The sequence below is a fragment of the Phalacrocorax carbo genome, chromosome 14 (genome assembly GCF_963921805.1).
Source record: "Phalacrocorax carbo chromosome 14, bPhaCar2.1, whole genome shotgun sequence".
NCBI classification, from domain to species: Eukaryota; Metazoa; Chordata; class Aves; order Suliformes; family Phalacrocoracidae; genus Phalacrocorax; species Phalacrocorax carbo.
Genome location: NC_087526.1, coordinates 17,681,164 through 17,734,608, shown reverse-complemented (window position 1 = coordinate 17,734,608; position 53,445 = coordinate 17,681,164). Strand labels below are relative to the sequence as shown.

Genomic DNA, 53,445 nt, shown 5'->3' with positions numbered 1-53,445 from the left:
GATCACCGCTGCTAGCACTGGGTGTTAGCACCGCTAACACACCAGCACTGCTCCTCATACAGAGAAAGCAAAGCTGTTTGTGGGTCTGCAGAGGAACCACATTGGAAAACAGTCAGCTGCGAGCCTCCATCCTTGGAAATTCCCAATCTAGAAAAAGCCACAGCCCAGCCTGACCCAGCGTTGGTCAGAGTCCAGCTTCAAGCAGGATGGTGGATAGGAGACCCCCCAGAGGCCTCTTCTGAGCAGCCTCAGAGATCTGCATGGATGGCCCTGGGCATGCAGGCTGTGCCATTGGCTCTGGCAACTGCACACCATGCCCTCTGCCTCTGTCTGGGGAAAGGGATGAGCCTGGACCTCCAGGCTGTGGCCTCAGAGCCTGCTGCTCTTCCTGTGGATCCCCACCAGCATCCCCCTTGCAAACCAGGGGCCCCACTCTGATGTACACACAGGGGGCAGAGCTGCCTACCAGACCCCCTGACAGCAGTCAGCAGCTCCCGGGAGAAGGCAGCAAAGGTGCTAAAGGCGCTGGCCAGCTGCTTCTCGCCCTCCCAGCTGGTAGTTGGCTGAGAACTTCTCCTGTGCAGCAATGTGGGCTTCGAGGTGGCTGATGAGGTCCTGGGGAAATATGAATGTTCCTCCAGAAAGTGCAAGGGGAAGGTCAGGATGAAACGCCCAACCCCTGCCTTCCTCCTGGGAGTCAACATGTCCGGTTCTGCTCATGCACCTGAGCCAGCTCCTGTTGCCTGCTGCCGCCCCCCGCCCCTACCGCCCCAGCTATAGGGACCCATATTCCCTGCTGCCGTCAATCCAACCTGCAGCAAGGACTCCCCTCATCCATCCATCACTGTGTCCCTCCTCCTGAGGCTCCATTCTGCCCTGACCTTGTCCACAGCTGTGCTCTGCCTTGGCTGCTTTCCTCATCTTCTGCAGCACAGCTCGGTCGGCATCCAAGGCCTAGAAATGCAGAGAAGATCATCACTCTGACTACATCCATACACACATTTCTGTAACTCACAGCATTCTCAAGGTGGACTGTCCTGCCTGCAGAGAGCAAGGAGCAACTTGGAACCTGCTGCCACTGAGACGCTGATCTCCGACCCTCCTAGTTGGCCGCCAGAGCCTCTCTCCCCTTCACTGCCCTCTGCTGCTGGGGCCCACCTTGACCCAGGACAGCTGCCTCCTTCCCAAAATGTCCCTGGACATGCCCTTGTAATGCCAGTCATATTTATACTTCATCTTTCACCAGAATTCAGCTCTCCACACACAGATGCTCAAACCTCCTACATCTGTGGCCACCTTTTTCCTTTCTCCTCACAGGCCCGCCCCCAAGCTGTAACCTCGGTCCACAAGTGACCCATCCCTACCTTTGGGACTATTCCCTGCCTGCTGGGCCAATGCTGTCAGGCCAGAAGGCTTCCCTGCTTTGGAGGAGAAGCACCAGGATGAGACTTCTCTGTGGCGTCCCAGAGGCTATCACCAACAGGCATCTCCACCTCTCTAGGCTACCCCCGTCCAGTAAGCCCAGCTGCAAGAGGCAGCACTCCCTCCAAGGATCATGAAAAGTGCACAAAGCACGGTCGCTGGCCACAAGGCAGGAAACTGCACAGGAAACCCTAACCTCCCTTCTCTGCCTGTACTTCTACCTGTGTTCACTTGCCTTGCAGGCACATATTTGGTTCTACACTTGGCAGAGCTGCGCGACTTCCCCTTTGGGGACCTGCCTCCAGTGGTGGAAAACTGGCTGATGGCCTCGCCCTGCAGCTCAACACTCCTTCCCTCTGCTGCCTACACTGCTGCCAGGCTCAGTGCCCGCTGTGCCAAGGCTCTTGCTCAAGGACAGGCTCTTGCTGTGCTTACTGCTTTATTCCTTATTGGTGCTGCTCTCCATTACAAGAATGCACCTGCTGACAGCTGTTCAAAGTTCCCCACACCATCAATAAAATCTGCTGGCTGAGCCACTACAGAAGTCACAGAATCACAGAATGGCAGGGGTTGGAAGGCACCTCTGCAGATCGTCTTCTACAACCCCCCTGCGTGAGCAGGCACCCCCAGAGCAGGGGCACAGGGCCGCGTCCAGGCGGGGGGTGAATGTCTCCAGGGAAGGGACCCCACAGCCTCTCTGGGCAGCCTGTGCCCCTGCTCTGGCACCCGCACAGGGAAGGGGTTTGTCCTCATGTTCAGGGGGAGCTTCCCGTGTTCCAGCTTGTGCCCGTGGCCCCTTGGCCTGGCGTTGGGCACCACTGAAAAGAGTCTGGCCCCATCCTCTTGACACCCACCCTTTAGATATTTATAGGTATTTATGATAACCCCCCTCAGCCTTCTCTTCTCCAGGCTGAACAAACCCACGTCTCTCAGCCTTTCCTCACAAGGGAGATGCTCCGGTCCCCTGGTCACCTTCGTAGCTCTCTGCTGGACTTGCTCGAGCAGTTCCCTGTCCTTCTTAAACTGGGGGGCCCAAAACTGGACACAGCGCTCCAACTGTGGCCTCACTAGGGCAGAGCAGAGGGGGAGGAGAACCTCTCTCCATCTGCTGGCCACACTTCTTTTAATGCGGCCCAGGATACCATTGGCCATCATGGCCACAAGGGCACAGTGCTGGCTCATGGTCGTCAGCACTGGTATTTCTGCCTTTCAGAGGTGAGATTGAAGAACAGAAGGACCCTGTCACTCCAGTTCTTCCAGATCTGTCTTAATCCCTGTCTGTGATTTCCAGGGTGCTGGGGTCACAACACGCTTCTCCCTTCTCATTCAAGAGTGCAGAAAAACTCAGATTGAGAGTGACCATCAATTCACATTGTCTGATCATCCGCATAGACATGGCATTAACACTCACAAGACAACCTTGCATGAGCCTATACCCTGTGTGGGGCTCAGCGGTGTCCAGAAAAACATCCAAACTGCATTTAAAGAGGATGGAGACCAAGCATTCGCTTCACCTTTTGGCCACACACATCGGTAGTTCATTACGTCACAGCTAAAATATTGCAACCAGTTTCTGTCTTCATTTCAGTTTCAGCTTCAGCTCCCAGCTGCTGGCTCTCACTTGCTTTATTCCAGCACCGGAGTCTTTGTCCCAGTGAAAGTGCACAGAGGTGGCAGATGAGCTACTGCACAGGTCAGAAGGAGTTACAGCCCAGGCGAGAGCCTGGTCAGCCTCACCTGGCTGAATGGTGAGAGCGTGTTGGCTCTCAGGGAGGAAGCAAGACAGAGGCCAGCGCTGATGCAGGCAGAGAGGACCTTCCTCTAGGACAGGCAGCTCCTGCCGACACCAACACCCAAGCAAGAGCAACTGGGGATATCCCGTGATGTTGGAATTCCTCCTTGCCATCTGCTCAGTCCAGCCCTGACCTGCACCCAAAGGTGAAATCATCTCCCCGTGTCTCCTGGCTTACACAAACGCTGCTGCCTGGCAGTGCAGCTCTTGCCACCACTCCCTGCTTTCACTGTGGCAAATCCCATGCAGACTGTGCTGCGGGTTGCTGATGCACAGCAGCAGGAGCGTGTCCTGAGTTTTATGTCCACTGACATGCAAGTCCCAAGATGGGAGCTCTGCAGACATGAGCAAGCTCAGCAGTGTTTCTCTCTAACCACAGCTTCCTGATGTGGCAGCTCTGTTTTAAAGGACTGAAGATTTAGCTTTGCTTGGGGTGCAAGTGACAGAGTAACAGTTGAAATTTAAGCAACACAAGGAAATTGCCCCATGCCCGGGGGCTCCTGAGCAAGTCCTGGCCTCCAGAGGGCTGAGAAGAAAAGAAAGAAACCTCAGTGACCACCACTGACAAAATTATCTACAAGAGCACATGTCCCCATCTGCTCCAAGCTTGCAGTCGCTGGGGAACTTCAGGGCAGTACAGCAGTCACAGACAACAGACAGGCCCTGATGGTCCAGGGACCATCCCATCATCTGCTGAAACTACAAAATAATGACCGAGGTGACATGGTGGTGGTGTAGTTTGATTGTTCCCAGCACATATATCAGACCTAGCAGGAGGAAGCACCAAGAGTCTCCGAGCCCTCTGGACCACCATACAGAGAGCCCCACCACAGTGGCAACATCTCATGGGTATTTTCCAATGGCGAGGTCAGGACCATGATTTGCCCAGGACCAGGCCAGCATGATGGTTACACTACACTGGCCTGAAACACTAGTCTTCAGCTAAGTCCCAAGGTGGGTCCAGGTGAGCGGTGGGTGGGATGCTCTCAGTGGGAACCCTGGACCCTCTACTGATCCGATCTTGTCCTCAGTCATGGTCCTCACAGGGCATCGAGCTCTGCTGCTCGCTCCCTCATGTTCCAGCAGCAGCAGCAGTCCCTTACCCTCCCTCACTGCACCTGATGATGCCTATTGGGTTCTTCTGGCTTTTGCCATCAGTCAGAAAACAAAGGCATTTGGCCAAATAAGTTTTGCATCAGATACTGCGCTCAGCAGCCACCTCTCACTCCAGATCTGTGAATTTTTGGAACCACTTGTGCATTTGGCCTCTTTAATGTCTTGGTATGCTTTTAGTTTGATGCTTGTTTGGTTGAAGGGTTCTCTCCTCTCTTTACCGTGTGATGTGAGCCCGGTACAAAGTAAAGCCTTCCTGCACAAACCTCTCCCTCTTTGCCTTTGTCCCCACCAACTGACGCCTCTCACCGGCCAACAAGACCCACCACAAGCCTTCGCTAAATCATTGCTTTGAGTGTTTTGCAAACAGCCAAAGGTGCTCGCATCCCTCTCCACTCATGGTGACAAAGGCTATGGTGATTCCTGAACCGGGGTTCAGGTCCTGCAGGATAGCTTCCCCAACCCCTCGGGGTATACCCCCATTGCCCCCCCCCATCCCTGCTTACCTCCTCCATGCTGTTGGCAGTGGCCTTGCAGCGGCCCATGTGGCTAGTGAAGGCAGAGGTGGTGGGTGAGCTGAGGTCCTCCTGTGCCTGCCGCACAAAGTCGCACACTGAGATGAAGGCCGCCATCGTGCCGCGGCGAGGTGACACCAGGAAGGGGAACTGCCAGTGGGACCTGCGGTCACACCAGGGCTGAGCAGGGGGACCTGCGGTCACGCTGCTGCCAGCAGCAAGGGCAGGAGGGAGCCCCTTGCCTTGCACACCCACACCCCGAACAGACACACACGCACATACCCTGCAGTGTGCACCCACTAACATACACCCACACACCCAGGCACGCAGCAGAGTGGCTACAGATCCTGCAAATATAAGCTGAAATATTTTGAGGAAGCCTGAGACAGACACGCTTTGAGTCACAGGGAGCCCAGCCTAATGGTGCGGTGGAATATGTAGCTGAGCATGGCTGCAAGAGCCAAGGAGCTGCCTGGGGATGTGCACTAGGCATATGCTGGGGTGTACTGAGCTTGCTGGCATGGACCAGTCACCACTGAGGTGCACCAGGTGTGCTGGGATGCACTGGTCACTGCTGGGGTGCACCAGGCATCATTTGTGAAGGCAATGTCGCACACGACAGGCCCTGCAGGAAGCTGGGGGTGACACAGCACTGGGGGCAGCACTGTCACACGCCAGGGCCCTGCTCTAGCCCCATGCACGTGCTACGTGATCTGAGCCCTTTGCAGCCTGTTTCACTCCTCCTGCAGCCCAAGGGTCTCCCAAGGGGGGAGAGACGGCTCCCCCTTTGCCATTCTGGGGCCCCCACCCAGCAGCTGAACTCCACCCCCCGCGGGGGAGCACCATGTCTGACCCACACTCGCACCTGGCTTCAGGTCCACCCAGAGTCCACACCTGCTCCTTACCTGCCTGCCTGTCTCTGCCCTGCGAGTCTTCTCCCCAAAACTTACTCTGTTCCTGCCCCATTCAAAAGACAATCAGACAGCTGTCTTCACTAGAAAACCGTGATGTCAGTTAATTTCTTTGGAAATGCAACAGTCCCTCTGGGCATCATCTCCTGCATCAGGATAAGACTCTTCACAGAAGGAATCTGTCCTGTCAAAATGCAGGGTGAAGCACCTCCACTTGAGATCAGACCATGCCAGGGCTTGCCTGTGCAGAAGGCAGGAACCCTGGGGCACCAGAGACCATGCTGAGAACAGGTCTCATTTAATTTACATCAGCCCAACATCACAATACAGATTCATGATGATGACTCCATGGCAACGTCCCAGTGATGTGCTACCTGGGAGGAAGGGCAAAGGGGCATCAGTGAGGACTGCCTGCCAAGCTCCAGAACACAGCTATGAAGCACAAGCAGCATTGGAGAGAGCAGCCAAAGAGCTTTTATTCCTGTTGAAATGAATAGCCAAAATAAGGTTTGAAGCAAGCCTGAATCCATCGCAGCACATGCAGGAAAAGCTGTTAAGCAGCTTGTGAGGAACGACAAGCAGAAAGTCCATGTCCTGGGGAGCACTGCAACATCCAGAGCCAAGTCCAAGTCCAAGAGCTGTTCCTGTGCTCTTGGCACGTCAGGAAGCTCATGGCTACCTTTGCTCTGTCATCCTTCTCCCTGGGGAGCCCCATTCAGGTGCTACCTCCACCAGGACCCTAGACCCTGCCTTCCCCCCCGCCCTGTACAATGTGTTTTGAATTCTTCAGACAGAGGCCTGAGAAGTGCCAAGTGTTGTCAAGCCAGGGCGTGGATGGCTCTGTAAGTGTCCTCCTCTGCCAGAATTGCTCTCAATGGCAAGAGCTGGTTTCAGCAGCCATGTCTGTGGGGACAGCACCAGCAGACCCCCGTTTTCCAACCCTCCCACCATAGTCGCACAAAGAATAATTTTTTCCCCAAAGCTGTAGATGTCCTTCAAGAAGTTTGTCTTATTTAGTAGGTTGGTTCCCCATTTTCTTAGCACGGTACTTAGCATGGGTACTTAGCATGAAACATGACTCCCCAAAGAGAAGCCACTTCTGCAGGTCTCTCACTCTGAAGGTTGCTTCTGTACCTGCAGGATTTTCTTAAACTTTCTGGTCCAGTCTTGGTTCCTGCAATAATCACCCCTGTCTTTGAGTAGTTGTGTGCTGGAGAATATTTATCCATTGATGATCTTCTCACTGATGTATCCAGGCATGGTGTAGATCAAAAGAACCAGGAAGATGGTCAGAAGAGTGACAATGAACAGCACAATGATGTATTTCTTGTACCGCTTCCAGATAAAGAATACAAAGGTCTTCATGGGATTCACAAACCAGTTGAAAGAAGTTTTTGGCCGGCTGGAAGAGGAAGGAAAGAATAGATAATGACAGGCTCAATCCACAGAGCAGCACATTTGCCCCTCTGCTTTGCTGCCTTGCCACCCTCATGGGTCACCAGCTCGTCCTGCTGCTTCCAGACAGGGTCACCCTAGGGGCTGCAATTACTACAGTGCCTGTCAAAGTGCTGGAGACAACAGGACCTGAGGCTCAGGACATCCCCCACAGAGCTGTTCTGCACCCAGGTGGCTAACAGGTGCGTTCACATGGTTAAACCAGCTGCCCTTTTAGTACAAGCAGCGTTATGGCATAGCTGCCTTGAGTACCTCGCTGAGATCAGCCCTGGCATAGATGCTGCAGCCACACATCCTGCTGGACCCACTCAAGCTCTGGGAAGCCCTGGCAGCCCCAGTCCTGCAGACCCCACTGCCCAGGGCCTAAGTGATTACTCTCAGCTCCCCAACAAGCAGATTCTTCCCATCCTCATGCAAACAGCTGCTGAAAACACAGCACTGTCCATCCATGTTAAAGGTGATAACACAGATACTCACTTGGGCTTTTCCAGGGGTTCAGGTTCTTTTCGACCCAAACCAACAGGACTTTTCTCAGCCTCCTCCACAGTCAGAAGCTGGAACTCCGCTTCCACCTTACCCTGGAGGGGGAACACATCTGAGCCACAGCCATACGTGTTGCTTTGCAGACCAGCCTGCTGACCACATGTCCAGCCACGACTGGATATTTTTGTCCCAGTTCCACTTAGAGATGTTCAGAGCAATTAACTTTTTCCTCCAGGCATTAGCTACAGAGTTTCCCACTTTGCAGCCAGTGGAAACTGTGGCCTGGCCAGAAACTAACTGTTTTGCAGACAAGGCACTGTATTGTAATGCATGCCACAGCTATTTGGATTTGTCTGCAGCCTCCCACATTGGCACTGAGCAGAACTCACCCTTGGGGACAAACCAATGATCCACAAGCAGGGCCATCAGCAGTGAGTCTGCCCTGGGACAGCTGGCACCTACCTGTCTGGGGTAGGCAGAGACCCTAGAACAAGATTTTGCTGATGTCCTCTCTGGTTAATGGGGAGCCATGTGCCTCTTGCTTTGCTCCCTCACTGAGCACTGCTCTATGGGAATCTCAAAAGAAGACATGAAGCTCAACAACCCCTGCATGCCACCACAGCTGGCACTTCTGGGTAGATCAGGTGCTGGATTTGCAGCAGATGGGACAAGCCTACAGGACCCTTCACAAAGTCCTGGGCAGCTGGGTCATTGCTGCCTCTGTAGGTTATGTGCACGCAGGACAGGTTGCCAGGGCAAGGCAGAGACAAAGCACTCGCTCTCTGCTCACTTGTGCCAGCACCCTGCCTTACCGTCAGGAGGTACTTGTTCCCACTGGGGTCTGTGAACTCCACATCCTCTGGTTTGACTGAGCTGCTCCACTTCTTTTTCTTCTTCTTCTGCTTGTCCTCCCTCTCCTCTCTCTCCTCATCTTCTTGATCTTTGAGTTTGATGAAGGGCCACCAGCCCCTCATGCGCTTGTTTCGGAAGATGGAGAAGCGAGGTGTTGCATCCTCCTTGGCCATCTTGATGGTGCAATGCTCTGAGCTCTTGGCTGCCCGCACCATGTCATGCAGCTTCAGCTCGATGGAACCTGCAGGCACAGTGAAAAGGAGAGTTCAAGGTGAAATCCTGAGCTCAGCCCCACACACCATTTGACATTCTGTCTCAGCCATGCTCCCACCATGAGTAGGTCCTAGCTGCTGCAATGATCTAGCAGAGTCATGCACATTTACAATGGAGAACCTGAGGCTCAGCCTAAGAAAAGACCAGCCCAAGAGTCAGAGACTAAGAAGCAGAAGCCACAGGTCTTGTCTCATCTCTGATGGGGCCAGTTTGGTTTGCGTGTGGTACAGTGGGTTATTTTCACTCCGTTACCATGTCCCACCCTGCTCTCCTCACATGCCCAAGCTCCTCTTCCCCTCTCATTCCTGCAAATGTCAATAAAAAATTATAAAATCTGGGAAACCCTTTAAAGATTTCAAGTCTGTCTTATATCTGAAACAGCCTCGGTCATTTCCCTGCTTGACCTTGCACCCCTGTCCTCCTTGGAAAGACCTCCTGTCTCAGAGCCCTTGCAATAAATCAGTGTTTTCACGTACTGGTCTGTATTGGCAAAAGCATAGCCAGCAATCAAGGGATATGGCTGTTCTCCTCTGCTCGGGTCTGGTGAGGCTGCATCTGGGTACAAAGTCCAGTTTTGGGCCCCCAACACAGGAAAGGTGTCGACTAACTAGAGAGTATTCAGTGGCTGAGCTGGTAAAGGCTAGAGTGTGAAGACTAGAATGCGCCATAGCAGGATGAGTTGAGAGACCCATAATATGTTCAGCCTAGAGAAGACAGGCCAAGGGAGAGATCTTACTACCTCTCTTACAGCCTAAAGGTAGCTACAGAGCAGATGGAGCTAGACTCTTCTCAGAAGTGGATCAGGAAAGTAATAAGGCAACAGACACAAGCTAATGCGAGTTAAAAAGTTTTAGAATTATGAGAACAGTGCAGCCAGGAAAAGGGGCCCAGAAGGGTGCTGGGATCTCCATCCTTGGAGATACTCAAAGCTCACCCAGATAAGCTCCTGAGCAACCTGACTGTTGCACCTAGCCCTACTTGAGGCAGAAGGTTGCAATAAAGATTGCAGAAGCCCCTTCCTGCCTAGAAGTTCCGGATATTGTACATGCCAGGAATCATTGGGATCACTTTCTTCACACTTTCTTAAGTATCTGAGTAGCATGGCTGAACCAATCAGCATTGCAAGTGCCTCATGGAGGTAAAGCCTTTTAACTACACCATGGAAGGTTGATGAATAAAGAGTTTTATCCTGCCCAAGAGACAGCAGGGCAAAGGGACTGCTTTTTAATGGGGAGGCCAAAGTTTGAAGACGGGAGGGACAACAAACAGAGTGCTACAAACTTGGGGATGGCAGCAGAAGCAGGAGAGAAGCAGCAGCATTTGTACTCGCAGAATCACCACAAGGCCAGCTTTGTCACCAGGCCCTGCTGCATGCCCAGTTCAGCAGGTCTGGTTACTGGGAAGTGCCAGAGCAGCCAAGAAGCTCCAAGCCCCTGGTGTGACTGGATGTTGCAACTCAACTGCAAATGATCTTACAGAAGTTGCCAATCCCTGTGCCCACAATGTAAGTTCCTGGGAAAGCTGCTCTTTGGCCAGGCCTTTGGGATCTGCAGATGCAAGTGAGAGCAGGGAAAATGAGAAAGTTTATCAGAAAGGTTGTGGGGAAGCAGACCCTGGAAGTCCTGTGGCATGACAGGCCCTGAAAAAGGACACCAAGGCCCTGGGACAACCATGCAAGCTCAACGTGTCTGTGTAGGAGAAGTGTGTATCTCCAGGCTCTGCCTCTAGCTCATGTGAAGAGCCAGCCAAGGTGACTGCTGAGCTGAAGAGCTTGATCTGATGCTCCTGGTGTCCCTTCTCAGAGGGTTAGGTCCCAGAGAAAACGCTGTACTACTCCAGCAAGGTGAGGTACAGGTCATCCCACTTTCAGCAGGTCACACCATACCTAGAAAGTCATTAGCTGAAATCCTGTCGTAATCCCAGACCTGGAGGACCAGAACAGCCGGTTCCCGAAACTCTGATTCCTCCACAGAGAAGACAGAGTCCTTCTTCTTGTAGGTGATCTCCTTTTCGGTTGGGAGATAGTTGAAGCGAAAGATGAACCTCCAGTTGAAATTGCCCTCCCCGGTCAAGGAGTTAAAGTGAACATCCGTCTCCTGCTTGTCATGGTCAAGACCCTTTATCCAGCTGCAGGAGAAACTCCGTTATCTCTTACCCCCTACCAGCCAGCCACAAAAGCAGAGCAGAAGGATGGAGGGGCTGAACCCCATGGGGCAGGAGGAAAGGAAGAGTCAAAGAGCCAAATCAGACCAACACCTGACAAACATCTTTGGGTGTACAGCAGTCCATGCAGGGGACTGGAGTGGGGCACCTCGCACTGAGGCAGGGAGGAGGCAGTGAGGGTGCAGGACAGGGCAGGGAGCAAGACACACAGGCTCTGGCTTCCGTCAGACCTTTTCACGTAGATGTCACTGGAAGGCTCTCCTGTTACTGGGTTGACATCATCAAGGATCACGTCGTCCGTGTTCCAGATAATCACACGCAGTTCATAGCTGTGGGAAGGACATGGGTGAGTGAGACACATCCTCTTGCCCCTGCTGCCTGGGAGGGCAGGTCAAGCCCACACTGGCAAGAGCAGCAGGACTTGAACTCCCCCTAGCACTGTGGTCCCCTGCCAGTGCTCCTCTGGCCAAGCACAGCCCAGCAGTCTCGCTGCCACACACAAAGCCCTTCCGGGAGGGGCTGCAATCCCACAGGACAAACACCCACAGTCAGCTTTTGCAGGCAGCTTTTGCAAAGCAAACCTCTGGTGCTTGGGAAATCCAGCCAGCACTACTTAGCCATAGGAGCACAGAAAGGCTTAGGCAGAAAGGGACCTCTGCAGTCTGTGCTTCAACCTCTTGCTCTAACTTTACAGTAGATGAAATTGCTCAGGGCCTTGCCTGTATGAGTTTTGAGTATCTTCAAGGATGGATATCCTAGCACCTCTCTGGGTCACTCCATCCCTATCCCATGGTAGCTTCACTGTCAGTGGGAAAATGTTTTCCCTATATGCAGTTGGAGTTTCCCTTGCTGCAATTTGTGTCCATTATCTCTTGTCATTTCACATTCACCTCTGAGAAGAATCTGGACCCTCCATCTCAATAGCACTATTAGATCATTGAAAGCAACAGATCTCCTCCTTCAGCTTCACTTCTCCAGGCACCCAGAGGATATCTGTCCACTGGCCAAAATAGAGCTAAAGGCGTAGCTTTGACCTGGGTTTTTGTCACTTTCATGTCCAGCCTCAGCGAGATAACCCTGCCCTTCACAAACACTTGTGCAACTGAAGTGCTTATGCCCCCATGCTGATACACTCAAGAGACCATCCCATGGCCAGAGCTGAAGCAGAAAGGAGGACTGCATGCCAGGCTAGCACAGACTGCCGGCCTGTGCAGGACTCCATGGCACATCCTGCCCAAGGCATGGCAAGGTACAATGATCCTCTACAGCCCCAACCCTGCTCCCAAAGGTGCTACCTGACAGGCAGTCGTGGCTTGATATTGACAGGTGGTGGTGCAGGGACATCGTTTGGAAACATGTCGATCCACATATGCAAGGAGCCCTGACAAGAGGAGACAGCAGAGAGACTTCAAGAGACAGACCACCCTCAAGTTCTTCAAGGAACAAGGGCTTAGTCCTTCAAGGAAAGCTCTCACCAGAAAGGCACTGCTTGGCTCTCTCCAACCCCAGCACAGAATGACATGTGACTGGATTTTTAGATAGGGGAAAAATTAAAACTACCAAAAATTGGTTATTTCCCTTCCCACCCTGCTCCCAAGAAAAAGCATTTCAGCTGAACTGAGTTCATTTCAAACTGAGGCAAACATGTCCCACTGTCTTAACAAGAAGCATATGATGATGCAATGCTTCAGCATAACGAAGAAAACTAAAAAGCGATGGGTCTGACCCTCCCCTCCCTACATGTGTTTCCAACACCAACTAAAGCCAGAGCAACTGCAGAGCTCTGTTTGTTACAAACCTCCAGTACCTGAGGGAACACAAGATGTTCATTGCAGGACATTGAAACGGTTGAGCTCAGATCACTGCACTGCATAAAACTGAGGAGGAATGTTTCTCCTCCAGCCATCAGTTACATTGTGCCCCCAGGGAGAAGCCAAGGGGACAGAACAGGGTTCTTGCAGGGGATCAAAGCACCAGTGATAAGGGACAAAACAGTGGAAAAGGCACAGAGAGGCAAGGACACTACCACCCACCGTGGTGTATGATGGCAGGGCTCAGAAGGCAGAGCAGGTCCCTTGCCACCCACACAGCATCCTCATCAGAGCAGTGCTACATGGCCTGAGGAGATATGAAGGACTCTGGGCCACCAGCATTGCGACCACAACATCAACGGGCAGAGGTCCCTCGAGGAAAGGGTATTCAGAAGCACCATGAGAGGTCAGAAGGTGGATCTGAGCAAAGGACACCCAAGGCCAATGGTCCTGACTTCATATCAGGGCCATCCATCTACAGACACAGCTCCAGTCGCCCACCCAGAAAGGGACAACACATGGGATTCAGGCCATGTTGAGGAGACAAGAGGACAACAGGGGACCAGCCACGGGGCTGGGAACCAGCTGCCGTGAAGGTCCTTCCCCAGCACAGCATCTAGGCTGGGCAAAGAAACACATCTCACCTGCACAAGCCCAGGGTTCTCCGGATTGTACAGGGACCGGATCTCCACATGCTCTGGTACCAGCTTGTACCCATATCCTGGCATCTCTTCCCAGTGCTGCAGGACGTACAAAGCCTTATGTTCATCATCCACTGACCAGTTCTCTTCTGTCACTCCTCTCTTGTTCCTCACAGAGGCCTCTGCAGCAGGACACAGCCAGGTAGAAGATGAGGGCATCTGGCCAGCAAGAGTCATGTCAGGATGTTAGTCACAGGCACAAGTAAAGAAAGATGATGGACTGGGCAAACAAGTACCTCCACAGAAAAACCAAATGGGAAAAAGCAGGAAGGCGAGGGTGAAGGGAATGAGTTCCATACACTGCAGTGAGGAGGAAAACTGTTGGCAGGAAGACAAACAAGCTAAGAGAAGTAAGAGGAAAAGGGCAAAAAAGAATAAACTATGGCCCTGGGAAAAGGATCCAGGAGACACTGAGGAGGATGTGACCCTCCAGGGCAGTTTAAGTCGCCATGTCTCCGTGGTAGTGCCAACAGATCCATGGATGAGAGGTTGTGCCCTAAAAGTTCTCCAGGAAAGAACCACTTGTCACTTGGCAGTGACATGCAGCTGTGCTCTCTGTTAATTAACTGTGTGATTAATTGACTCATTTAGCACAATGAAGCCAAATGGCAGTTCAAGACCAAATCCTGCTGATGTGAAGAAAAGCAGGAACCAACAGGTGAGGACACAATGACACACCCACCCCTGGTTTTATGGGGACCATCTGCCCTTTGGAGATAGTCTGAGACCAAAATCATCCCAAGAAGTCCCCAGGCACAGCAGACGTTCACAGGGCACCAACTGCAGCCACATTTGAACCAAAGCCAGGTCTCAGGGGTACAACAGGAGAGCACCTTGTTTCTCCCTTCCCAGCTACCCAGTGACCTGAGAAAAGGAGGAAAGGGCTTCTGGAGGCTCCTTGCGCTCTCCTAAGCAGGATCTCTTTCCCTTTCATGACATAAGCCATTGAGGCCAGTGGAAAGCTGAGAAACAGCAGCACTGGACTGAGCAGAAGGTGAAGTTGGCCGTACATGTAGGTCCCCTCTCTCTGGGCAGGTCAGGCACAGGGATCATCCTTTCTACAGGCTACGTAGCATTGCCTTGCAGGACCCAGCCATCCACAAGCGGGCCTCGTCTGCTCCAGCCTTTTCTCCAGGCTGGATTCAATTACACAGGTGTTACCCAGTGAAGGAAATGTGCACAGCAGGGACAGGTCTGTGCTCAGGGAAGTTCTCCATCACTGCTGGCAAAGAGTATGAAAGGTTGCCATGTTCTTGGACATGGGTGGCCCTGGCTCAGGTTTTGTACTGCCAGTGAGGAGCAAAGAAAAACAGCAAAGGAGAGGCAGAAGCTGCCCACAAGGATGAAATCAACAGTAATGAGGAGCACTGGGGAGTCACACAAGGCACCCAAAGCCACCAGAAGCAGAAAGCATCCCTGAAGGACAAAGCCAGCTAAAAACAGGAAAGGAGACTGAAAAAGTTCACCCCCCCCCAAAAAAAAAAAAAACCAAACCAAAAACAATGCCAGTGTCTTGTTGATGGTGGTCACAAGCAGATGGAGGTACAGCTTTGTGCCAGTGTCAGCCACCAGAATAAGCTACACCTTCTCTAGCTGCACAAGCCATCAACCCCCTGTGCAGATCAGTGCCAAGAAAGAGGGTTTACTTTGCTCCACCCACTGCCTGGGAAGCCACTTTGGGACCTATTGGCCTGGATCACATCTTCCCCCAGTGCAACATCAACCACTGAAACCAGGCCACTGAGCACTGAGGATCCATGAGGTGCCATGCAGGGCACAGAGTCGGGGCAGCCAGCCTGGACACTTCAGAGAAGAGAGGCTGGTGGGTTCCCAGACCCCTCAACAGCATGTGCACTGCTGAGCACTGGCAGTTGTTTAAGGGAGTAGCCATTGTTCTCCAAGCCCTCTGTACCTTCAGGAAAAGCCTCTGCAGGGACCTTGAATATCTTATTGCCCACTTTGACCTCCTCCTGTCTGTACTCTGCTGCAGGGAGCAAATTTTTCTTGCATAAACTATCCAGGATCTGTGTAGGCTTGAAAGCATCTCGCCACATGTTGTAGCCATTTCTGCAAGGAAGGGAGAACATCGAGAACATCTTCCACTTAGACACAACAGTTTTTTCCTAAGCTGTGAAATGCCCTGCTTTCCCTACAGCACAGACTATGCCACCAGATGCCTACTCAGATTTTCACTGAGTAAACCACAGGCACACAAAAGCCTAATGAATGAAAAGCTTAACAAACTCTCCTCCACCAGAACAATCCAGGCTTGCACCCCACAGAACCATTACCTTCAGAGCAGCAACAGGAGCAATTCCAGCTGCAGCTTGTAAGTGGGAGAGAGATTTTAGCAGTGCTGAGGCTCAACTCCATGCCCACAGCTAATGCTCCAATAGTGGGGTAGGAGAACAGAAGTTTACAGAAAACTGGCCGAAGACACCAGAGAATCCATACTGAATGAGGCCAAAGGAAAACAGATGTCATGAGTCTTGCTGCTAGCAGAATTAGCTACTGCTGGAGAAACCACCCTACACTCTGAAAGAGGTCAAAATCACATCAATGTCAGGTGAGCACTTTTCTCACAGAACACCAATATAAAAGCATTAAAGGATTTTTTGCTACTATATGCAAAATGTATTAGTCCAGTAGGAATTAGAGCTATTACAGGAAGCTGGTAGGAGTCTAAAGGAGATGGAGTTATCTGTGTAACTTGTAGTGAATCTGTGGGGCACCTGCTCAAAGGATACTGTGGATGCAAGCTCTGTCCTGCAAAACTAGAGATGTTCTGTTACCTACCCAAAAGGGAGGTAGGGAGAATGCATCTCATGGTCCTAATGTGTCGCGCCAGTACCTACATGTCATACTGAGAAGCCACTCCACAGTTGGCCCTGTGCTTGCTGTAGAATCGATTCTCCAAGTCAATCTTGGTCTCCCCAATCAAATCATCAGATCCAACCAAATCATGGTCGAATATTGCCACGGTGAGTTCTGATTCCACGGGAAAGGAGACTGTCAGCTCCACAACTCTGGACAGAAGCAGATGGGGAGAGCGCAATTAGCAAAGAGGATGGAAATTAAACACATGCTCTGCTTTCACCATCCTACACATTTAAGAACTCTATTTGACAACTCAGAGACCTCTGATAGAGTTTGGTTCTCCATAAGGACAGTGTGTGCAGTTTTCAAGCATGCAGTTTCCAGTGTGCATGTTCAAACAAAGGAGTTACTTTTCCAGGAATGTACACCCTTGGACAGAGGTCCTGGAACTAGGGAAAAAGATCTCCAATGGTCTGTTGCTGTTTGGCTTGCTACTTTGTTAAATCAAGCCCTTGGGAATGATCCCCCTCCTAACCCAAAACACTTATGGCTCCTGTGTCAGCTGAAAGCACAAGACATGCCTGGGACCTTTGTGTTACAGCACAAGATTCTCCAGCAGAAAGGAACAGAACACCACACATGCTGGGCCACAGCCCAAGCCCCAGATTTGCACTATTCCTATATAAACTGCTAGATGAAAACTTCCTGCATACTCTCCAAACACAGGATTGAGCTGCTTTGGGATGTATCGCTCCTTTGTGTCCTTCTGCTCCTGCCCCACAGTCACCACCACGTAGGGGTCTGCCTTGCCATTGGGGTCTGCTGGAGACAGGTTCGTAGCCTGGAACAGACAAGAGGTACCACCATCCTTCAGCTGCAGAGGGCAACCTGCACAACGAACACTGCGAAGACCGGAGACCACCGAAGCCCACTGGTCAGGTCCCTCCAGCAGCGGCCCCGCCAGTGAAACAGGCACTTGCTCCCATGCAAATCCCCACTCAACAAGCCACCAAGGTCTCCAGCTGTCAGTCCACCTTCTTGCTCACTATCTCAAGGCAGATGAAGAGCCAAGAAAAGCCCGTCTGTATTTTTAGCACCTCCTGAAGCAACAAAGCATGGAAGGCTCCCCATGGACAACATGTAGCTGACTTCCACTGGGCCAGCAGAGGCTTCAAGCCAGCACCAAGCTTTTCACAAGTGCCACTGGTCATATTTATTGAGCAGAGAATGGCAGGAGGTCCATAGGGAGGGACAGACCTCCAAGCATTACTGCCACCACCACCAGAGACTTACCTTAATGATGTAAACTCTTACAAGAACTTTGATGGGTCTATTCCTTGGAACGCTCTGGGAGACCTTGGGCTCCATGCCAGCTTCCTCTGTGGGGTAGACATAGAAGAAACCCTGCAGAAAAGACATTGAAAGTAACAACTAGATACAAAAGAAAATATCTCGGATGGGATTGGAGCTACCAAGATCAGCTTCACCTGCCAACTTGAAAATCAGAGCCATTGCCCCATGCAGACCCACAAACACCCTGTGCCCGTGGGGGCAGTCCTTTCCAAAGGCACTGTCATGTCCACATGGCCCAGGCAGTCCCTGTTTGCAAGTTAGGCTGCAGGCTGTCAGACCACTGCCAATGCCACGAGATCTGAACATCTCCAGGCACTTTGGACTGCCAAAGGCAGGGACATCAAATGGTTTCTATGGACCTTCTTAAATCAATTTCTGTGGTTGATGCTTCAGTCATCAGGAGCTCCTGGGTGGGAGGATGATGCCTCTTTTAAACAAGAGTTACTAATTTTAAAACCAGCGAAGCTCACTAATTCTTATTCACACACTGAACATACCCAGAGGCCCCACCCACAATAACAGTCATTTATGCTTCATGCTTTCTCATTGCAAGAGCTAAAAAAATCTAAATCGGGTGCATTTCTCAACTAACAAAGGACCACAGTACACAACTGCTTCAACAGGCACCAACAGTACCCTGGCCATGATGCACCATGGCCTCACATAACCTTGCACACACATGCATTCTCCAAGGTTTTGCTGGTGTTGGCATGCTCTGAAGTACAGGTTGTCCTAAGGATTTTCTTCCTTATGCAGCGCAAATGTCATTCAAATGATACAGTACCTTGTACTTCCCCACAAAATGTTCATCTTCGTTTCCGTCTTCATCCTCACTTGCTTTGCCACGATGAAGGGGGAAAATACACAGCCAGTCCTCAAAATTATCAAACACATTTTCCAGCTCAGAGCTGTAGATCTGAAATAAGTAGAAAGTAATTTTGGGTCTTCTCCTGCCATCTTAAAGTGAAGGACAGTTGGAAAGACTATTCTTTCCCTGTTTCAACCATTTCACCTGGTCCTGTCTTACCCCTGTAAGGTAAGTGATTAGGTAATTAGTCAGTGCAGGGTATTATAGTTTTCCTTTATACCCCCAGGTCCATCCTCTGATGTGCACACACATATCCCAGCTTGGCTCCAAGGTCTCACTAGATGTTTCAAAGGCCAGCAATGATGGGGACCCAGTACACACTGCAGGTTCTCCTCCCAGTCTAATCTCCACTGCAGGGAGGTGAGGAAGACATGGACAAAGGGCTGCAGTTGAAAGAGGCCAGATCTGTCACCCCAAAGATCACCTGAAGGGTGGCAATTAGCTTCCTCTTGGGTCGAGCAGGTTCAGCTTCAATTACTGCCTCATCTTCTGCTTCCATGTCAATGGAGGATGCATTTAAATTCCCTCCATCTAGAAACGGCAGTAGGAGATTAAGAAATGCTTTAATCTCACCCATCATCTCAAGTCCATGAAATGACCCCAGCAACAGCTTTCACTTTCACCCAGGGCTTTGACCTATGTCACAGTAATGGAACTATTGCTGTCTGACAGGTGTCTTATGGCATCTCAGGTTTCCCAGGAAGGCATGGCTGAATGGGTGAGCGGACAAAAATTGGCACAGACTTGCCTGCCTGCATGGCTACTGTTTAGGAAGAAAGTGGGCAGAGACCAAAAGGAGGCAGGTGGCCAGACCAGCCCACAGGTGCTGTCAGGGAAGGCACAAATGAGAGCTAACCCTCTTCTCTGGATAGATGTTTATTTGATGGACTGCTAGTTTGGGTGGATGTCTTAACTGAAGCATCACTACCACTTTGGGCACAGGCAGCTGTGCATGGAGAGTGCATAGCTAGAACTTTATCTGGGGCACCAGCAACCCAAGGACAGACAGCCTGTGTCTTTGCCCCATTTCCCAAACACCCCGGATCCCTTGAGCACTAATGGCATGCAGGCACCCTCCAGCTCTCTCCTTAAATAGGATTTACATAATTTCTATACTTACTGTCTCACCTCCCCAGGTCATTGCTAGGCAAGTCACTGCTTATACCTCCACAAACCTGAGCCTACAGCTGTAACACTGTTCTCAGATCATTTGTTTATTATTACTGTCCTTCTGTTACCCTGTAGTGAATTCTGTACCCCAGATGAGTATCCCGTGTGCACAGTGATGCCCAGCTCCTTGAGTTTTGCCTCTTCACCATCCTCTCTCCATCCCACCTTTGCTTTCTGCTCTCACCCTGACAATCCCATGATCCCTGCAGCTGACTGCAGGTTTCTGCAGGTTTTTGCTCACTCAGGAAGGTTCTTGCTTAAACACAATTTTGCAAACTTTTCTGAGGCAAGTTTGACGTTTTCAACTTGAAATAGCCCTTGTTAGCCTTTGCCAATGTTTCCAGTCTCTCTGCTCACTTTTGTGTTGTTTTTGCTGAACGTTACAAAGTTGTTGCCTGATCAGACCGCATTCTCACAAGCCCAGCACCCTCTGGAATGGTGTAAGTCCTGGCTCCCCCCACAGAAGAGCTGGGTGTTGCTAGAGGACTCACCTGCATCATTCAGGTCATCATTCTCAGCATCTTCCTCATCACTCCGTGTCTGAAACACACAAAAACAGCCCTGACAGCAAAGGCTTCTCCATCCAAGCATAGGGCACTGTCAAAGCTTTCCTGCCAGCAGAGTCAGTAATACCTAGCCTGAGATAATTTAGCATTAACATCATTGCAAAAGGGTATCCAATGAGTATCTTAATGACATTTTCTTTTCCCCAGATCTTCCTGCTGGCTTTTTTGATTGGAATTTAAGGGACACAGGGCAAGGAAGGAAATTTGGGGCAGACCTGCTCCCATAGCACATCCTGGGAAGATGGCCAGGACAGAGAGCAAGCAGCATGAAAGCCCCTGCATTGCAGCTAAAAGCAGCAATGTCACATTTTCAGGAGTGCCTCAACAAAAGCCCAGTCACATTCTCAAACGACTTGGGCACCTAGACTCACGGGTGTTTCAACATCTGTGGCCTACTGAAATCAGTCCACCTGGTGGGTGCTTGATACTTGGCTACCTTAAGTGTGCTTAGCACACAAAAGCCCACATCTTCCTGCAGATCCATGCCAGGACTGCTCCTATGACACTCAGTGCTGTTGAAAACATCTTCCTTAAGCCAGTGCAGCCTCTTGTCCCCTCTGCTGGCTGCTGTCACAGAAGATTACCTGGTTATACAGCTCCTTCAGGGACTCGTAGTACTTGGACCACCAATCCAGTTCTTCCAGCTCTGGTTTCTCCTCTTCATATTCATCCTCCTTCTTTACAAGCTTATTGATAGGAATTTTTTTCAAAGGAGCCTTAAAAGAACAGAGGAAAGGGTTCAGAGGGAGGAAATGTCCACCCAGAACACCCATGTACCCTATTCCAGTGCCCTGGGGGCCTGTGGCAGTCTCAGCTTTCAGAAAGAGCACAGGAGGCGCAAAGCTACCGGTAGCCCCAGGTTTGTGCTTTGCTACAAAAGCAGCAGTTTTCAAGGGACAAGGCAACACAGCTCCCCTCCCTGTGCCAGAGCCCAGACACACAGCCGTGCTGAAGAACAGGCAGGGGAGAGGAGCATCTGGATCCAGATCAAAAACTGGTGGTTGAAACATAACTCTGAAGTTCTGAACTTTCTTTTTTTGTTTGTAACCTTAGGTTTGGCTTTCCAAACTTCAAAATTTGCTGGGCCCAACACATCACTTACCTTCACAAGACTCAGGGGGTAAGAGCTGGGACCTGGGTCACCAGCTGCTGGGCCAATGTTTACCACAGTCTGAGAGGGAAGATGCTGGGATGAGACTTTCCGAGCTGAGGTGAAGAGAAAGAGCTTCATGTTTCCATACATTTATTTCTGCCCATTGCTTCCTACATTTTGGCCAGTTGTTATTCCACAGGAAAACCCTCCCTGTTACCCCACTATAGTGTGTTTACTTTTAAAGCTTTTGATAGCAGACCCTGCAAAAACATTATTGGAAATCCAAGTACAGTGCTGAGACTGGCCACCACCATCAACATGTTTGGTGCTGACTACAGGAATTCAGGCTTACGAGATATGCCTTCCCTACACAGATCGATCAATTCTTTGCTTCTTCCCCTGTATTTATTTACACAGTTCCAGATCAGGAGCTCTGGCTGTTGCTATCACAGAGCTATCTAATGAATCCATTACCAAATGAACAGACCTTGACCCAACAATGTGAGAGAAGTGTAAATGTTTCAATCTTTGCCCCTAGTGGACCAGCTCCCTAAAGCTTGATGGAGGTCTCACTGGGGACAGCTCTCCAGCCTGGCTACACAGAGGGCTACAATAGTCCTTCCCAGGCTAAACATCTCTGATTCTAGACACAAACTTTCCACAGATAAGTTACAGTCTAGTATCTAGCCCCTGCTAAATGTCCTGCTGAACTAAGATGTATTCATGAGCCATTCTCCCTCCTCTAGTTTCTACAAATGTAAGGCAAACAGTGCCTGGGAAAGAGACCCCAAGGAGATGCCACATCCACAGATGAACAGTCCTGCTGGTGGCATGGGGAGGCAAACGTTAAGCTAACCCTGGAGAGAAGAGTCTGTAAATTGCCCTTTGGCATTTCCAAAGATGGATGCCAAGCCCTTACACAGTACTCCATCACTTGGCTGCTGCTGCTTCCTGAACACCGGTCTGGAGCCAAGTGCTACAGACCAGGATCACAACCTGCCTCCAACCCTAACCTGCCCCACGCTGTGCCTTTGCTGGGCACCTTATGGGTCTCAGGAGAGGACTTTGCTGCCTAGCTAGGAGGGCACTGAAGGACCAGGGATCTCTGCCAATGGCAGAACCTGCCTGCTGCCTGCATGGGAACCTTGTCAAGCAGCTCACCTTTTGGCACATCTTCTGGTTCCTCCTCCAGCTCTCTGGGAGAGAATTTCATCACGTCGGACACAACGTGGGTACCCACGAGCACAGTATGCCCAAACGCCCGCTTTTCCACCACGAAGATGCTGAGGGGAGGGTGCAGGTAGACCTGCTCTGGGAGCTCCTGCAAAAGAACCACACACAGGGTTTGCAGTAGCAAGGGCAATGCCCATGGCAGCCCCACCACACATGGGGAGGACTGATGGTGCCTTGCAGCTCTGCCCAAACACCAAAGCCTGGAAGTGACAGGTGATGGCTGAGACTACTCTTGGTGGGCAGTTTCACAAAGGCTTTGATCTGCAGCTGAACCATGTGGCCACAGGAGAGCAAAACCATAGGGGCAGGTCCCCTCCTGTTACCTTGCCCCATGCAGACAGGCAGTGTGGAAGTGCAGAACAGCAATGGTGCATCCTGGCATGGCAGGACCTCCCTTTCCCACTCACCACATCCATGTATCTGACCAGCTCGGTGAAGTTGGGGTTCTGTTTGTAGGCCACAATCACCTCCGACTCCACCTTCTTGCCTGCACATTCAATGATCACCTGGGGCTGATCCACTTCAAACAAGTTCACCCGCTTCAGGTCCCGCAGGCCCCAGAACAGGATCTGAAGCACAACATGAAGCCACTGAGCTGCTCGAGACATGCCAGGCATGGCATAGCCATGCAGCCTGCAGCCCTGCCCAGTGCTGCCACCCTCCTCACCCCACAGGACAGAGACCCCGAGAGGCATGAGGCCACTCTCCCAACCCAGCTACCCAACAGCTCTGGCTGTTAAACTGCTGAGACGGTTTCTCCCTCACATCAAGCACCTCCATTTCTGGCACCTGCTCAGGCCTCAAAAGCACATTTGAGCTCCAACCCCGACTCCCTCCCCAAGCCCTGCCCTCTGCAGACCAGCTGTGTGTCTGCTTGGAGTAGCCCAGTGGGGAGCCAGCTGAGTAGAAGGCAGTGCACCTCTATGCGAAACTCCTTCAGCACTGGGCGGATGCCCTCAGGGATGATGAATCGTCCAGCACGGGGGTCTCCCAGGTAGTTGGGCTCCTTAGGCTCCACATCCTCAGGCACTGATGGCTGAACAGGTGGAACCAGGGCAGAGCAAATGATGAAAGCCATTTCTACTCCATGCCAAGCCCCCTCTCCCTCCCATCTTGATCTGTGCTCACAGGCTTTGTACCTGCAGCCTCCCTTCAACTGAAAGCCAGGTGTGGCTTTCAGCAGGGAATCCTCTGGTGGGCCCCATGCAACCAGCTCCTCAACCACACAGCTCTCCCCAGTGAGCTGGCAACCATGTACAGCTTCCTACTAGCTCCATTACCTCCAAATAGCCACTATAATCCAGCTCAATCAGCTCAAAACTGGCAATGAGCTCTCCCGCCGCTTTGGTGCCTTTGTAGAAATTGAAGAACTGCAGGGCAGGTTTCTTGTACGGCTCATCGACCAGCTTCACCTGTGGGACGGCAAAGGCCTGGCCAAGAAACCTGGGGGAGCCCTGCAGGAAAGGGGAGAATGGGTCAAAGCACCCCTGTGTTACCTTACCATCTCAGAGAAAAGACCATCAATTCCAGCCAATCTTGCACAGCACAAGACCACTCTTCCACCCTTGCCATCCACTGCTTTGATTTCCTCTGCTCCATCCAGAGCTAGGAACAGATGGGACGTGCCTGCAGCAGCTCCTCTTAATGCCCAACCCATCTCCATGAAGAACTGGACAAGAGGCCTGGGGCCATGCACCAGAGGACACCAGAGCTACATCAGGTTGCTCAGAGCCTCCTCCAGCCAGGATGTGAATGTCTCCAAGGATGGAGATCCCACAAGCTCTCTGAGTTCCAGGCCCAGCATCTGAACTCCCTCTGGGTGAAAATTGCTTCCTTATATCAAATTGGATTTTTTTTCTTGTTCTAAGTTGTGTCCATTGCCTGCCCCTGACTGCCTCCAAGAGAAGTTGGACTCCACCTTTTCTACCCTCTCCCATCAGGCAGCTGCAGGCAGCAATAAGGCACTGCCTTTTCCTCATCTTCTCCAGGCTGAATATACCCAGCTCTCCATCTCTCCTCACTCTGTCCTGTGCTCCAACCCCAACTACCTTGGTGGCCTCCTATGGACTCACTCCAATATGTCAGTGTCTGTCTTGTACTGGGACCCAGGAAACGGACCCCAGAAAGCTGCTGAGCTACACAGGAGAATCTGGTGCAAGTTATGCCATTGCCCTTACAATAACAAAGAGGCCCCAGGAGAGGAGTGAGACTTCAAAGTACTAAAGAAAAGATAAAAGGGAGGACTGAGGAGGGATGGAAGATGACACCTGGGGGACAGAGGGGAAGGAACAGCCCTAAGAGCTAAATTGTCTCCCCCAGGCTACGAGCCCTCTGCAACATGGCCCTTCCGAGGAAGCAGGGCAGGCAGCTGAGAGAGGCACAGTGCTTCTCCAAGGAGGAGAGATCCCAGATCCACTGAGCACTCGTCAGGCCCTGGCTCAGGACATCCCTGAGCCATTTGCATGTTGCAGCCAGTAGCTTCACCCCAGCTCATTGCAGAAGCCTGCAGAAAGTCTCAACCTCGGCCACAGTCCCCAGGTCTCACCACCAATGGACCAAGATTGAGCTGGGTCATGGAAACCAGAGATATGGCTTCTAAGTGCCTGCTCACAGCGCCTGCACAGAGCTCCTCTGCCTTCCCTGTCCTGGAAATGTTAGCAGGAGGGCAGCATGGCCATACTTACAAATTTATTATGGCTGAAAAGGTTGATTATAACGATGGGGGTCTCTGTTTTCAACTCTTCTTTTTTTCCATCAATAATGAGCTGGTCAAACAGGAGTAGCTCATTCCACATGGGGCTTAGCGTCTCCTCCAGCATCTGCAGACAGAGACAGGAGGCCCGAGTGTACCACAGACAGTGGAAACAAAGCACATGTACTTTGTAAAGAGAATGAGGAAGCGTGGGGTGATCCCCTCTCCCACACAGCTGCACACAGCTGGTGCCTGGCAGAAGGGGAGATGGTTGAAGTGTGAAATCAGCACTTGGGGCCAACTAGCATATGGCAATCAACCTTTGAGACCATGCTCAGTGATATATATGTTTTGTCAAATGTTCTCTGAATGCAGTCACACCACCCAGAGCGCACAAATACCTCGAGCCTGGAGTTACAAAATTTCCAGGAGGACTGCCACAGCACTGGCCTTCAACAGGTCAGTGAGGACATGAAGATTTTTCTCTCCCCAAGTCCCCAAGAAGGCAGAGCCAAGAATTTAAGTGGTCTCACCCTGGTGGCCTGGCAATGAGTTGAAAACACTATTCTCGCAAATGGATCTGAAAGGCCGTTGTCATCTGCAGGGAGGATCCCTCGAGCCTGATACAGATGGGCTCGGAGCTGGAAGTAGCTGAAATCTGGTAAGAAAAAGCAAAGAGAGGTCACAGTTCCTCAGTCCAGCCTTGTGTGAGGCCAAAAATGCATGAAGAAGAGGGTCAGCCAGGTAGGAGTGGGCACATCCTACAAGGAATGGGTACTACTTCTAGGGGCATTCACTCTGGTTCTCAGAAAGCCAGCATATCTCAAAAGGTTTGGCCAAGACAGACAAGCTCAGCAGGTCCCCAGACACCTCTGGGAAGGACACGACATGTGAAACGTGCAGTGATCTGCTGTGGAGGAACACCATCAGGCCCCAGCAAAGGGGCAGGCCTCATGCCCACTGCCAGTTTGGCAGCACATTCAGTGCCTACAAAGCACCTGTCCTGCCTGCTGCTCCAGCTGTGAGTGTGCAAACACGTCATCATAAGAGCAAACTGGTCCTGTCTGTTCCAGTCATGCCTTGGAGATGACATGGAGATGAGAGATCAGGTCCTACTCCTCAGACACTGACCCTGGGGCAGGACCTCCCACCTCTCTGCTCTCCTGCTCACAGTTAAGGCGTGGAGAAGTGGCATCTGCACTCACCATCCCTGCTGAGCCAGCTGGGAGGATTGTACGCCGAGAGCTGGACTATCTCCTGTCCACTCTCAGAGAGATACTTGAACTCCTCAGGCAGCTCTGCCAAACAGTTCTTTGCATATTTGGTTACCCCAAGCCACATGTAGATTTCCAGTTTGGCAGAGATCTCACCGTTGTGTAAGTGAGGGACCTGAAATCACAGGAGGTTTATTTAGCCGGTTTCCTGTCTCAGCCATGCCCCCTTCAGGCCAAGATGATCACCATCGGCCAGTGACCAAACAAAGAGCACAGGAGACAGAGCACCACGTTGGCAGATGCAAAAGGCACTGGTGGAGCCAGAGCTATGTTTCCTTCTGAACTCCAGGATTTCAGGAAGGGAGGCTGGAAGCAAGGAGGGTGAAGCAGCATGAAGCAAGCAAGAGCACACTGTTTTGGTATAAACACTACCTTCATAAGGACAGTCTGGATCTTTGCACAGTCCTTGCCTTTCTCCTCTTCGACTACCGAGTAGAGGATGTTCTGTGCAGGAACTCTTGCATATGCCACACGCCTGTTGTTACTGAGCATCCAGACAAAGACATCAGGGAGGGTGCACTGGGGCTGGAGGGAGGAAAGAGAGTAATGTTACAGCAGAGGAACAGCACATGTTTTGTCCTCCCTCCACTGACATGGCAAAAGCTTTGTCTCCTCACAGGAGGGACTGCTGGCTGCAGAGCACTTTGGAGATCCAGCAGGAAATTAAAGGCCTAATGTTGGCCACATGCTTCTGAAAGTCTCAGTCCTGCAATATGGCTCTGCAGGTTTCCTGGAGGGATCTGTGGTGTGCCTTGTTTTTCTCTGTGAACACCAGCAGAATGTACTCAAGCCCATGCCATGTTGGGAAAAGGGAGCCCCCATGGAACTGGAGAAGTGTCATTTTACCCCACGCCTTTGACAGGAGCCTGAGTGCTGATCCATCAGAAGGAACCACATTAGCTGGCATCCCAGAAACATGAGTGCCCAGCATAAAGCTGTGGTTCAGGCTGAGAGCAGCACTGGCAATAAAGAGAATGAAGAGGTGGAAGCAATGACTTCTTTTAAACTCTAACTTAAGTTCTCTTCCCCATCTCAGTTTCCCTGCCATTAGTGTTTGCACTACTACTTGGTACTTGTACTTGCAATTTTTCAGTACACAAGGGGATGAGACAAATTATTGGTGATCCAAACCAAGACCACCAGCCCCCAAGCAGGGACTAAAACTGGCAAGTTTATGTGCAGGGCTGACCCTACAGAGACAGCAACATTCCCACCCAATCACGGGGAGCAAAATGGGAGGCTCCTCTCTGTCTGGGGGATCGATCAGCTGCAGCCAGCCTGTGAGGCTGGAGCCGGCAGACAGTGTCTCCTTCTGGTGGTGTGAGGGGTGACATCTTGGTCATACTAAAGTCTACCCTCACACAGTTAAAGGTATGAAAATTGCTTCACTTAGTGAAAGACTTCTTCAAACTGCAACAACATCTGTCCACCTAGTTCCAGCAAACACTGCATTCTGGTTTACACTACAGGAATGCACTGGTTTTCCAGAGTTACTTAAAACAGAGCCAGTGAAACTCTGATAACGGAGTCTCTGCTACAGGTGACAGACATCATTTCAATGCAAGTTTGAATTTGCAGGTGTCCAGGGCCAGTCCCTGGTGGGACTGCACACAGCACAGGTGAGGCTGTTTTCCCAGGCAGACTGCCCGCAGCCCCGCCGCAGGCACGGCCCTGGGCTGGCTGGGCAGAGAGGGCTGAGAGGCCCAGGTGGCCTAGAGCTGTCCAATTTCTGCCTCCAATCTACCACTGAGCTGCTTGGACCCCTACTCTGTCACCAACAGCCCGGCAAAGCTACCAAGCCTCATCCCTCATCAGAGCCATTACATGAAATATGGTAACTCCCAGTGGCTGGAACTTGGGATTTTACACAGCAAGGAAAGACAGCAGAGGAAAAGCCCTATCTGAGGCTAGCAAGGGACCAAGCAGCCAGCCCAGCACCCTCTCCTTGCCCATGATCTCTCCTGCTTGGAAACGGCGTGACCTGGGAGCAGCTGTACCTCTTTAGCCATGAAGCGTAGTTTTGTCAGGACCCTCCTTGTCTCCTTAACCTTCTCCGTAACGTTGGCTCGAGTCAGCTGCCGCCTCACGCGGAGCCCCTGCTTTGCATACAGGATCTGAACAGACAGCATGACCGTCACATGCCCAGCTGTGACCCAGGCATGCCACAACAGCCCCCCTCACAGGAGGTCTGCAGGGAAGCACCGTGTGCTGATCAAGTCCATCCCACCCCACCGTGCCCTGGCCTCCACCACGGCTCACTCCCCAGCTGCTAAGCGCAAACCTCCACGAACCCGTCATGAGCCATTTAGTGAAGGGTGTCAAGAACTAGAGGCTCCAGTAACTCATCAGCTCTGCCAATATCAGCCGGTAACAGAAGTCCATGAGCATCATTTTGGGCAGAAAGATGTATAAGAAATAAACATTTCAGAAGCTGGCAGGCTAAGACTCCAGATAGTGCCTGAGGGAGGATTTGCACAAAGACCAACTTGGGGCGACAGAAGTATGGGAATATGAAGATGTAAGAAACTAGAAGACGGGTTTGGGCTTTCACGTCCATTAGTTGACAGTGTACACAACTAAGGAGAGACTTTGTGATGAACCAGAACTAATAATGAAATCCAGAAGGAATTCAGGGTGCAAACCCAGTGTGGGCTAACAAGGCCAGAAAACGAACCTCTTTGGCTGACCCTCTCAGAGATTCTCAGACTTACTTGAGTACCTTCACCATAGGTCAAGTGACAATGTGCCGGGAGGTAGAGGAAAGGGAGCTGGGACCCAGACATGCATAAATTTTATTTCCTGCTGCTGTCATAGCATTTTGGTCAGCCTTTCAAAGCTTTGTAGTCTGATGGGGATATGAGTACAGCCATGCTCTGCTGTGCTGTGATGGAGGGTATGTAACTGTGCTCTCATTCAGCTAGATGGCCTTGTCTGCAGGATTATTAGTGCCTAGATGTTGCTCTCTCTGGGGACAGGCAGATGGATGGCTGGTGTAGATCTGCTGGATGGGTACCCAGCCTATGGGCTGAGTTTCCAGGGGCAGTGGGTCTCAGTGAGCTCCCCAAAACTGCCTGCAGGAATAGCCTGCCCCAAAAGGCCTCCAGCAACCCACTGGGCAGCAACATGCATGTGCTCAGCCACACATGCCCCACAGGAGAGGAAGGATGGCATCAGGGCACAGCATCTGCATAAGACTGGAGGCAGCCATGACCAGTCTCTGGCTCTGTTCTCTGTGCTGGAAGCTGTATTTCTCTGAGTAGGAGATGCTGCAGTAAACGCCTATGACTGACGCCATGGGTCTTAGCCCCAAGTTTTCTTCTTAGCATCAATTCTAGCTGGTCCTCCAGAAGCATCCCCCAGACCGGGGATCACATGGGTTACCACCAACAACAACAAGCCCCACAGCTTACAATGTTGCGCATCAGGTATTTCATCCGACATCTGTCAAGGTTGTTTGGATGTGCCATTGTTTTTTTCTCTGTGCTGAGTGAATATTGCCTGCAATGAGAAAAGCAGCACAGGCTCTGCATCCCCTGTGCCCAGCAGGCAGAGCTCAGCTCACACTGCAGGGGCACAAGCTCCAAATCCCTGGTATTAATCTGGATGCATCAGAAACTGTCCCCCTCTGCAATTCCCTCTCTTCTGCAAGCTTTTTGATTCAGAAGGTACACTGGGGATTGCTCAGAACCTGAAGCTCCCTCTCTACTGTTGCCATCCTAAGGCTGGGGACTGAAGTGTGTATCGGAACCCACTGGGCAGTCATAGTGATTGAAACACTAATCTCTTGTCTGCGTGGCTGAAGAGAGTGAAGGAAATGTCCTAACATTTAGGAAACACCCAGGAGTCCAGGAACATTCAGGCTGCAGTCTGTTACCCCTTTGCTTCCCAGGACTGGGGTCTCCTCTCCAAGCCTGAAGAGCCCCAGGTCATCCTGATTTCCTTCCACTCATCTTTCTCAAGAGGACAAGAGACCAGGCTGCGCACAGCCCAGCCAGAACATGATACGACCTCCTAACCTGAAAACAAGAAACCTTAAGAGATCAGGGACATGCTAACCTGCATCCAGCTACAAATTCCTCCAGCACCTCTCTGAGTCGCTCTTCTGGTTTAGCCTTTGGCCTTCTCATCAGGTTCTCCACGTCGTCCAGCCCCTGCTCCTGTGGGGAAACCACAGCGTTCAGGGAGCTTGTGCCTGTCTGCAGGGTCAGAGTGAAACAGTGCAAGGATGCATTTGCCACAAATGTGCCCTTCTGCGGAGCTGGGAATTGCGAGAGTGCTCCAGGTCACTGCTGTGCTGCCAGGGACTCTCTGGAGCCTGGGCATAACCTTAAAACTGGTTGTTACAGCACCTTGTGCCTCAGTCCTTGAGCAGCCACTGAAACACACTGGTAAGCTCCACTTTTGGATTTCTAAGCCCAAAAGGGAAAGACAAGGCCCTGGGTAGAGACTGCACCCTGCTGATGACAGCCCAAGGCTGAGAGTCTGCTTGCAGCAGCTTCTCCCCAGTGCACAGGCAGCTCAGGATTGGCAGCAGAGAAGCTTTTTGTCACAGACATTGCATCACTCACACCTCCAGAAGACACTGCCAGGCTGCTTGCACAGCACAGGCAGTGGCTCTGCACTCACTGCCCTACCCCACATGTATAAAGGGCAGGTGGGACTGAGCCCTGTGAGAGAGACAGACTCACATGGAGGGTATGTTTAAGGCAAACGTCTCACAGAGCAACAGCATGTGCTACAAGGAAAGCACACCAGGAAGGACCGTGCCACAGACAGACACCCTGAACACGCTACCAGGCGCTCTGCCAGCTTGACAATCCAGTTGGAAATGCAGAGTCTCCAGGTGTGATCCTCCCAGTAGCTCCACACATACACGCAGGGTTTCTCATGCTTCAAGGGCAGGCAGCTGTATGACCTAAGGGCAGCAGGCACAGGAGGTTATGGCTGCTGTCTGTAGAAAGCATGTGCCATGTCACAATGCTGTGCTTGCACAACCAGCGCAGGGATCAGTGTCTGGGCTCTGTACTCCTTACACAAAACTGGCTGTTTTGGGCCCTGCACCACGGATATGGATGCAAACTGCTCGATCTGCCCTTCACCATCCCAAAACAGCATACAGGGCTTCTAGCCAAGAGAGCAGCACATGCCCAGATGAATGAGGCTGATGGGAGCACGGGATGCTGCTGAGATTTCTTGCTGCTATGGGACTGAGTAGTAACAGGCAGAGGGCTCACAACGCAAACACCAAGACATTGTCAGGCCTGTAGGACAAACCAGGCAGTATTCCCAGAGCAAACATATCATCAGAAAAGCTTGTGAATGCGCCTTGCCTGCCCAACATAAGACAGAATTTTCCAGAGTACTCCTCCTCTTCCTCCTCACTGGTATAAAGTCCTTGGGCTGCTGCTTGATAATCAGAAAAGGGACTGCTGTTATTGATGGGTCAAAGTTTCCCCGGAACCCTGTCCGTGGCCACCTGCACATATCAGGCAGACACCAGATGGTCTCTAGGGTTAACAGGCAGTAGCAGCCAGCAGGGATGCAAAGAGGAGAAACACCTACACGGGAGTCGCATTGCTGAGCAGACCTCTAATAACATCTGGAATAACTAACCTGGGAAGCTGGGGCAGGACCGGAGCAGGTGGGGAAGAAGGACGAAGAGGACTCACCTGTCATACTCCATGGGCTCTGGTCTCTGGCTCTTTGTCACCGATTTGTTCAGTGCTGCTGAAGCTGGGGCCAGGACTTCAACATCCAGTTCACCATCTGAACCAGGGTCTAGCAAAGACTGGTTTTCTTCTTTCACTTCTTCCTTTTCCACTTTTCTCCATACTTTTGTCACAACCTCTTCAGCTTTGCCATAGTTTCCTTGAAGTTAAGCATTAAACAGTAAATAGATAAGTGGAATCACTGTTAAACATGTTTGCTAGTTTGCAAAATCACAGTGCAATCATCCTGCCAAGTGAAGTGCATGGGCATGCAGTGCCTTTGGAACTAGCAGTTCGGTAGCACCCAACCACCAGAGCATCACATGGACAACCAGGAGGTCTGTGAGGGAGCTGGACAACTGCAAGGAAGTCCTTGTGTATGCCTTCAAGTTCCGCCAGCTCCACTAAATGCCAGATAACCACCATCTACACCCCTACACTGGGGTCAGCAGCAGTCACTCAGGAAGACTTCTCAGCAGGAGGTGTCTCCATCCATCCAGCTTAGCAGGTGGGGACTTGGACCTGCTCTCCTACCATTGTTTCCCCATCACCCACTGTCACATCTCCTCAGCACCACCTGGCCAACCCCAGTATCCCAGCTTCCCCTTTGCTTCACTTGCTTGCTCCCAAACCCTTCTACCTCTTCTCACCCCCACTTCCCTGGACAGCTTCAACCACTCCCCCCAAACAGGCAGTTCAGTCAAATACTGCAAATCTCCCACCCCATAGGAGAGCATCCAAGGCTTTTAAGGCAATTTAAGCACTGTGTGCACTCCCTCGCCTTATCTCTTATCCTTCCCGAGTTTCTGTTTTGGAGACGGGAGCTGTGCAAGGGCTGGCACCTCAGGAGTGCAGTGATGACCTAGACACTGGGAGATTCGCACTGTTCGCATCGTTTCCGGACACGGGGACCCAAGGAATACCCACCTATAGATACTTCAAAGCTGACAGGCTTGGAGCTGAGAGAGGAGTCCATCATAGTGGCTTCAAAGAAGGCAGCAAAGAGGAGGAATTCCTCCTTCCTCCCCAACGCATTCTGAGCAAGGAGACAGAAATCAGCCCAACGAACCTTGTGTGCCAAAACACTGCCTCAGAAGAAATTCAGAGAGTACCAGGGCGTGGCCAGAGCCTGCCAGCCCTCCCAAGTGACATCAGTGGGATGCCACTGAGGTCAACACCGCTGGACTGCCAGACACAGCACAAGTTTTCTTGGCAATCCCAGGGCATTGGTGCAGAGCCATGGCTCTGGCTGGTGTTCGTGTGAAGCACTGAGCAGGTTTGTAGGCTAAGGGATGGCCATTGTACCAACACAACTGCATCTGGTCTGCCTTTCCCAGGGCCAAGTGGAGACCCAGAGCCAGCCTATAGGTTCCTGGCTCTAGGGGAGAAAAGGTACATGCTCAAAGGCAGCTCTGCCCTGGGAAGAACACCCATGTGAGAGTCCTCCCTTCACCAGGAAGACAGCATATGTAGGGATGCTGAAGCCTTACTGTGGGGGGCAGTTTTGGGCTGCAGGTGTGGCCTCAACACTTGCAGAGGCTAAGAGAGCCCAGGGTGGTCCGGCAATAGGCAGGCTGGTTTTGCTCCAGCACTGTTATACCAGCAAGTGATCCCGCTGCCTCCTCCCCATGAGGCCTATGCGTGCCACAGGACAGTGTGGGTCAGCCACACCAGCATGGCAGGACTCACCTTGGGGAGTGGATGAAGCTCTTCCACCTCCACAGTGACCTCCCCAGGCTGCTCAGCCTCCTGAGAGCCCCCAGGCTCCTCACCTCCCTGCAGTTCGCTCAGTTCTTTGGCTTTCTCCTTGGATTTCTTACTTTTCTTCTTCAGCTTCAGTTTGCTTAAAGCACCTTTTGTCTTGTCTCCAGGCTTCCTCTCTGCCATGCTGGGGCTGCTGAAGATCTCCACCATGATGGCCAAAAGGATGCGCCCACGGTAGAAGATCCCCTCGCCCATGCCCTCATTGAGGTCCTTGTGGATGTCCCACAGAGCCGAGTTCTGGGGAGACCCATAGAGGTTCACCCAGGCTGGGCCGAATGTGGGGTTAAAGCCTGCAGTGACAGGGACAGGGTCTAATTACACCACAGGGTGCTGCTGCAGAGACCTTCCCCGAAGAAGACAGCCCAGGACACAGGGATGTGAGCATGCTTCAGTCACTCCTGCCTCCCACCTCCAGGGGACCACCATGGCCAAGCAAAGGGTGCATGGCATGTTGGCTGCCTAGGACACAAAGCCCCGGGGGCAGCCACACCAGGCCTCACCATTCCTGCCAGCGTCCGAGATCTGCTGCAGGTCAATGTAGTGTGTAGCAATGGCCACGTCACCAACATTGGCATCATCCAGCACTTGGACTTTTATCTTCCTGGCCAGAGGTGGGAACATCTCAATGAAGCTGATCTGCTCATTCCACTCGGGCTCAGTGGTGTTGGTGTCCACTGACGTTTCCCCCTGGGTAGGAGAAAGTGTGAAAGCCACGCAGTCCCAGCCAGCGGCCAGAGCAAGGCATGCCTCAGAGACTTTCTGGGAATGGCACATCCTCCTGTCCTGCCTGCAGATGGTGCTGGGTAGGCTCTGGAGGTGGCAGTGTCCCTGCTCCTTCCCCCGTCCCAGCAATTGCTCTCTGTGAGTCATCAAGGAGGGCTGTCCCAAGGTCCTGGCTGTGCCCTGCACAGGCAAGGGGAACACTGGAAGCAAGCCATAAGACAAAAGGAAATGGCCTCAAGTTACATCAGGGGAGGTTTAGACTGGATATTAGGAAAAATTTCTTCACCGAAAGAGTAGCGAAGCTTTGGAAGCATCTGGTGGTCAAACACCACCAGAGAGGTGGTGGAGTCACCATCCCTGGATGTTTACAAAACATGTAGATGTGGCACTTCAGGACATGGTTTAAGAGGCATGGTAGTGTTGGGTTGACGGTTGGACTTGATGATCTTAGAGGTCTTTTCCAACCTTAATGATTCTATGAAACAGGCAGCACCACCAGAGCCAGAGGTGTCAAAGGGTCACCTGGGTACCTGTACCCCCAGGCACACCAGACTGCCCAGGGACTGATTCTCATCTTAACGGCTATCACAGGACCAGAAACCCTGGCCTTGGATGCAAGAAAAGGACCATTAGCTCAGTAAACTTTCCCAAGGGTGTCAGGCTGAGTCCACCTTGCCACAGAGGACTTCTGCTCCAGGACTTATTTGACCTTCTCCCTGTGTTTTGGGATATGAAATCTCTGCCTGCAGAGCCAGTAGTTCAGCCAGTGGCTGTGCTCAGGGCTGGGGCTGTGCAGCTTTCTGCAGAGACAAAATTCTATAAAACCCTTCTTATCCAGACACTGTGCATCCACAGCCACATGGCTCAGGCCACTGCCAAAGACAGCAAAACTTGAGCTTCCCCAGCCCATCTCTGGTGGGATTGCTGTGTTCCATGGAGGCTCCAGGCACACACTGCCGCACAGCCAAGGGAGGATCAGCATAGCCCCACACAGACCCCCCCCGGCAGACTCACCTGCTGCCCACAGAACGAGACCTGCACATACGGGTCAATAAAGACTTTTTTGTCCACTATGATCTTGGAGAAACCACCCATGATGCCCGCACTCATGCTGGGCAGGCCCTCGGCACGATACAGCTTGATGCAGACTCTGGCCCAGGGTCTCTCTGCAGGCACTCTCTTAGGCAGCAGCAGGTTCCTGAAAGACAAATTCATGTTCTGGCTCTCTCACAGAGCCTAGGAAACACAATGCTGGGAAACGCCCTGACTGGCAGGAAGTTTGGATCCTGTCCCACCACAGGCCTCTTTCCCTGGGTCTTTCCCCGTCAAAAGAGGGAAAAATGGGGTAAAAAAGGTAGTGTGAAGAGAGACATGACTGTTTTCCCCAGGGTCATGCAAGACTGCACTGCACCTACCTTTCAATGTCCTCATCCCGGCTGCTGGAGGAGGTGGGAAGGGATCCCACAACGTCCCCGCGTGCAGTGACAGAGATATTGCACTTCACAAAGCCTTTCACACCTGCCCGGGTGTCCGTGGGGTCACTGATAACAGCCCACTTCTGGAAAAACCTGTGATCTGAGAGGGAAGGGAAGGAGTTCGCTGTGGAGAGCCCAGGTTACCATTTCACAACCCAACTACCTGTGCACAAATATTGCCTGGACCCTGCCTCTGAACGTGCAGGATGTGTCACCAGCCCTCAGACAGCCAGGAGGAGAACAAAGTGCTGGTCCTCCTGTGTACTAAGTGCTTTAAAGGCAGGTCCCTCACCAGACCAAGCAGAGCACAAAGGAGACATCAGTTTGAGACAAAGGGAGCAGGTACACTGTGCCGTTGGTCATACCTGGCTGGCTGTACACTGTCCCAACATCCATCTTGAATGTTCCTATGCACATTCCCAGGAATGGTATCTTCTTTGGGTGAAAAACCTGCAGACAACACAAATTCCACTGAGCACCAAGAGATGTGGGCAACCAGCTGACACATTCCGACATCTCTGAGGAGGACAGGACTGCTCAGAGATGCCCATTCTAACACACAGCTCAGGCAGCAGTTGCAAGCTCCTCATGCACATTGACCCATCTGAGTTAGCCTTGGGACAAACCCATTCCTGCCCAGCCATTCCCACAAAGCCCACCAGCCCAGAGCCCTCAGTTAAACCTGGGCCAAGGCAAATTCACGTGCAACCAATTCAGCTTCTTCTGCCAGCCCCAGATAAGTCAAACCCCTATGATGGACCAAGGGCAGACTTGCTTTCCTGCACGGAGTCCTATGTCCATATCCTGCTGGGTGAGGGCAGAGCCACACCTCTACCAGGCTAGTGTCTCTCCCCAAACCCAAGCCTTGTTCAGGGCTTGCTGAACCCACACCAGCAGAAGAGACACACAGCCTTTCACAGGGAAAGCACTGGAGATCATGTGGCGAAGGTGGTGCTGGCTGGCGTCAGCTATCTTCAGAAAAGCCCCATGCCTTGGAGAAGACCATGTGCTTTGGAGAAGCACATGTGCTTTGGAGAAGCCCCTGTGCTTTGGGACAGGGGATTTTTGAAGACCACTCTCTGCCTGCTTGGGCTTTTCTACAAGCACAAGTCACTGCTCAGCTCCCTTCACACCAGTCATTTGCCTCCACAACCTGCAGGATGAGGCTCCAGGGTAAGGGGCGGCAGGAAATCACCCCAAAACAGTGGGGCAGCAAGGCAACAGGCAAGAAACTGTCCCAGAGGCCCCACTTCAGTCACTGGATGCAGAGAAAACCTGACATGGAGGAGTTGGGAAGGCAGCACTGCCCAGCACTGGCTCAGAGCAGGGCCAGGTCTCTTCCCCACTGTGGTCGCAGGTGGGTCCCATGGTCTCTCCACAGGGCAGATGCCTCTGGCTGGAAAACCTGCCTGGTGCTGGTACCCTTGCTTTGCCCAGCACTCCCAGCATCCACATGCAGAAGCATTGGGCTGTACCAGTTACTGACAAAGGATACAGAGGAGGACATGCTTACCGAGATCTCTATGAGTCTGTCGAATAGAATGTCCCTTTGCTCATGGAATTCAAACAAAAAGTACTGAAAAAGAAGAGCAAGATAGCTGAGCCTGAGGCTCCCAACATGGCCCCACAAGCACCTCTGCCTGAGAGCAGCTGCATCCCAAGCATCGCCTGCAAGGACGGCCCCAGCCACTTGGGACACCAGTAGGGCAAGGACAGAGCCTCTGTCCATATCACATACTTCATTGTAGAAGGGGCAGTTAGTTGACTTCTGTGTCACTGTGCGCCTCTCCACCTCTCCAACCTTGACTACCACAAAAGGGTTAATGTTCACCCCAACCAGCTTCTGCGCTTCAATTATATTAATCCCAACCTGAGAAAATGTGGGAGAAAACCCTCAGATTAGCACTCTCCTTGTTTCCAGCTCCATTTTGAGCTTATTTCAGCAATACCAGTATGCAAATGTGCAGGGCCCTCTCACCGCAGAGGTGGATGCTTGGGGCAGGCAAGAAGGCCTGCCAAGGCTGCTGAAATCTGCTATAGCCAGGACAAACCAAAGTGGTATTTCAGGTATTTGTTTCTTTCAGACAAGCAAGGAAATGAAGTGTTAAATCCCTAGCACCTTTGACAAGAGCAGCCTCCCCAGAAGCACCGCCCCCACTCAGTTTCTGATCCCAAGGGGATGCAAACCCACTGCTCCCACATGGTGGAGACCACAGAGCATCTTGGAGAAGATGGTCTTGGTATCTTCTGTCAATATTTCTCTTTGAATCCTACTGAGATGGACACCATTGGCAAGACTGGAATGTAGCTGTCTCCTTTGCTGCAACTAGTTACGGGTCTAAGACACAGGAGAAATGTTCCATCTTTTGCTCTCAGTACAAGCTACTAGGCAGTTGTTAAGGTGAAGTATCATAGCTTCAAGAAGAGAAGGTAGGAAATTCCACCCCCTAAAGCTTCCTGCTTGGTGGATAGGACCCAGCCCTGAAAAGCCAGAGACCCAAATGTGAGCCCCCATTTACTTAGAACCAGGAAAGGATTTAAATCCATAGCCAGGCTGGGAGACCTGCCCTGAAAGCTGCAGGGCAAAAGATGGGACTCCAGTCCATTTCCAAACTTCACAGTGGCTGCAAATAAACCTGATATCAGAGCATCAGCCAGAGCCACAGCTTCATACCAGCTTCCTGGCATCTCCAAGAAAGTCCCCACAGCAGCCCTTCATACACAGCCATGCCCCACAGACATCCCTGTGGGCCCAGGCAAGGCCCTGGAGAAGCTGGCAGGCATCAGCCCTGCCTGGGTGCTCTCTAAAGCTTGGCCAGGCAGTGTTTTGCAGCGGCCCATGTGGCTGTCAGGTTGATTCCCTTCTCCTGTACTTCCATAGCTAACTACACAGCCCAGAAAGAAACTCTGCTCTGAGCTGGCTGATGTTGGAGCTCATGGATGCAGTTCGTTCAGGGAATCTCACACCTTGTCCAGGGAAGCCACTCAAAGCAAGAAGGCGTCTTCATGCTAGAGGCCTCACCGGGGTATGTGGTAACTGGAGAAGCCCAGGCCCACAGCAAGGCAGTGAGGGACCAGCTACGGAGCCAGAAGAAGCTGCAGGGACATGTGCACAATGCTGCAGTACCTGGAAGCTCTGCGGGGTTGGGGTGGCAGAGAGGTCCCGTGCGGAGCAAAGTCTGGAGCGGCTGCACAGAAAAACAACCCAGGTGAGTAGTCTCTTCGTCTACACAGACCTGAGCAAGACCCCGCCAAGGGAAGCAATGGAAACCCTGGCAAATAATGGCACCTTGCCCTGGGAACAAGCAAATCCCCAAGAATCCCTGTTTGGGGCTATTGGAGATTGAAGGTTTCTGACATTTTGCAGAAGCAGAATGCCAAGAGATGCAAGATTCCCCCAGAAATCACCCCATGAACTGGCACTTTCCACCCCAGGGCCCAAGCAGGGGCAAGAGAGAAGAGCATGCCATGGATACCTCTTCACAGGGCTGAAGACAATGCCCGAGACTTCCATCTCAGACACATCATAGAAATCTTCTTCCTCCTCTTCCTCATCGGTGTCCAGGCCTTTCACCAGCTTCCTGCCCAGTGCAGCAGCCCTCCTGTCCAGTTCACTCGCTCTTGGCCCCTCAGCTGCCCTGCAATCCCCCCTTCATGTTACACGCCACATCATCAGCCCTGACGAGCAGGTTGTGCACTCCCCTCCACCCAGGAAGGTGAGCTGATACACTCTACAGCTACTTACTCCAGCTCCTCAAATCCAGGATTGCGGATGATTAACTCGGAACTGTAAGAAAAACAGATGCTCTGCTTAAAAAAACAAATTTTTTGCGGCTGTTCACTGATGTGTTTAAGTAACAGTGCCACAGCCATGCTCCTCCTTGGCTCCTGGCAGGGACAGACGCATACTCCCAAGCGATGCTTTTCCACTCTCCAATCTGTGTGACTGCTGCTTTGGCTCTGGCACTCAAATTACATTCCCCAGACGTTGCTGCTGCCTGTCATCCTGTCCATCCAGACACCCACATCTACCCTGGCTTTGGGCACAACCCCTGTGCAGGACACCTACGGTCCAAAGCCATGCTCTGTGCAACTTTACAACCATGATGTCTTGCTCCCGTCAGCCAGGAAGGCTGCAGAAATGCTCTCGAGTCTGGAAGAACTCCCAGGGTGCAGTGGGTTGTTGCAGTCACAGGCTCTTTGTAAGGACAGGTGTTTTCTTTCCAAGAGCCCTGCTCAATTGCCTCTGCTGTAGAGCAGAGATGCGTTAGCCTGGCCAGACATGGCAAGTAAATGAGGCTGGATTGCATCCCAAAGACTGCACAAGCTGCCTGGAAATTTGCTCCTCCCAGAATTTCAGTACCTGTCTTTCATCTGATAGACAAAGTCCTCTTCAGCCCAGGTCCCAGCTGAGCCATGTGGAGGCTGGTAGCGCAAATCCAACTCAATGTAGATCTACAAACAGAAAACAAAACTGCCTGAGAGCTTGGCAGCCACAAAACAACTGCAGAAATGCCACAGAAAAGGGAAAGGAGAGCATGGAAGAAAAAAAGAAGTGAGATTCTGGTGGAAAGCAGGGGAAGGAAGGGGGGTCACAACCCAACAAGAAGCCTATTTATACCAGACTCTCCTCGTCTGCCTCCATCAACAAGCTAGACTTAACCAGACTCCCTCCCCTACAACTTCCCAAACTCCAGGATTCACTGAATACAGGCTGACTCAAGTTCCCAAATCTAAAATATACCACAGAGAGGCTCCTGATAGCTGTCTTGAGGCACTTTTGACACCGAAAGTGGGGAGAGGCCTGCAGCAGGGCAAACTAACGTGCAGGGGTTTGAAGTGGTCTCTCTGTGGAAGGCATGAGCATACCCAGAGTCTGCATCACAAGAGACACTGACTTAGCGTTAGTGGTGAAGGATGGCCAGAGAAGTATGGGGCATGTTGGGTACCAGCACAGCCAGCATGGGCCTGAAAACACTTGGTCTGTGGGTGACTAGCCTGATCTCAAACCAAACAAACGCACAAGAACTTCCCCAGCAGAGGCCAAAATTGCAGCTATGGAGGAGGTCACATCTCAGCAGGCTGAAGGGGGGCTACAAGCTGGGCTCATAACTCAGTCCCTGGAAAACACATGTTTCTGGGAGGAGAAGTACAGCCCAAGAAAGCAATAGTACAGTGGCCAGGAAAGGCAGCAGCAAAGGCTAGATGGATGCAGAAGACTGAGATAAAGCTGGGTGAATAGCTGAGGCTCTGAAAAAAAAACCTTCAAACCACCAGGAGAAAAAAATGGGTGCAAATAACTCAAGTCCCAGAGAAGAACAGGACTTGGAATAGCAGGAAGGGCTTTATTCCCACTTTGCTAAAGGAGCAGCGGTTGAAACACCCTCTCTCCCTTGGGGATGTCTCTTCCCAGCTGAGCTGAGGGAGAGGGTCTCAGGCTGCTCTTGGGTGGGCGTCTGGTCTTGTCTGCCCTATTTCTGTCCCCTGCAGCCCTTGTTGCAGCCAGGGCTGCACAATTAAAAACTAACCTGGCAAAAGAAAATCTGTTTGGCTTTTGGTTGGAGTGAGTCACCAGCATGAGTGCCGCTGTTAGCACAAGGGAAGAGGCAGCCAGGGACAAAGGGTTGGGCCACAGAGCAGCTCTGATCTTACAGCAGTGTAAGTGCCCCTAGCTTGGTGCCCTCAACCAGTGCCAGCATGGAGTGCTGCCCAAGAGTCAGTCCCTGTCTCTTTGCTTGCATGAATGTTTATGCTGTGAGCTGCATTGGGCTAAAAATCATCCCAGAAATGCTCAGTTTCTACCAGGATCTGCTTTGTGATCCAGCCAGCTCAGCAACACGGAAAAGCTGTGCCTGTGCCTCTCAGGCTCGTGGTCTGGTGGCCACAGAGCTACATCCCACATGCCACTGCAGGGGTGAGTCAGGCTGCCCACGGGAAGGGCAAACAGGGGTGCAGCACATCACAGGGCTGTCAGCCTCCATCTCTCCTCCTCCCAGCCTTGCCCGCAGCCCTGGCACCGAGCCCTGTTGTCCAGCAGTCGCTGAACTGTGCCTGCACATCCAGCTGGCAGGAAACAGTACATTTTTGGGTTGCGTTCATTTTCCACTGGCACAAAGGGCCCAATGAGCTCTGGCACCGGGGCGGGAAGGGAGCGGCACCCACAGTGCAGAGCAGAGGGGCAACCAGACATCAGAGTTCCTCACATTGCCCCAGACCATCGTAAGCAATATGGTTAGCACTGGTATTTAACCCAAAAGTTCACTGGGGCTCCCAAAGCACCCTGCCACTTTCAGCCTCACCCCATCAGCTCCCCTCTGCTTTGCACCCTGCAGCATCCCATGCCCACACACTGCATGGTGCAGGAAGCAGATGAAATACCACCTCCTACATCCATCACCTAGACCCAGGGAGGTTTTACTAAGCCTCCCTCTACTTGGAGACCTCAGCAGGTCTCTAGGGCCCCCAACCCACCCCACACACTTCTGGATGTTCCTAGAACTACTAGATGGGTGTGAAGTGGCTGCACTCCTGCACAGAGAGGGCACAAATGCCACAGTGTTCCCAGGCTCCAAACAGCACCTTGGACTCCCCCTCAGCCCCAAATCCACCTGGGAAGCGCCACACAAGGTTTCCCACAAAGCCTTCCTGATTGCTGATGGCCAGGCCGCCCATGGAGGACTTACACCAGTGACTCTGTGGTTCCTGTCAACAAGGGCCTCCCGGAGGATCAGCCTCCCAGATGTCATCAGATGCTGAAGGCTGAGGACAAGTGTACCAATAAGCCTGGAACAAAACCAGAGACTGCAGCAGTACCATACATGGCATCAATGCCTACCTCCTGCAGGAGAAGAGTACCAGGATCACCACTCTCCTGCTCACAGGCCCTCTGAGCTGCGGTGAAGGCAGCAAACTGCTGCAGGGCTTTCCCTAGGGAGTCTGGCAGCCAAAATACCTGAGACACGCTGACCTTGCAGCAGGTTGTGCCTCCCTCCCAGTCACGCTGAGGCAGCTGCTTGCAACTGAGCTGCCATCGATCGTTAGAGGCTTGTGCAGATCCAGTCCCACCAAGTGGAGCTCTCCCCTTCAGCAGAGCAGGGCTTCACAGGAGCCAGCCTGTGTTTGGGTACCCAGCAGAGCTGGGATGACTCTCCCCAGACAAAACTGGGAAGCAGAGGCTCCACACAAGGAAATACAGAAATAGGTATAAAGCCATGGCCACAGGGATGTCTGCAGCAAGTTGGGCCAAAATTTACCTACTCCAAAGGGGCTTCTTCCTGCAGAAGAGTCATCTGGCTCCCTGCAAGTAGCAGTAACACATGTGGGATTGCATTCAGCTGCTCCTAACTTCACGTTGGGTTACTGCTGTCTGGAGCCTGTTCGTACGTTGGCCTCCACCTCCCTGTGGCAACTCTGCCAGCAGCTGAGCTAAGCCTCACATGAAGTAGAGCTTCCTGCTGCCTGCTGGAAACCAGCACCAGAGCATTTCACTGCCCACCCGGGACGAAGCCAGGAGGAATCATTGCTGTCACCTCCATTTCAGCTGTGAGCTGCTGATCTCTCATATCCCCTCTCACCTCCCTCTTCTCTAAGACACAGCCTGTCTAGTCTCCTACCCCTGAGGGACAAGTCTCTCCACTCACCCCCTTCCTCTCCAGCTTTTCCAGTTTGGTGCTGCTTCCACAGAAAGGCTGCACATGCAGCAGTCCAGAGACCACAGATTGATACAGCAGTGTACAGCTTTTTCTCTTCTGTCTTTCCACACTCACTCTATTTGTGATCATCCCAGTGCACTGACCAACTGCTTTTAAACTATGTCTGTCACCTGCCATCACTCTGCTCCCCAGCAGTGGAAGTGTGTGGATAGATGTTGCTAGTGCTAGTCCTGCCATTTCCCATTGGACTTCTCCGCTCAGCACCATTTGTTCCTGATGATTTATTACTGTTTGTTTTATCTATTTGTCTTATAGCCATTTCTATTGACATTTCAGTCAGAGACGATTCCTCTGATCCAGCTCCCACAAGGAAAGCATCCGGTAAACAGTGACACAATGTTCAGCCACATTTTCTGCTTTGGCTTTATCTTTTAAGTGTCTCGTATGTACTGTACTCATCTGTTTCCTCCACACCCTCTCTGGCAGGCTTGTGACGGCTTTGAAAAAGTTTGTATTATTAGCTGCCTCTAGAAAGTTGTTCCTGTTGATTTTCCTTTAGTTCTTACATTTTGCTTATCAGAGCTGGCACTCTTCCCTGCATCCTCATGTTTCACACATCCTGGAAGGACATGCCTCTGCTGCCATGCTTGCTGCACCACCACTACTCAATCTGTCACCTCTGCTTTTGGGTTTCCCTGAAGAGTTTTACATCTGCTGGAGCTGCTGCTAAATTCACGGTATTGTATCTGTGCCACCTAGAAGTATTTTAAACTCTGGCTGATCCTTTAAATTTAAATTGCTATCTTTTTTAAAGGTCAAACCATACTACCATGGGCTTGGGATTTTTCCCCACTGATAGGCATGTTGAATTTTGGTGCAGCATGGTCAAAGTCATCATGTGGATCTACAGGGTGAGAGCACGTTCCCACTCTGCTGCAAGTCCTGCCCTTGTAGCTCTGTTTTTTAGGGTCCTATTTCAACTTTGTCCCACCTGAGGATCTGATCTGGATCCTTAAGTAGTCTTTGTTACTACTGGCACAACTAAGTCGTTCCCTTTATTTAACTTAATATATGCACAGCACTGCTGCCCCACCAGAACAGCCAGCTCCATCCCTCTTCTGTAACTTGTATCCTGCTCATCTTCCTTCCATCAAATTTCCAATAAATATTTTCTACTCCCAATAGAAAATGTAAAGCTCAGTACCTCTCTTCCCCCACTGCTGCTGGTCACCCCAACAACCAAAGGACCTACCTGTTACTGAAAACCTTACTGCAGTTGTAAACGTTAATGGATAGCATCTCTCCCATGACGAGCTTTCCGTAGTGAGGCCAGCGAAACAGCTACAAACAGGGCAGGAAGAGACAACAATTTACTCCCAGGCGCACTTCCCCATGTTTGGTGGCTGGTTGGTCTCCTCTGCAAGGTGCATGAACTGATGAGCATGACAAAAAGCTGCTGTGGTGGGATGTTACTTTCCTGCTGGCTGGGGCAGACCCTGCGGCTGAGAATGAAGGAAGGATGGGGAGGAGAACGAGAACCCCTCCAGCAGCCCAAAGCTGCAGGTTGTCTGCTGAAGAAGCCAGAGCGTCATCACCTTAGAAAGAAGAGAACGCTCATGCCTGCAGTGGTCCCTGAGCCGGCTGTTGTGCTGGTTGTGGGGTGAGATGCGGCGTGGGAATGTCCAGCGGTACTTTGGGAAAGGAGATTGCCCAGGGCTGGGAGCCATTGGGCACCCGAGGCCACAGTTCACCTGATGCCCCAACTGGCCTTGTGGCTGGCAAGAGGGAAGAGCCCCTCCTGGCCCCAGCCCTTCCCTCCTTTCCCCAGGCAGCACAGAGGAATCCAGATGGGAGGGGAGACAAGCCAAGGCAACCACCCCGCCAGCCGGCACAGCCAGGCCTTCACAGCCTTCAGGGATGTGACGATGAAGATGGGCACTAGGAGGAAGGCTTCCCGGCCACGCACGTTACCCGCTTCTGCCCCACGAGGCATCGACTGAGGTGCTGCTATGCCCCATCACTGTCCCACGGACGACCCCCGCGGCGGAGTCCCGCTGCCCCACGTGCCCCGCCAGTTTCCCCTCACCTCCCTGACGACGGCCTCAGAACCGCAGCGGATCTTCCTCGTCTTCTGAGTGAAACCTTGGGAGATAGAGGGGAGGCGTGAGGTGCCAGCGGCACGGCGCGGCCTGGCCGCCGCGGGAAGGCGAAGCCCGTCGCTCCCGCCGGGGGCCCACCTCGGAAGCTGAGCTGCACCTGCCGCTCGCCGCGGCCCGGCAGGCAGGAAAGGCGCTGGATGCCGACGCTGAGCGCCATGGAGCCTCTGGCGGATGGCGCTGCCCCGCTCAGTCCCGCTCCGCCCGACCTGACTCAGCCCCGACTCGCCCGGCCGGTTGGGCCACCCGCTCCCCGCCCGGGCACCCCACGGGCCCGGCGGCCCCTGCCGAAGGGCAGGACACAGGGGAGCAGCCCCGCCTGCTCCGCGTTCCTACACCCCGGGACTGCGGGGCGGCTCTGGGCAGGAGATTCCCCCGCGGGGTGACCGGCCAGGCAGAGGAGAGTGCTCACCCACAGGGGTCTCGGGGAGGCCCTTCGCAGGTGCCCGCCCGGGACCCTGGAGCAGCCAGGGCCCGGTGGCACCATCCCCTCTGCCGTTTGGCGGCACTGAGGCATAGGCCTGCCGGAGCCGGGGAGCGCAGTGGTGGGAGTGGAAGGAGAACGGGAGATGCCCCAGCAGAGGTCATCACACGGCCAGGCTGCAGGGCAGGCCTGACGCCTGGGGGACACGGGCTTCCAGAGGAGTCCAAGCAAGGAGGGACAAGGAGAGAGGACATGACCCCGCCTCTGCTTTCTCCCAGCCCTGAGGCTTCTCCAGCACGAAATCATGGGCTTCTGTGGTTAAAAACCATCCAAAGCAAACAGAGGGAGGGTGGGGAAGGGAGGCTGGCCTGGCTGGCCCGTGGCCCTCTGATTAGGAGGGTTGGGCTCGCCTGTCACAAGGACGCTGCACGGGGACCAGGGTGTGCTCGGCCGCCCCATCACCTCCCACCAACCCCGCACAGGAGCGTGCAAGGGACCAGAGGTAAGCTGGTGTAGGTGGGATGCCAGAGCGCTTTCTGGGGGACAGAGGCTGCAGCCTACGTGCCAGCTCTCTGCAGGATAGAGACAAGCATTGAAACCCACAGACGGTGGGGTAGGAGCACCAGCAGCCCCTTACAGCAGGGAGGAAGACCTGGGGCACATCATGCTGGGCTGTGCTCACAGCTGTACCCACTGGCTTGGCCTGAACCAGCTCATGTCACCTGGTAAATGAGAGATGTTGGAGCCCTTCTGGAGCACAGATTTAGGCCACGTTAAAGCAATTGTACAATCATGAGCTCAGCAGGATTTGGAAAGCATTTCTTCGCCCTGGGGGGGTATGGCTGTCCCGCTCAGCACCAAACACCTGCATCAATGCACACCATACAGGGCTCCCTGCGGCAGGCCAGGGTGGCTAATCCAGCTCTGCCAACACCAAGGAGTGAATCATGCCTGTTCAATGCCAGGCTGCTTCGAAGCAAGCCCTGCAGTTACTCCCTCTATGTCCCTCTTACACGAGAGCTTCCTGGAGCGCCAGGGAAGCTGTGCTGGTGGAAACAAGCTGCCGTGGGGAGGATGCCACTCCACAATGCAGCAACAAAACATAGCAGGCCGGCAGCATTAGGCACCACTTTTGTGACCCAAATGAGGGAGCTGATCAGTTTAGGGTAGCACAGAAATCTCAGTATGCTGACCCCACACACAGTCATGACTGGAGAGGGGCAAGGGGTGCAATTTAGGCTGTTTACTGAGACATTCAGGCCACCAAAGTGTGCCGCTGATGGACAGATCCAGTATTTGCTCAAAGGTGATCAAAAGCCGTCATCTCCCAGTGGAGTTTGCATGGCTTCCTCAAACACCTGGAGCAGTCCTCTCACCTGCATTCACCTGAAGACAGTGCCTCAGTTTTGGTGAAACAGTCTCTGGAGGAACCAAACATTTTAGATCCCATGTAGGGCCCTTAGCCCAACAAGCTGCCTGGCAAAGGGGGATGGAACTCCGTCAGGTAGCATGGCATAGTCTGGCATGAAATGTCACTGGTATTTATTGCCAGGTGTCCTAGAAGCAAGAGGAGCCCTTCCTTGATTTATACAAAGCCCCGAGGCTGAAATACCTTCGGTTGTACGCAAGTATAAGAGTGCTTGCTCAATCTCAGCTAAGGCCAGGGTAAAGAGACTTTCGGGGAGTTCCCTATGCTTACCATGGAGATAAAGTGAGAGAGCTACCTGGGATGACGGAGAGTGCACACCAGCACTGGGTGAGAACAGCATGTTCTCCTGGGGAAGAAAACCTGAGTTCAAACCTGAGCTCTCATCTACCTAACATGACAACCATGTCATAAATCTGCATTCCAGCTACAACCAGGGTGGCACAAGGCAGGAGATGCACCTCCCAGACTCTCACCAAAGCACCCAGCATCCATCTTCACTGCTTCTAAAACCAGGAGCCCTGGAGAGTCAAGAATGAAAGAAAACAGGCAAAACTGCCATCCCAGTTCAGCAACCTCCAAGCTTGACCGTTCCATGGCTTTTCATCTGGGCCAACACCCATGCAGCTCTTGTTCTCAAGTAACAACCATGGGACTAGTGTCCCTTTGGTTGTTCACACTTCCACCACTTACCTGCAGGTAAACAGCATGCCCTCCTAATCCTCCCCTGCTCCTGCAGGGGGAAGAACTTCCTCAGATCTGCTTATACCACATCTTGGCCTCTTCGTCCCCAAGAGGGAAGGTTTCTCCTACCATCAATGAGTCTTAGCACCTGCAGACATCTCAACTAGATACAGAACAGTGACTCCACTCCTCACAGCCAGTGCAGGGAGACAGAGGATTCACTCTCTTTTGAGTGGGAACTGGCAGAGTTTTAAAAAGAGAGGTGAAATAGATTTCCCACTATACATTCTGCTGTGTCAGAGCTCATCTTCTGCTTCTCAAAGCTGGAGCAAAGACTCAACATGCTTCCGATGTCTTGTCAAAAAAAAACCATTCACTGAAGCTAAGCACTACACATGACCACTGGTACTTCTTGGTCCAAACAAGGGATTGGTGAGCCTTCAGAACTACTGCTGTAAATATAATTTAAAGAACACTTTATTTAAAAGGGGAGGGAAAAACAACGAATCAACCAAAGAAAAAAACCCAACCCACACACATGCACAAAAAACCAGCCTTAGATTTGCTTGTACACATAATGCAGGGAAGGAGAGTGCTGTCTACAGGTTGTAAGCGGCTGAAAACATGAGTAAAGAATGCTCTCAACCACATTCTCAGAGAACACTTGGCGGTTTTCCTCCTCTCTTCCACGCCTGTAATGCATTTTAGTTTAGGCAGCCACTCACGAGAGGTTGCTTGGTTTCCTTCAAGAATCTAAGTCAGTGCAAGGAAATTGAGTGTGGCAGGCTAGATGATGGAGTATTTCAAAGGAGACAGCCCAGCTTTCTCTAGAGAAAGCTATCTGCTGTTGGTGGAACCTGGAGAACACGTAGTGGTCAAAACTAGGTTTGAATTGAAAACCAGCACAAATTCACCTTTTCTCAGCAGTGGTCTTAGACCCACAGCCCTTCAAATGCAAGCTAGTTACTAGTTTGGTGGCAGAAAACGACCAGTCTAGCTGAGGATGTGGATTCAAACCCAGGTTCTGCTTTCACACAGGTTTGTAACCTATCAGTTTGTGCTGGTTTTGGCTGAGAAGGGGTTAATTCTCCTCACTGTGGGGGTCGGCTACCTTTCCAGCTTCCCGTGCTCTGCCGCGTGGCGAGGGGTGGGGGCTGGGAGGGGCGGGGCCGTGGTGGGGCGGCTGACCCCGACTGGCCAATGGCAGGTTCATTCCATACCACGTGACACCATGACCAGTATGTTGAGGGGGGGCAGTGGCAGCGCGGAGGCGGCGCGGCGTCGGGTCGGCGGGCGGCTGCGGCGCGTGCGGTTTGTTTTGGCGGTTCGTTCCCCCTCTCCCCTCCCCTGGGGTTCGCACCTCTCATTGTTTTCCTTTCTATTGCATTGTTGTTGTTGTTTTTTTATTATTTTCATTATTAAACTGTTCTTATCCCAACCCACGAGCGTTACCCTTCTGATTCTCTCCCCCATCTACCGGTGGGGCAGTGAGCGAGCGACTGTGTGGGGCTGAGCTGCTGCTAAACCACGACAGTCTTTTTGGCGCCCAACGTGGGGCTCAAGGGTTGGAGATAACAACAGCTGCTGGTCACAGCACCGTGTTGTTCTTTTTGCAGTTGGTGTTAAAGATCGGTGTTGGTTTGTTGAGTCTGCTGTGTTCTGCTGTGATTAGTAACGTTTTGCCTACAAGATCTGTTATACAAACACTCGTTTTCAGCTTTATCTGGTATTTGGGGTTTTTGCTGAAACCGTTACTGTACTTCGGATGCCACCTTGTTGAGGCAATTAGCAATTATACCTCCTCCTCAGAGAGATTATATATGGAGGAAATACAGAATAATACCTTTGCAACTTTGTTCTATGATGTCTGTGCCTTTGTTACAACAACGTTTTTGTATCTTGAACATCCTTGGGTGGTTAAGGTGCACTTATTGTTAGTTTTTGGGCATGTTGTTTTGGTTTTGACTAAGCAACTTAAGAATATCACCCAGAAATCTGCCCCGAGGCTTGATAGTTACGAGTGGCAGGGCATGTGGGATAGCATGGGCAAATACCTAGGGCAGTGGGCACCCCCAGTGTTTTGGAGTTTCACCCCCGAACAAGTGCAGAATCCTAAAAAAACTAGTAGAATATTTGGAGACAGTATGTTGTTACGCTGGGAACTCCAGAGAGACACAGATAACTGCAACATGCTGGGGTCTGGCCCATGCATACCGAGCCCTGCTCAACAGTATTCAGTGCCCCCAGGGGGAAGAGAATGTCTCTGGATTGAAATGCAAAGTGACTGGCACTGTAGACAATCCAGCCCTGACGACAGGCACTGCAGCCACTCAAACCCCCACAACAAGTACCGGAGCTAGCTCAGAAAATAAACCCGTACCAGTATCAGTTGCCCCCATGCACAAGACGAAATATTGGAAGCGGACATCAACTCGTTTAGAACGGGATGATGAAGAACCAGGGCCATCGCGGGGAGAGGAGGGAGAAGTAATAAATGAAATAGAGACCACCCGATCCCTGTCCTTAAGCGAGTTGCGAGATATGCGAAAAGATTATAGCCATCGTTCAGGTGAACACATTGTCACCTGGCTGCTCCGATGCTGGGATAACGGGGCCAGTAGCCTGGAACTAGAGGGGAAAGAAGCCAAACAACTGGGATCCCTTTCTGGGGAAGGGGGCGTTGACAAAGCAATTGGAAAAAAACCACAAGCCCTCAGCCTCTGGAGGCGACGCCTGTCTGGAGTGAAGGAAAGGTATCCCTTTAAAGAAGATGTTACATATCGCCTAGGGAAATGGACAACCATGGAGAAAGGCATCCAGTATCTAAGGGAATTAGCGGTGTTTGAGGTGATTTATGGTGACCTGGACGATCAACAGTCATCCAAAGATCCAGATGAAGCCGAGTGCACACGACCCATGTGGCGGAAGTTTGTACGGAGCGCACCATCTTCGCATGCAAACTCATTGGCAGTGATGTCCTGGAGAGATGACAAGGCACCAACGGTGGCAGAGGTGATAGATAGACTCCGGGATTACGACACAAATATCTCTTCCTCGCTTGTCTCTGCTGTGGAGAAACTATCCCAAGAGGTCCAGCAACTCAAAGAAGATCTGTCCTACTCCCCACCTCGACAGAGCAGTGTCTCAGCTGTTAGGAATAAGCGTCCTTTGGCTCAAAGAAGGGGATACACACCACGGGCCACCCTATGGTTCTACCTGCGTGACCACGGAGAGGACATGATGAGGTGGGATGGCAAGCCTACCTCGACCCTACAGGCACGAGTGCATGAACTGCAAGGAAGAACAGTCACTCAGGGAGGCTCTTCCAGGAAAGCTGCTGCTCCAGTTTCCAGCGAGCAGGTCCCCAGACGGAGGAGTAGAAGTGCTGGTTTTATTTCTAAGCGTAATAGAGGGACTCCTGATTCACATTTGCAGGAGGTGAGTTGTGACTGCCATGATCAGGACTAGGGGGGCCCTGCCTCCAGCCGGGTGGAGGAAAGGGATAACCGGGCTTACTGGACTGTGTGGATCCGATGGCCTGGCACGTCCGACCCACAGGAGTATAAAGCTTTAGTGGACACCGGCGCACAGTGTACCTTAATGCCATCAAACTATATAGGGGCAGAACCCATCAGCATTGCTGGAGTGACAGGGGGATCCCAAGAGCTGACTGTACTGGAGGCTGAAGTGAGCCTCACTGGCAATGAGTGGCAGAAGCACCCCATTGTGGCTGGCCCCGAGGCTCCCTGCATCCTTGGCATAGACTACCTCAGGAGAGGGTATTTCAAGGACCCAAAAGGTTACAAGTAGGCTTTTGGTGTAGCTGCCTTGGAGACGGAGGAAACTGAACAGCTGTCTATCTTGCCTGGCCTCTCGAAGGACCCTTCTGTTGTGGGGTTGCTGAAGGTCGAAGAACAACAGGTGCCAATCACCACCACAACAGTGCACCGGCGGCAATATCGCACCAACAGAGACTCTCTGATCCCCATCCATAAACTCATTCACCAACTGAGGAGCCAAGGAGTCATCAGTAAGACCCACTCACCCTTTAACAGTCCCATATGGCCAGTGCGGAAGTCTAATGGAGAGTGGAGGCTAACAGTAGACTATCGTGGCCTGAATGAAGTCACTCCACCGTTGAGAGCTGCTGTGCCAGACATGCTAGAACTTCAATACGAACTGGAGTCAAAGGCGGCCAAGTGGTATGCCACAATTGATATTGCTAATGCATTCTTCTCAACCCCTCTGGCAGCAGAGTGCAGGCCACAGTTTGCTTTCACATGGAGGGGCGTCCAGTACACCTGGAATCGACTGCCCCAGGGGTGGAAACACAGTCCTACCATTTGCCATGGCCTGATTCAGACTGTACTGGAACAGGGAGAAGCTCCAGAACACCTTCAATACATTGATGACATCATTGTGTGGGGCAACACAGCGGAAGAAGTTTTTGAGAAAGGAGAGAAAATAGTCCAAATCCTTCTGAAAGCTGGTTTTGCCATAAAACAAAGTGAGGTGAAGGGACCTGCACGAGAAATCCAGTTCTTAGGAATCAAATGGCAAGATGGTCGTTGTCAGATTCCAATGGATGTGATCAACAAAATAGCAGCCATGTCTCCACCAACTAGCAAAAAGGAAACACAAGCTTTCTTGGGCATTGTGGGTTTTTGGAGAATGCATGTTCCAAATTACAGTCTGATCGTAAGCCCTCTCTATCAAGTGACCCGGAAAAAGAATGATTTCAAATGGGGCCCTGAGCAACGACAAGCCTTTGAACAGATCAAACGAGAAATAGTCCATGCAGTAGCTCTTGGGCCAGTCCGGGCAGGACAAGATGTAAAAATTGTGCTCTACACTGCAGCCGGGGAGAATGGCCCTA

General features: G+C 52.0%; 1 protein-coding gene across 1 annotated transcript; it reads right to left on the bottom strand.

The window, feature by feature from the left end:
* Positions 1 to 6,212: 6,212 nt before the first annotated feature.
* On the bottom strand, positions 6,213 to 46,195 carry LOC104042861 (fer-1-like protein 4). The gene is made up of 45 exons (XM_064465113.1): positions 46,117 to 46,195; positions 45,966 to 46,021; positions 45,132 to 45,220; positions 42,911 to 43,010; positions 40,591 to 40,682; positions 39,973 to 40,014; positions 39,704 to 39,865; positions 39,355 to 39,415; positions 37,966 to 38,097; positions 37,741 to 37,803; positions 36,593 to 36,677; positions 36,168 to 36,327; positions 35,767 to 35,950; positions 34,530 to 34,716; positions 33,955 to 34,319; positions 33,193 to 33,301; positions 32,227 to 32,425; positions 31,352 to 31,472; positions 30,614 to 30,714; positions 29,968 to 30,055; positions 28,555 to 28,671; positions 26,930 to 27,082; positions 26,489 to 26,672; positions 25,817 to 25,941; positions 25,276 to 25,410; positions 23,872 to 24,045; positions 23,511 to 23,627; positions 22,999 to 23,160; positions 22,520 to 22,679; positions 21,368 to 21,471; positions 20,850 to 20,981; positions 20,191 to 20,239; positions 18,954 to 19,060; positions 18,446 to 18,577; positions 17,602 to 17,712; positions 17,022 to 17,149; positions 16,347 to 16,517; positions 15,404 to 15,558; positions 13,435 to 13,613; positions 12,275 to 12,360; positions 11,210 to 11,308; positions 10,702 to 10,943; positions 8,504 to 8,784; positions 7,686 to 7,786; positions 6,213 to 7,155 (listed from the first exon to the last, which is right to left on the bottom strand). Exons 1-45 carry the CDS (start codon positions 46,193 to 46,195, stop codon positions 6,975 to 6,977), a joined length of 6,060 nt encoding a protein of 2,019 aa, XP_064321183.1. The 3' UTR covers positions 6,213 to 6,974.
* Between the last annotated feature and the right edge of the window lie 7,250 nt (positions 46,196 to 53,445).

What these genes read in the sequence shown, in the direction of transcription:
- LOC104042861 (XM_064465113.1), bottom strand. Translation starts at nt 46,195, where the DNA reads ATGGCGCTCAGCGTCGGCATCCAGCGCCTTTCCTGCCTGCCGGGCCGC. An exon ending in GGAACCACAGAGTCACTGGT is followed by an intron (nt 40,683 to 42,910) that starts GTAAGTCCTCCA and finishes TTCTGTTTGTAG; the next exon opens with ATCTACATTGAGTTGGATTT. An exon ending in CTCAATCCTGTGTTTGGAGA is followed by an intron (nt 16,518 to 17,021) that starts GTATGCAGGAAG and finishes GCTTCTGTCCAG; the next exon opens with AGTTGTGGAGCTGACAGTCT.